At 41.5% G+C, this 53,512-nt stretch overlaps 1 protein-coding gene across 1 annotated transcript; it reads left to right on the top strand.

The window, feature by feature from the left end:
* The first annotated feature begins 728 nt into the window (after nucleotides 1-728).
* Nucleotides 729-52,683, top strand: tead1a (TEA domain family member 1a). The gene is made up of 12 exons (XM_004569374.3): nucleotides 729-989; nucleotides 22,855-23,320; nucleotides 29,653-29,717; nucleotides 32,704-32,766; nucleotides 35,592-35,723; nucleotides 35,932-35,981; nucleotides 37,378-37,439; nucleotides 39,641-39,768; nucleotides 41,492-41,665; nucleotides 45,585-45,725; nucleotides 46,114-46,266; nucleotides 47,884-52,683. The coding sequence occupies exons 2-12, from the start codon at nucleotides 23,116-23,118 to the stop codon at nucleotides 47,995-47,997; spliced, it is 1,287 nt and encodes a 428-aa protein (XP_004569431.1). The 5' UTR covers nucleotides 729-989; nucleotides 22,855-23,115; the 3' UTR covers nucleotides 47,998-52,683.
* Nucleotides 52,684-53,512: the final 829 nt, after the last annotated feature.

Here is a 53,512-nt window from a genome sequence, read left to right as displayed (position 1 = left end):
AAAAGGTTGTTAATCATCTTACAAATATATGTGTCAGTCTCTGCTCTGTGGTGCAAGAGCTGTGCGTCTTGATTTATAGTGCTTTTATTAGAATTTTACTTAGCATTGATTAGCAATTATGGGTATTTGTGCATTATAGCTGTACGTGGATTTTAAGGATGGCCCTAAGTTATAACTTTTCAAAATTCTTTGGTTCAAACATGTCCAAAAACACTACTTGCGTGATGGCTACATCCATCTTTTATTTACTGTGGACGCAGACTTTTGTAGTTGTGTGAGTACTCAGTCTGTTAGGTGAAATATTGCGTTTAAACTTAACTGCAGACCATTAAACACGAATACTCAAACCTAGGCTTGCATAACAGCAGACGAAAGTTACACACGTCACGTTTTTATTGATTATAAATCAGATTTAAAAAATATTTCTAGGTTGTGGTTGACTAACTTTTTGAGTCTCTGAATTCCTGCCACAAAGCTCCCATCCAAAGTGTTTTTCTCTTTCTTTTAGCGTCACCTTATCTGATTAGTTGTCAGCCCCGCACAGCAGACTGTGTTTTATCTCGACCCTCCTCCTCCTCTTCCTGAATAGAGTTTGGGCGCTCCACTCTTTTGTTGTTGAACGCAGCCTGTACAGTCCGGCCCCTTCCCCTTCCCCCTCGCTCTCTTTCTCTTTCTTTTTTTTCTCTCTCTCCACCCATCCTCCCATCTCTCACTCACTCTATTTCATCCATCCAGGGTGACGCCAGTCCCTCTCACCCCGCCCCGTTCAACTCAGTCCGCTGCGTTCATTTCATTCCTGCTCCCATTCCGCGCATATTTCGCATCCTTGGAGAGACGCTGCGTATTTTACGCACTCAGCGCGCCCGATCCTTCCTCAAACCAAAACCGAGAGGAGACTCTGGAGTTGGCGGAGGGCTTCCCGCTGCTGTAGCGACTCCGATCCGGTGAAAAGTGTGGGAATTAATCCATAAAGAGGCGTATGAATCGAGGTAAGTTCCCTAGGAGGAGTCCCCCCCTCCCTCCCTTCGCTCTCTTCAGCCTGTAGCCTGAAAGCCCCCGGACGTTTCGCTTGTTTCTAAAATCCTGAAGTGGTCACTGAAGCTCAAATTAAAACAGTTTCGGCGACACTGGAATACAAATCGCCACAAATACACCTATTCTACACGCTGAACAAGTCTAACAAGCTTATTAATACTGCGCCGTGTTGAGCTTCAAAGCGAGGGATGTCGCTTTCACTACAGTTTTATTCCCCTTCCTTCCGACACCAGAAAACAAACCTTGTTTCCTAACACTTCTTTCTGTCGTAAGCTAAAAATCACGTGTTTTCTGTTTTTAAAAACGGGAATGTGTCCACGGGAGATTGAGAGATTGTGGATGAAAAGCTTTTCGCAGCAGCGCTGGGAGGCAGCTTAACAAAGCTGGGAGTGAATGGGGGACTTGTTGCATCGGCGGGGTTTTCTCTTTTCCTACACAGGCAGGCAGGCAGGCAGGCAGGCAGGCCCCAGTCACAGAAACAGGCCATAGGCTGATAACATGCACACAGCCAGTGTTTACCCAGTGGACAGAACACATTACACGCTCACTCTCAGCACCATCACACAGCCCGTTTGGGAGATCTGTTAACGCATTTACTTCTTATTCCACCTTTATAGAAAATGACTTTTATGAAGAGCTTTAAAGCTCTTCTTTTTATATATATATATATAAGTCTAAATGGAGATCTGTGATGCTGACACTCCTTCCACTCCACGCGTCTGTCAGTTTGGAGTAAAAGCTGCCTGCAAAAATTAAACACATCACAAATCACAAGTGTCCTTGTTCTCCAGCAGCTCCTCACATGAGCCTATGTAGTTGTGTTCTGTACTTCCTTTTTAATATTGATCAAAGGACTGCTCCTGTCCTCTATGGCTGGAGATGTGTGGCAAAGCAGGGCCAAACCACAATGTAATTATTGGAGAAAATTACAGCCTGTAGGATGAAACATAGTAGATGCATTAATTCTGTTACAGTAATCCTTCTGTTAGATGTCGGGAGGGCGATGTTGGATAAAAGGATTATATTTCAGAGAATATTAGTTTGGGCTTCTTTTTGAATAGAGTTGATGCGGCTAAATGAAATTGGGGATATTGGAGATGAATGTTTTGTTAATGTGAAGTTGTGCAACAAGTCCAGTAATTACAATGGAATCAGTGAGGAATGTAACTTGTAGCTGTTTCCATTATCAGTGTAATTTTCTAATTCTTGTCTCTTGTTTTTGTTTTTTTTAAAGATGTCTGGTGCTCTATTTCCCCACGTCACTGAATGTATCGTTTTGTTCATGAAATATATAAAAAACAAGGAGGGAAAGACTATTCTGCATATTCTGCCTTTTAAAATGGTCCAAATGATGAAGTAACACCTGACATTGTCGATCAAGCGGTGAATTTCATCACTGCCCCAGTTTCAGAACAGCCAGTGCCAAAAAAAGTGTGGGATGCATTTAAGTGTTTTTTAAAATGATCCGGAAAACAAAAGAGTTTTTCTGCAGAGGTATTCCAAATATTTCATTCCACCTTTTTAAAAGTGTGTGAACCATTACTTTGTTCAGGCTCTGTTTTGGCAGATGTGCAAATTATAACATTGGAATCATTAATGAAATGTGGATTTCTCCAAGTGGAGCAGGTTACTTTTAAAACCTGTCTTTAAGAGGGCGAATCTGAATGTGGATGCAAATTGCGTTTTCTATTCACGCTCATCCCCCCTTTAAAGTTTCCAACAGTGACAAATCAGGCCGGCCTGAATGTGTAACAGAGTAAGGTGTGTGTGTGTGTGTGTGTCATTGTCTTTGCCGTGTCTAGGCCCGCAAGTGTACAAAGCTTTGTCAGTCGCTCTGGGCAAACAGCCTCCACTTTCCTCCCCTCTCCCCCTCACTCACCCGTGCCTCTCCTTCTCCAGTCCGTTGACATCTGTTTTGAGTGCTCCGTGCACCTGTAGAGACCAGGGGTGTGTGTGTGTGAGTGAGGGGGAGAGGGAGGGGAGGAGGAGAATAAAGGGAGGTGCAGAATGCAAATCCAGGCGTTTGTTCGGGGCCTAAGCAACGCAGACTGACTGACTAACGACCATTTGGTGTGTGCGTGTGTGTGTGTGTGTGTGTGTGTACACACACATTTGTGGATGTGTGTGTTTGCCTCTTGCTGTCCAGGCCAGGCAGCCCCATTGTTGAAGCAGCAACAGGCGTTGGTGGATGAGGACGCACCATATGGCCTCTGTGTGCTTTAGTCACAACCGCTGTGTATGTGTGCATGTTTGTGTGTGTGTGTGTGTGTGTGTGTGTGTGTGTGTGTTTTCATCTACTTCACCAATGCTGCTGCAATATGGTGGAGTTTGGAGTGGCGCTGCTCGCTGCCGTCCTCCTTGTTGTTTCATCTGTCGACTCATTTCTAAACAGGAGGACAAAATCCGGCACACAGATTTTTGTGGAACTGGGATTAGGAGGAGTAATCTTCGTGGCAAATGAAATGATGTCTTGTGACGTCCCACTTGTTTCGTTTATAATTTCAAATGTAGTTGTAGTTCTTTTTTTTTTTGCCAGTGCAAGTTGTCATTTTGGCTGAATCAACAGGTGATACAGTAAATCCTGCAAATGAACGGATGCTGCTGGCTTGCAAGATGTTTGCTCTGCTCTTTTTTCTTTTTTTTTTTAAATTTCTCTTTTAAAAAAAAAAAAAAGACACAATCTTCCTTTTAATTCTCACGATAAATTAATTCCTCCAGTGTCACTGCAGTCCAGTTTTTCAGCTTCCTGGTTTTTCATCGAGCAGTTTCTGTTGTTGTTGTAGTGCATTCTGTTCTGATGTCCCAATATTTAGCATGCAGCACGATACGCAAAGATAAACTCTGCCAAGAGGGGAAAAACTGTAAAAGAAAGAAGGGAAGGGGGGGGGGGTGGCTGGGTGGGTGGGGGTCCGGGCTTGTATGTAATGAAATTTAGGGAGCTGAGCCGGTTTATTAGAGCAGCAAAGCTGTGTGTGTGTGTGAGTGTGTGTGCTGAGGGAGGGCAAAGGGGTTAGATGGGGAAAGAGAGGGTGGTTTTGGGGGTGAGGTTGTGAGGGTGCAGGCTTTGTTTAGGAGATGGGGGAACAATAGGCATCCTCCTGGGTGGGGTGGGGGAGTAGGGTGGAATAGGGGATGCTGGTGTGCAAGGGAGCCGGATGGGGGGTGGTGGTGGTGGCTGGATTGTGGCTGCAGGAGGCTGGCGGAGCCTGTGCTGGCTTGCCTGACTGCCCGAGCTCCTCGTCTTTCAGTGTGTCTCTCACATCCACACAGATGTGACTGTATCTGAAAATGTGTCTCTTTCGTTGTTTGTATCTGTGCCAATAATCACTTAAGTCACACAACAACACTGTTGTTGCACTTTGAAGATGATAAGAATGCTGTTACCGAACGTGTGATTCTGCAACATGTTGTAAGATACGGCAACATGTCTCTATTAGAAGCAAACAAGCAAAAATAAAACAAAATAGCCCATAAAAGCACATTCATACCCACAAGACGTGAAACCAGCTTTACATGGCTTTACTTTTTGCAGTATAATAAGCTAGTGATGCACTCATTGTGACATTCTGATGCTAATAACAGTTTTTTTCTTTTTACTTAAATTTAGTTTTTATTATTTGTAATTATCAATTTTTTCTATCTAAACTAATATAGCCCCATTTAAATGAAACAAAAAAACTATTTCACTGTTTTGATTCCTAAACATTTCACATCCCAAACCTGATGTGCCACAACAGCTAAATATTTCCCAGCAATATCAGTAAATGGTATGTCATTAGCTGATATTAGTCAACGATATCGTGTGATACATCGGGACACAGATACGTGATTTTGGGTCCTGTGCATTCTGGTGTATGCTTGAGTGGATCCTGAAAACATGGAGGTCAATTAACACCTTTGGGCTCTGTGCTGTTTTCCTTGAGTTTGTAGCTGAGCAGTTTTTTAAGCGATATGAGGCACACTGTCCTTCCAGAGGAGGGAAGAGTCACCGGGGAGTGTTGTTGCTATGGGGTCCTGTGTTTTCTCTCTAACATTGTTTAGGTGGTCATCAGCAAAACATCAAGATTTGCTGGCATTGCAATTTTCTGCAGTGCAATCACTTCACCTGTCATGGGCATAATTGCTGTGGCTGATCAGAGTACACTGATCATAATCCATGTACATTTTTTTTTACTGAACATACAAAGGCAGGCATGGATTAACCCTAATCCCTAACTTAAAAAACTCAATGAAGATCTCCACTGAAAAAAGTGACTTGGCTTAATCCTTGTCGCGGGAGCTGAGCCATTGTGTGAATAAACTGCAGAATGGAGCTCGTGTATAAAGACGCTGATGTCTTTGATATTCCCTTTGAGTCACGTGATCTTATTTTATTTGTAAAGCTTTTATGTTTTTGTTTTTCTTCTGCAAAAACGGAAATAAATAACTAGATAAAAATAGAATTTTTGCACATTACTTGTAAAGCTACATTTAACCTATACTGAAAATACCACCGAGAACAGTAAGTTCACATATTTTATTTCGAAAGTAAGAACAGAAATAAATACTGTAAGCAGGATCTCAGCCTTTCGGGGGTTTTGAGCACCAAGCAGAGGAATGGATGAGTCCAACCATCCCACTGTGGGAAGTCTGAATCAACCCTCACATTTCCTGACCTCAGCAGGAAGTGAAAAGGAAGTCTAGATTTCAACTACTACTTATGTATTTTCCCGGCTGGAAGAATTGACACGATAAACACTCCACAGAGTGGGCCAACTGCTCGCTCTGCTCTCTGAAAACTCCCACAGTGGAAAAATGTTTCCCTGCTGTTGTGCTCACGACCTCGGTTTTTGTGTTCAGCAGGCCTGATGGTGATTACTCACTGTTGTTTGTTCTGATAATTTCTTTTCACTCTGTGCAGAGTGTGATAAATTATTAAAAAATGATATATAATTACCTAATTGGAAACAAGTAAGTTTTCACAGAGTACGAAGTCTATTTCTCTTTTTCTTTGAACTTATATCCTTTTTATGGTAATTCAGCTAACACTGGTTTGTGTTTTAGATTTGCTATTAGCATTAGTGAACAGCAGCAGAAAATAGCACAAAAAAGAATCCTGTGGCCTTTTCATTTTTAAAAGATGAAATTATATTTTCTCCTCTTGCACATTTAAAGCTAAGCAATTTATAATTAAAACCTGGCTTTTAATTTTACTGTCTCAATATTTTTTTTATTTTTAGCCTTGACATGTAGCACCTAGCCAATTAGCCTAGCTAATGCTCGCAACCTCAAGCTAGATAATGCTAACGTTCAAATCATAAATTGAATTTGGAATGATCATCGACTTGAATCCCTTACTTGGAAAGTTGGAGAATCTCCAAGTTAAGAGTCCAAGATGGCGGCATTGAATTAGACTTCAGTAAAGCTATAAAACTTTTAGTTTGTACAGCCACTGTCATGTATTGTGACTCGCTAAATACTCCGTGACGCAGGCTTTATCTGACGTGCTGTAGCTGTGTTTTTCTGTGCAAAACAACAAGTTTCACGGTGTATTGTTAGCGAGACCTGAGTGGTGCGAACTCCATTTTTTACTTTTATGACATTTCTGCTGGAACGCGCTAACTCGGGAATAAAGTAATTTCCCAGTTCTGACTTCCAAGGGACACTTAGAAGTCATAGTATGACTACATGTAAATTTAATCTTTTTGTGCAGTTTATGTTATTATGTAAGTTTCAGTATAGCATTACATAGAAGTGGAAGGAGAGATAGGGAATGACATACAACAAACATCCATAAATAAAGCTACCAGCGCAAGGCTAGCTTACCTACCATGGGCTCTGAGCTTGTTACAGTAGCTCAGAAATGTCACAAATGAAGACTTTCAAACCAGTGCTTTGTTCTGCCTTACTTAATGTTGATCGCACAATGTCAGCTCTCCAGGCTGTATTTTGAAGCCTCAACATTAGAGATTTAGCTGCTGCTATGTTCCCATATTTGTATATAGTGAAATTAAGTGTAGCAGCAAGTCATAATAACAGTTGCCTCAAGGCGCATTATACTGTATAGTAAAGACACTTGGAGTATTAGAGGGGAAACGACAATCAGATGATTTCCTGTAAGCAGAACTTGGCAAGAGAAAAGAAACTTCTGGCACACCCAACCTCAGTGAAGGGCAAACACCTGCCATGACTGGTGTGGGGTGGAAAAAGGAAAGCGTAGGGAGACGACACAAAACCAAAACTAGTTTAAAACTCAGTTCGAGCAACAGAGACTATTGAAATGCTAGAATCTCAAATTTTACAAATTATTTTTTAGATCGTTCAAGTTGTCCTTAACTAGTTTTTTTGTTTACAAAGTTAAACTCTGGGAGGGACAGACGACCCTCTGAGAGCACAATAAAATGACAAAAATCATTCAAATAAAAGTTACCCTAAAAAATGATTGATGATTATACTTACTTTCAGAGATATGAGTTAATGGCACATTATAGTAGATTTTCAGTGAGTAAACAATTGAGCTGATTCAACATAAAGCAGCATTTTTTTAAAATTTAATTATTCCGCTGTTGATTTGTCCCCCGGATCACCTTAAAGACCATTTGTTCTGATCCTTTGTGGTCTGTGATAAAGTCCAGCTGGAGTTTCAGCTTAGGAGAGAGGAATCCAAAACAAACAAACAAATGAAACAGTGCTGACAAAGCACTATATTTAAATAAGGGGTGCGCAGCCGCCACAATCTCTGCCTCTTTACCTGCTACTGTCTAAATAAAGCAGTACCCAAGTTTTAATGGACCACAGATGGAAAACACAGTTCAGGGGCTAATTCGTTTTGTACGTGTGTTTTGAGGAGAGCGGAGCTCGTGTTGGCTTTAGAGGATGTAATCGTGGCAACGAGATGGGTAGATGGAGGTCACTGTACTCTTTTTCGCATCCATGCAGCCGTACGCTGTTCCTTTACTAGGTGTGGGTTAAGACTCACAGATGCACGCACATGCAGCACACGTGGTGTCTGCCTCGGCACAACGCTCCTGTGTTCACACTTATTAAACGGTGTTGTATTGCTGTAACCTCCCCAGGCCTCCCTTTCCTCTGGTGGAGGATATTGTCTCCTGCGTGTGTGTCTGTGTGACGTGTGACCCCACCCCCCTCATCCTCCAATTTCCCTCCACCCTCCCAAGGAAGAGACTGGATAATGACTCTGTCTGACTCAGCAAAAAAACCAACCTAAAGCTGGTGGATGAGGAATAACGGTAAGGACGGCGAGCAGAGAGGAGAGCTGCTAGCTGAACCTTTTACCGTCATATTTCAGGAGGAAATAAGCACTTCACTGTATCAGTGTGCAATCTGTGACCAATTACTGCGTGTGTGCATAAATGGTAATGCCTCCGTGAGAAGAGATGGTGAAATAATGAGGAGCGCATGCTGTGAATCACAGCCTCTTCACCACTCATAAAGCAACTTTCTCTGTCTTACTCAAGTGCGTATTAGTGCCGAGAAAGAATAAAAGATGCTTTGCAGGTTTCTTTTCACTGATGCAGCTTTATTATTCAGCCTGATGAATATGTCTTTGTTTTGTTTTTTTTACAAAATGAAATCGGGTCAGAACTAATCAGAAGAACTGGAGACGTGGATAAAGGTTGTTTTTTTTCAGTCTGTCTTCAGCAGAATGAACTTATCAGTAATGGATTAATTGAAATCGTGACCAAATTATATCAAAAAGTCTGAACTCGGACACGTGCATCAATGCCAAGTCAAAAATCACATGTGACGGAGTAGAAAACTGATTAAAGTCTACATTAGAAATGGAACCAAGAATAATCGGCTTGGTCTGAATGGAAGGCATTTGTAGGGTCTCATATGGATTATCCATAAAAGTAGGTAGCCACTAGTGAAACCAAACAAAACACCTTTCAGCTTCAGATCACGTGAGAAACGCTGCTGAATATTGTTAGTATAATGAATTTAATTAGTACGATACTGATTTCTGTTGATTGCTGTTCAATGCAGGGTATCTAATGCTGCCGTTCTTACAAATATCTTAGATGAAATTTTATATCCTGTCTTCTGCGCCGTGGTCATTTCAGCCGTTTGATATTAGGGTTTCGTTCACTACAACTTTCTTATTTGTGTCTTATGGGAGTGGACGAGCACAAAGGACAAGATCCCTATCAAAGCAGTCATACTGTGATATTGTCATACCAACGCATTCTCACCCTTGGGTGCTACAAAATACAGTTCTGGCAAGTAATGTCATTACACCTCTCTTTTGGTGTCGGTTCCTTGATGCACCAGCTACAGCTGTGTGTGTATGTATTTCTATAGATGTATAAAGGTGCTGCTTTTGTGACCTACAGAGGCTGTACTAAGAGGCTGTGCAGATGGGAGTTCATCAACCATGAGTTTGCGGTTTGTGTCCTTATCTGACTCTTGTGTTTTTGCACTTTTTTTCCCCCACTCGCTGATTATTTTTTCAGTTTATTTTTTTTTATCACTTTTTACTTTGACTAACACTCCGTGGTTGGGGTTAGTCAAAGTAATGGAATGATCCTAGTTTGGGTAGGATAACCCCCTCCTAAAAGGATGCCTTTGTAGACAAAGGCACACCAGCAGTGTTAATTGTAACCTCTGGAATGAGAGTGGGCTGGTCATACTTTCTAAACTGCAAGAGAGTTGGTCTAAAAAGGGAAAAAAGCAGAGTTTTGTATTCATGTGGTCAGTATGTGTATTCAGTTCAAATCCACTCAGTTTAATTATCAAGTTCTTGGATTGGAGTTCCAGTGACGTCCATCAGTGCTGGAAAAAATCCTTTCTCCCTGTAAGTTTTTCAGTTGAATTCAGTTTTATTCATATAGCTCCAAATTACAACTACAGTTGCCCAGTTGCTTAAGGGCTTTGTATTGTAAGGTAAAGACGCCGCAATAATACAGAGAAAACAGAGAATTGTTGGCTGACACAACAATCAGATCACTCCCTATTAGGGCTGCTCGATTATGGCAAAAATGATAATCACGATTATTTTCACTGAAATTGAGATCACGATTATTTGACGATATTTATTTAACCCTTTAAGACCTACTATAGAACCAAGTCCACCAGAGCTTATATTATTTTTTTTACATGCTGTAGTGCCATTTGTGGGAGCATTTCAAGTTGCTATACATCAATACAACTGTTATAGACCATATTTTAATAATATGTATGCATTAAGTGCATAGTAATTACATAAATTGCAAAAAAGTGCAATAAACTACAAAAAAAAATTGAAAATCGCTTTTGTTTTGTTTACATATATTTCTACTTGGAGAAATTTAAGAGGTTTATCCCTCAAAACTTTAAATACCACAAAGTTGCAAAAAATAGTTTCCCACCACAGGAAATTTATTTTGAGTGTCTTCATAGTTTTATTTTGGAGATACAGCAATTTTTATATACTGCAGGAAAAACAAAAAACAATCCTATGATGCAAATTTGCAAAGAAAACAGCATGTGCATCATTTCACTGTGGGAAGTGTTACGAACAGCTGATAGGAACGGCAAAGCGTGTTTCTGGAATATTATGTTTTTGTTCCTGCAAGCGCTTTTTATGCAATTTTTGCAAAGCTATATGTGGAACGAAACCGTGACCGAGGACAAGCTGATGGCATCAGATGTAAGTACAACTCCTCCGGTTTCATATGCAAAACAAATTATTGCGCTAGCTTACACGGTTCAGGTTCTACAGGGATTTAACAATAGTTACGCAAAACGGAGCATGCTGCTCTGACCGGCTTTAAAGGGTTAACAATGACTTTAAAAAAATTATATAAAATAGTGTGCAACACCACTGAAGTTTGTTTTTTTTTAAACTCTCTTTTCAACCAACGGCAGTCACTCTCCAAATAACTTCTGCTTAGCTTTCCGAGCTTCCCTCGGGTCCTCTTAATCAGCGGTCTCCAACCTTTTTTGCGCCACGGACTGGTTTATGCCCGACAATATTTTCACGGACCGGCCTTTAAGGTGTCGCGGATAAATGAGGGAGGGGCTAATAATTGGCTCAGTCATTTTTAATGATCGTTGAAAGCCCAGATCGTAATCGTGATTAAAATTCGATTAATTGAGCAGCCCTACTCCCTATGAGCAAGCGCTTTGGTGACAGTGGGAAGGAAAAACTCCCATTCAACAGGAAGAAACCTCCAGCAGAACCAGGCTCAAGTGGGGATGGCCATCTCATGCAACTAGTTGGGAATGAGTGGTGGAAGATGAGACGAAGACATGCTGTTTAGTTAGTTGACTGCTGATCACGTTATTTCACTCGATTTGTTAGTGTTTGGCACTAGTGTACAATATATCGCAGTAACATTTAATATTATTTTATGCCATCAGTACATTAAGGTAGGAATGTACCTGCTTAAGCAGGTGCTGCTCAAGCCAGAAGTAGACAAAGGCTTGCATCCTTGAAAGGTTTTATGTGTAGTTTATCCTTTTTGACCCTTAAAGACATCCAGTCTCTAAACCTTCGATGCCCTGGATAATAGATGTATGAGTTAAGACTTTCTGTTCTGTGTATTTGTGTTTGAATGTCGATTCTTTTTTAACATTTTAAAGGTTTCAACCCTTGGTTTCAGTTCTTTAACTCTTAACATGGGCTGTTTATCTGCGTGGAAACAATGCCTCCTATTCATTGCCTGCTTTCGTTCCTTGGATGTCCATATGTCTGCATGTTCGCAGCAGATATCTGCTTGTAGAGATTAGGATGACCTTCACTCTAATGTGTGAAAAGCAAAGTAAATCTGGTTGATTAGAAGTATAAAATGCACAATGTTCTGTGCTCATTGCATGAATGGCATGTGCTCAGTGTTAAGGAAAGAAGGGGGAACCAAAAAACTCATAGTGAACTATTCCCAGTACATTTGAGATGCCATATATTAACGGTTGTAACACAGTCACAGTCTGTTATTCTGGAAGGTTCTGGACCAAACCTTTGAATATGTGACTGTCTTCCCTCTCTTCTATAGTTATGGTTTTATGCTTGTCTCTCTGTGTTTTGTCCTTTAAAAAAAATCTTTGTTTTTTTCTGTTCTCTTGCCTCTTGCCCCCACCCACCCCCACCCCAGCCAGTTGTGGCAGATGGCCGACCCTCCCTGATCCTGGTTCTACCCGAACTTCCTGTTAAAATATAGTTTTTCCTTCCCACTCTGTCACCCAGTGCTTGCTCCTAGGGGACTGAGTCTGTAAATTAAAGTTCAAGCTTTGAAAGTAGTGCAGCACACACAATGTAGATGTTTTTTTTTTCACAGTAAACACTTAAATTTTGAGATTATTTTTAATTGTAGTATTCTTTTTTAATAATTAGAAAAAGAAGACTTATAGCGCTGTGGTGCAATGTTCCTATCTGTTAACTTTTATTTATAAGAAATCTCCAAATGACTTACATTTTTCAAATACTTGATTCTGAGACAAACAAAAACAAACAATCAAGCAGACCCCCCCCCCCCCCCCCCCAAACATTCTTTGGACTCATTTACATATTTAACTATTTGTAGCAGTGCTTTACATAGTATTTATGTTTATTTTTACAGAGCATGGGGTATGTTTTAAATGGACCTAAGCACATACATGACCACAAACAGTTACAAAACTTTGTGTAAATCCTCTTTGACGCACAAACAGTTTTAGAAGAATCATTTCCAAATATTTTCCTCACGTGTAACAGTAGTAGCCACTGCGACCTGACCTGACGTCACTGAACTGGAGTTATTTGTTTTTGTTGACCAGAAGTGCTTGGCATGTGGGACAACCCCTCCATTAGCCTGTTGTTTGGGATATGTGCGTTCACCAAAATGCTAATGCACCCTCAACTATGGTCACTTCTGATCACATGGTAGCAGCCAATATATAACTGTTAGCGTCCACTAATAAAAGGGTGTATCAATGGTAACATCCATCCTTTATATACAGTCTATGAAGCCTACTTTAGCAGGCAATGCTCTGGATTTTTACACAAGGACAATAATTCCCCATCACACAGATTAGAGGACAGGCAGGTAAAGGAATGCCTAAAGTCTGAACAGATTGTGAAATATTCATTGGCATTTGCACATCTGTTGGATGAGTGCTAGGAAAGTTCAGTACTGCAGCCCCCGGTCTTTGTAACATCCATGTTGTAGCAAATCCCACCTCAGATGTTGCAAAGTCCTTATATTCAAAGGTTTAATTTACTAGAGTAGTAGATATGTGCATGCATTAGTAAGAGAAAATAGAACTACATTTTTCTCTTTTTCAGAATTGTTCCTATAGTGATGACCAGGGTGGAAGTCAGGGACGGACGGCACATCAGCTCGGCCCAGAATCACACATTTAAATACATTCTGACTGCTTGAATAACATGAGGTGTACTTGAATGATTTTTACCTTGGGACCTCTGTAGTGGAGGCTATTAACATAGGAAGATGAATGAAGCACCCCCGAGTCTGCTTAGATATTGAATGCTTTAGTCACACTTGCATACTTGTAAAGAATGAATATTGTGCCATATGGTCCTTGAAGTAAAATAGCAATATTAAAATAAGCAGAGTACAAGAAATGTCATCCCTGATGGTGAATAATTCTCTTTGGGCCATATGGGCTACAACATTAAAACATGGCTAAACATTATAAAGTGGAACAATGTTTGCTTTGAGGATTATGGGAAAATCCTCTTTTTATAAAAACCGGTGTGTGTGTGTGTGTGTGTGTGTGTGTGTGCAAATGTTGAAAGCAGTTGAAACAGATGCCGTTGAGTGGTCCAACAGAAGAATGAGTGAAAGGAACTGCCTAGGCTGGGATAAAACATTCAACTTGTATAGCAACACGACCTCCTGCTGATGCACACATACAAGCACAATTACACACACAAACAGGTTTCTTCTGATAATGCAGACAATCGCACGCCAGTAAAAGCTTCCATCTTCATTATAACCTCCATAAACGTTGCATATTTGCAAACACACGCATGTAGCAGGCCTGTGGAAGAGCTGTGAGAATCAAGTGAAAATGGAAGAAAGGCGACACACGGGGAAAACATGAGAGTCCGAGGCAGCTGCAGGATTGTGGCTGTATGCCCCGTGTGTGTTCTCCTGAGGGCTGGCACTGACACTATGAAGCCTGCTGTCCTGGCTCGAGTGGCCCGGGCCTGCCTGGTGACAGAGAGACACGCAGGGAGGGGGGGGTGCCCGGGGTGCAGAAGAGTCGCCCAGTAGTCAGAGTTGATTGTTGTGTGACTAATGTCTCTCTCCAGCGTCCATCTGCTACTGGGCCCCTTTCATGGCTCACATGAGCCTAACTGTAGTTCTTATTCTTTAACCTCTCCTCTTCATCAAAACCTTCGTCCACACAAACATCAATGTTAATATCAAACTACTGGATTCCCTGAGATACAGTGGCTGTATTTAGGAAGATTAAGAATCTCAAATGGGTTATTTATTGTGACAAATATAACAAAGTTTTTACAGTGAAAAAGATTTTTTTCCCTTTCTGCAATTTCTGAGCAAGTTTATATTTTAGTCCGAGATAATGGATGCACAGTGATGAAACCAGAAGTTCTTCACGGAGCTTTACACCAAGTTCGAGGTCAGTTTGCAGCCGAGAACCAAACCCAGAGAACCTTTCATGTAGAGATTAAATTATCCTCTAAATACAAATACTTAGAATTTTACTTTTAAAAGACTTAAAGTTGGGGTGTGCCATTGTTACTTACACACTGTGCCGTCTTACATGGAACTTACAAATCTCACAGGCCTTATTCACCACTGCACGGTCTATGTTTGGCTTTTAATGGCTGGCTTTGTCCTTCTGTAGACTCACATTTCTTATATTCTTATTTAGAGGCTATTCTTGGTCTACTTACTGACCTACAGCACATTCTTCTCCTTCTTACCCGTAAAGCCCACACCGAACTTTGAAAATAGACTTTCTGATTTGCAGATCTCTCTGGTGCAAAATCATGTAAATCTCACATCTCGGTAAATAAATATAAAGTTATTTTTACTGACTTTGACACAGTTGCTTCATTCTGCAAATGATATGAACAGTGCTGCATCTGTTGGGCATGTTGGCAGTATAATGTTAGCTTTGTTGTTCTACCTGGCGGCTATTACGTATTCGTGTTTAATACCACGTAATCCCTACACACCGGGATATACTTTGCATAATTTTCTCATGTATTCCACCACAGTAGATGATGCAATCTCATGATGTGGTTGAAGTGCACACTAGTGTTTTTTTTCCCCCCCAACATCAACCAAAGTAAAACATGCATCCATCCAGGACATCATATCATCACCCAGGTTTACCAAAAAGAGGAAACTTCACAAACTGAGGATTCATCACAAAGTGCAAACGCGTCTCCTGAACTGGAAGGCCAGATTAGATTCAGTGAAACCAAGATGGCAGGAGGACACAAGTCTAGAAAAGGCTTGGAGTGGCTCATGATCTGAAGCATTTGTTTATGATTGTGGTTTGTTAAACTACAGTTGAGCCCCGTGTACAAAAACGGCTTGCGAGGACTCGCGAAGATGGAAAAATTTGGAGAATCTCATATCGTTTCAGCCTTTATGCCATTTTAACCAGTTAACAGCTGGTGGATGAAGCTCCAGTTTATGCAAACGTGATCTTGTCAGTTTGGTTTTTTTTGCCTTATGCAAAAATTCCTCTCATTAGAACATTTGCATGGTTTCTTTATGCTGATGAGTGTACCGTAATGGAGTAATTCGTGTGAGATCGGAACCACAGTCTGTCTTCCTGTAATGCTGACGAGTACAAGCTTTTAGCAATAATTTAAGTACATTTTTACTTGAATGGGTATTTACACTATGAACCCCAAGAATGAGGTTCACAGACCTCATGTGCAGAGAAGTGAAATATAGCAAGTATTTATTCAGGCTGAGCTTGGTATTTAAAGCCTGTTGCACAGTGATAAAAGTGGTAGTGTTGAGTGTTTAGATGCAATAGAGGTTATAAATGTAGCTGTGAGAATTAAAACGCCTTTGAATTTAAGCGTAGGTGGTCTATTGTCATCACTTCAGCATAGGGTCTTTAAAGAGGTCAAATGTTTTCTGAAGAGCTCTCCAGAAAAATGCAGAAATATTTTCAGATGAAGAAGAAATTCCACATTTCTGTAACACGTCTTAAACCTACTGGTTTGAGAGCTTCATCTCCAGTCTTTTTTTTCCTGGGTGAATCTTTGAATGCAGGAATGCTTTTATGCTGAAATATTATTTAAACTTTCCTTTTTAACAAAGGTTATGGGGAACAAAGAGCTCAGTGACTACACGGAGGTAGCAGACGCTGATACATTTTATTAGGGTGTCAGAATGGGGCGAAACAGTTTGAATACGCTGCTTAGAGATTGTAATGATATTTGATTACTGACAGCTCTGAAGCACCTTTATTTTATTTTTTTTTTGATCTCCTGTCCTAAGCAATGGGTCGGTCTTCTGATTATTTATTTTTGTAAAGAAGATATTTCAGTTTGACCATTGGAAGCAGGCCCGGCCCTAACCAATCTGGCGCCCTAGGCAAGATTTTAGGTGGCGCCCCCCTACATCGGCAGTGTAGTGTATGTACTCACAAGAAACCGAATAGCTTTGTCTTTGACCTTTTTTTTTTTTACTTAAAGAAAGCAAATTCACAATCAGAATAATTAACAAGATAAAAAAAGATATGAATAAATAAATGAATACAAAAAATAAAAAATGAATATATGAAATACAATAAATTTTACATACATAAACACAATAAAACGTGTCAACAAGTTGGATAAAATAAATTAAAAATACAATATAAATAAGGCAACAGGAAGACCGCTTGATGCTGCTGCATCATGGCTGGGTTGTGCTGCTGATGCTGCATCACTGGTGGGTTGTGCTGCTGAAGTGGAGGCAGCAGCGGTAGATGTGGTAGATGGCCCAGGGGTGGGATTTAGAAACTTCAACAGTGCATCTGAAGAGAGGAGTATGTGACACCACTGAGTATTAAAGTCTAATAATAAAAACATATGATTCCAGGAATAAAATGAAATGATATAATATAAATGAAAAACCAAAGAGATATATGTATGATGTTAACTCTTATGCAAATTAGATTAGATTCAATTTATTGTCATCATTACAGTGAAATGCTGAATAGCAGAATGCAAAGTAAAAGTATAAAATCATATGAGAATGTTATGTTATGATTATCTTTGACCGAATCACAGCAGTGCTCATATTAAAAAACAGCATTCCCTCTCATGTGATATTGCTTAATTAACATTAATGATGTGCACTTTAACAACTAGGCTTACAACTATAATATATACAGGGGTGGAAATGTGACTATTACCTGCAGGGTAAACGTTAGCTAACCGGAAGGCAATAACAATGTAAACAAAAAACACCTGCTTAAAAGATGAATACAAATGAGGAATGGTGGGAAAGGTGGGAATACTGTAATTAATTACCTAACGTTACATTATTATTTTCCATAACAATTTAGCCCCCTCCACAATATTAACTGACGTTAAAACAGTTAACTAGCTATTTATTGATTAGCAATTAGCGAATCATGTAACATTAGCTTAATCCTAAAAATTTAGGTTACTATCACATTCAGACAAATAATTTCATGTAGGCTAACGTTACCTACCTCTGTCTTTTTCTCGTTTCTCCTCCTCTTCTTCTCTCTTTTTTCTTCCCTGGGCACCTGACAGTTTTGGCCTTTTTGACATCTTGTGTTGATTTTTTGATGTGGTGACGTCCAAAAGGAACCATGATACGGGAAGGGAGGGGGCGCACCGTGCGGGGAGGGGGGGGCATAATGTTGTAACAAATAATGTTTCTATTAAATAAGCTTTACTTTGCATTTTAATTAACGTGGGATTATTTTTTGTATTTAGAAATAATAGTACCAACTTTTTTTTTTTTTTCAACATTTATGGCACTGGCGTGGCGCCCCCTGATGGGCGGCGCCCTTAGCATTTGCCTATACGGCCTATGCCACGGGCCGGCCCTGATTGGAAGTTAATCCTCTGCTAACAGTTCACCTGTGGAGTCCTTCAGGTCTCTGTTCATGCCGCAAATCTCAGAAAGTTCAGTTTTCTATGTGTGTGACTAAAGGCAGACACGTGAACACCCCATAGCTCACGGTCGGTTCACTAGTGGACATACACTCAACAAAAATATAAACGCAACACCTTTGTTACTGCTCCCATTCCCCATGGGATGGACGTAGAGACCTAAAATTCATTCCAGATACACAATATAACCATCCCTCCCAAACAGTGGTCACAAAGCAGTCCAAATGTGTGGTAGTGGGCACATCTGCTATATTGAGATAATCCATCCCACCTCACAGGTGTGCCACATCAGGATGCTGATCTGACATCATGAGTAGTGCACAGGTGTACCTCAGACTGCCCACAACAAAAGGCCACCCTGGAATGTGCAGTTTTGTCTCACAGCAAAATGCCACAGATGCCACAAGCAATGAGGGAGCGTGCAATTGGCATGCTGACAGCAGGAATGTCAACCAGATCTGTCGCCCGTGCATTGAATGTTCATTTCTCAACCATAAGCCGTCTCCACAGGCGTTTCAGAGAATATGGCAGCACATCCAACCGGCCTCACAACCGCAGACCTCGTGTAACCAGCCCAGGACCTCCACATCCAGCAGGTTCACCTCCAAGATCGTCTGAGACCAGCCACCCAGACAGCTGCTGGAACAATTGGTTTGCACAACCAAACAATTTCTGCACAAACTGTCAGAAACCGTCTCAGGGACGCTCAACTGCATGCCCGTCGTCGTCATCGGGGTCTTGACCTGACTCCAGCTCGTCGCCGTAACAGACTTGTGTGGGCAAATGCTCACATTCGATGGCGTCTGGCACGTTGGAGAGGTGTGCGCTTCACGGATGAATCATGGTTCACATTGTTCAGGGCAGATGGCAGCTGAGAATGTCCCAGTTCTTGCATGGCCAGCATACTCACCAGACATGTCACCCATTGAGCATGTTCGGGATGTGCTTGACCGGCGTATACGACAGCGTGTACCAGTTCCCACGAATATCCAACAACCTTGCACAGCCATTGAAGTGGAGTGGACCAACATTCCACAGGCCACAATTGACAATCTGATAGACTCCATGCGACGATGTGTTGCACTGCATGAGGCAAATGGTGGTCACACCAGATACTGACCGGTTCTGGGTCCCCAGACCCCCAATAGCGCAAAAAACTGCACATTCCAGGGTGGCCTGTTGTTGTGGGCAGTCTGAGGTACACCTGTGCACTACTCATGATGTCAGATCAGCATCCTGATGTGGCACACCTGTGAGGTGGGATGGATTATCTCAATATAGCAGATGTGCCCACTACCACACATTTGGACTGCTTTGTGACCACTGTTTGGGAGGGATGGTTATATTGTGTATCTGGAATGAATTTTAGGTCTCTACGTCCATCCCATGGGGAATGGGAGCAGTAACAAAGGTGTTGCGTTTATTATTATTATTATTATTATATTTTTGTTGAGTGTATGAGTGCCTAGGCGACCCACTAAGGCGCCGTGTCATACATCAGCTGTTGTCTTCACCTCCTGTTGGTGTTTGTAAATTTCACCTGATACTCATTTTGCATCGCTAATGGTTATTTCGACTGTGCTAAACTTCACTGAGATTCCACAATCTCTGGTCACCACGTTGCTGCTTGTCTCTTCCTTTTTCTAAGCCCCTTTACGGTCCTTTCTTGTAAGAACTATAAAAGAACACAAATAAGAGAATCCAGGTTTCATCTTAAATAAGAAAGTTAATTTTGTCTTTTGTCTTTAATTTTGTGTTTCCTTTTTCTTTGCAATGGCACAAATAACGCTTTTTAAACTTATAAAATCTACTAAATGAATCCATATAAGAGACTCAGCCAAATGTGCTTCATTACTTAAATCCTGCACAGAACAGAAAATCCTCTCGTCTTGTCCTGAATTGGGTAAGATGAGCAAGATGGATGGAAAATGCTAACAGCTCCTCAAAGGTCAGTTGATTTATACATGTTTTTATTAGTTCTTTAGTTTTAAAGATAAAGTAATTTTAGCTGAAAATGTAGCATTAAAATTTAAAATGCACGTCCACTGGTTACTCTTCTAAGAAGTATTTTTCGGACTGTATATTTCCGCTGTGTTCATTTTGACAGTACATTTTGATTTGCGTTTTTGTAGTCTTTTGACTAAAATGCTCTTTAGTTTCAGTCAAATTTAAGTTGTCTAAACTTATGAAGTTTAAAAATTTGAAGTCTTTCAATTGATTAAAATACAAAATGTTTTTAATGGTGAGAGTTGCTCCACACAGTTTATAAAATGTCTTACTTCCCTTGACTTTAAATGCAGAATGTGTCCACATGTTTACTCTCTTCTCTTCCTTCAAATCGTTGACATTTTGTAGCGTAATCAGTTCTGATTGGATCTCGTCTCTCCAGAATATTTCCATCTCGTTTTTATTTATCGACAAAAAGTCATCATAGTTTTTTAACTTGGCTATTATGTTGTTTTTGTGAGGAAACAAAGAGTCACTGATGAAAATTATGACGAAAAGTAAGAAAAGTCAACAAAGTTCATGCTGGTTTTGTGCTGTGCTGTGGGTTCATTGTCTCTAAACAGCTGTGAGATGCAGCTGGAATTGACCTTAATCAGTAGTAGAAATCAAAACTAGTCATTTTATCTTCTATTTATTATAAAATATTGCTCAGTGATGCTTTAGACCTTGATTTTAATAGGCTGCCAATGTCAGTGACTGACTCTGATGGGCTTTAAAAAGCACTTTACAAACAAAAATGAGTCTAGTGTAATATTGTGCTATCACCTTCTGTTAGCTACCATATAGAAGCAACATATTTAAGCGTAAAGGTTGAAGGTTGACAACAAATTAACAAGAACTGACTTATTTAAAGAATGTTGCCATTGACGTATCAGTGAAATGACTGTAACGTGAAACTAGACGATCACAGCGTCTGTATTCTGACTTCAGCACGAAAAGTCTCACAGAGACACCGAAACTTGTAAGAAATCCAGCTGCTGCTGCTCATTGGTGCGGGCTGCTGGATGAATGAATCTTTGTTTGAATGGGGAAAACTGCTGGAGAGGGATGGGCGGGAAGAGGCGGGGAAGAAAGCCACGATGGGAAGTTGGAGAGGAAACGGAAACGAGGGTGAACAGAATGAGCATGAAGAGAGAACCTGGGGACAAACTCTAGTAAAACCAGCAGATCCCTTTCATTACACATGTCTGTAATTCTCTGCCAGCGGATGTTTTCTTGTGGATTCGCAGCGTTTTCCTCCAGGTGTTAAAAAGCCTCAAGCTGAACGCTGGTGTGCAGACGGGGTTAAAATGTGTCCAAAATGTTGCCTGCTGCTTTACATGCTTCAGTTGCATGTGTGCTTATTGTCAAATATAATTGTGTTAAGTATAGACACACACACACACACATATCTACTTCACACTGCAGGCTTGTTCGGGCTGTGGCAAGGGGACAGTGCATGGGAAGTGTGAACAGTAGAAGACCAGGCAAAATGACATGTGTTCGCCCAAGGGGCTGGCACAGTAATTGTGTGTGTGTGCGTGTGTGTGCGTGTGTGTGTGTGTGTGTGCATATGGTGGTGGTGTTTGAGTGTGGTGTGTACTGCGCCAACCCTGCTGTTTACCATGGGGGATTTTAGAAGAATTGTAGGCAGCTGGCAAGCCCCTTCAGTTTGTCTTTTTTCCCCTCCCTGAGTCTGTCGCTGTGTGTAGTAGTAGCCTGCCCCTCACACGCTTGCACTCCTTACGTGCATGGATTTGATGTACCACAACGGTTTTAACAAAATAGGCAATTTCCTTCATGAAAGGAAGCAATACTTTACCTCTTGCAGCTGGAATACAGGCTTGCTACATGTTGATCGGAACTTAAAGCTACATTAAAAAATATTTTCCTGGTTTAAAAAAAAAAAATCTGACTTAATATCAGTGTGAATCACAAAGCAGGCTGCAGAGAGAGAAGAATGGCACCCCTCCATTATGTTTGTCCCATTTTCTGAAATGAAATTCTGGGATGTGGTGATCACACCTGCACAATGCAAGCTGAAAAGCAAAATTTAGCAGTGAAATCCGTATTTGTCTCCTGAACATGACCGAGAAGCTCATTGGATGCAAGTCGCTGGGTGATCAGTTGATCCTTTCCTCTGGGCTTGGGGGTGTAATTGTATCAAAACTTTGACTCTAGTTTCTTTTGTCCTTTTCTTGCTCTTTTTTGTGTTAGTTTTTTGATAAAACATAGGCACAGCCACAGTAAGACTGCTCGCTGGAAAAGCGAGGCACCCTTATGAAGCCTCGAGCTGATTTTGTTTTTGCTGTCGCCGTCTTGGTGCTTTGGAATCGGACATGACAAGCGAGAGGCGCATCTGTCTGTGGAACAGAACTCAATGTTTTATTCAAGAGTTTAATCGCAGTGAACACTCTCCTGATCGCTTTCACAGAATAAGGGATCAGAGGGACGTTTTTCCAGAGACTTCTATACAATCGGGAGTCTTTTTGGAACCAGAGGAATCGGCCCCTGCTGGTCAGTGTTGGCTTCAGTTTCCAGACCCTAAAGCTGCATCCGTCGTTTACAGTCAGTGGTTATAAGCAGACCCCTACTGTACCAAACAGTAAAATTATTCGCAGTTTCAATATTAAAAGGTTTTTCAATAGCGTGCCACTTTGTCTTGTCTTATACGTGAGCTTGTGTTGCTGCAGTAAAATTTAATTTGCATATATGGGAAGAATCAAGTTTGAATATTAATGACTAATACGATACTTTTCTTTGTTATTCCTCTTTTCTTGTAGAGCTCTGAGGTTGGATTTTGGAGCGGCTCACTCACTTTTCTACAGTTCACTAGTCCTTAAATTTTTATTACTGGTAGTTACCATTTGGAGCTACCGTCAGTTTCTAGTTGGCCACAGCTGGCCGTTGTTACTGGGAGTTAATTATTACCATTATAGTTCATTTTAGCTTCAGTTTATCACTAGACTTTTAATTACTTTATCAACTTGGCATCAAGGCATTTGCACTGAGTACACATCAGCTAGTTACCGTTAGCTGCCAGTATGGAGCGCAGTAGCTGGAGTGGCAGTGAGAGTCCAGGGGAGGACATGGACAGACTGAGTGATTCTGGAGGGGACAAGACCATGGATGGGGATCCCGAGGGAGTTTGGAGCCCGGACATCGAGCAGAGCTTCCAGGAGGCCCTGGCCATCTATCCGCCCTGTGGAAGGAGGAAGATTATACTGTCGGATGAAGGGAAGATGTACGGTGAGTGATGGGAAATCAGGGCTGGGTATAAATCAGTACAAGTTACTGACACTTGAAAAACTGAAAAAGGTCTTTTTCTCATATCAGTGTAGATAAACAATGAAAAACAGTTTTACTCCTCGCTTAATAAATGTTCCTATTGCTTTGGACTGCGAATTACAGGAGCTGTTGTGAAAGTGCGATGCACCCCGTGTGCTTTGTTTTGGTTTCTTCACGAAGGCGCAAACAAGCAGAGGTCACTTCTTTGTGTTGTTCTACAACCGTGGGCCATATTTAATAAGTGTGAATAAATTTGATAGTTCGTCACTAATTCACACGGTATATGTGGTAGAATGTGATATAAACGCACCGAGCGACTGGCCGAGCTGTTGAAATGTTCGCTGTTGTGTCAGACGGTGCGAATAACGACATAGACGGCTGTGGCGGAGGCTTGTCGCGCAGGGCAAAGTGTCAGAGATGCAGGGGGAGGAAAGAGCCGTAAAAGAGAGGAAATAGAAGCAGGCTATAGGTGCGCAGTGTGTGTGAGCGTGGGACTAAGAGAGAGTACTTATATGTGTGTGTGTGTGTGTGTGAACTAATAGAGTGATGAACAGATGGTTCTCTGGCTGCCACCAGCTGCGTCCCCCCCCCTCCCTTTCACCCTGTTGTTTTTCTTTTTTCCTCTCTTTCGTCGTATCGCTCTCTAGTGAATACTTCTTGAGTTTTGGGAATCGAGAGAAAATCAAAATCAGTATCCTAAATATGAGATAGTTATTTCCTCTATCATCTAGGTTAAAGGTCCCACACAGACTAGAACGCTAAATATGAGCCCCGAAAGAGGGCGGCCATATTTGTTTGTCCCATTAGTGAGGTCAGGTCCTGTTCATGGGTGATCTGGCTTACAGTCTGTGTACCAGTGCGTCTCTAGGGTGTTTGGTTAGGTTAAGGTCAGGACTCTTTAAAGCACCTTAAAGTTATACTTTTAAAAACTTGTGAATTGTCCCAACGTCACAGTTTCCTTCGGAATTTTTGCAATTTTAGCGAATCGTCTTCTTTTTTTAGCTTCATGTTGTTGTTTTGCTTCAGCTGTCCTTTTCTTTGAACCCCAGAGACACAATAAGAAGAGTTTCTAAGCCTGTAAAGCAAACTTATGTAACATTAATGCTATGATAATCTATGAGGAACATAATCTACTATAATTAGATGTCTTAAACCAACAGTACTAATGTTCTGTGTGCTGGTATAACTCAGTGGTTGAGCAGGTGACTTATTTGCTAAAAGGCTTCTGGGTTCGAGTCCGCCCTGGGCCATTTCCTGTGTGTTGTTCCCCTTGCTCTCTCTCTGCTGTTCTACTGTGCTGTCCAAAATAAAGGTGAAAATAAAATTAATACATTTTCTGATGCCACGTGTGTTGTTATGGAGGGCTATGGAACAAAAATAATCTCGCTGCATTATTTGGCTGAGTTGTGATGCAAAAAAAGCCAGCCAGCTTTCAACAGAAATGAGCTAAATGTTCTTTCACATCCCCTGGTTATTCATGGATGCACTGCTGCTGTTCTCTGAATAGAGCAGAAACAGAGAGAGGTGTACCCAAAAAACCCTAAACGCTACGGACATGCACAGATTGGAAGCAGCAGCGCTCTCCTGTCGCGTTGATGCTAAACCTCGCGATCGACCTCCTTTGTGTTCCCGATCAGTTGCCGATCAATCAGACTCATTCTGTTCTCTGCCTTGGTGGCATGTTCGGTTGTTTACCTTGTTGACTCTGTGTGCAGGTTGTTGACACGTTTATCATGGTGACCTAATCGAGTTAGATGGTGTCTGTTTTCAGAGGCAGAGCAGGAAAGGCGAAATGGCAAGAAGGGATGAGCAGCATTTGGCCACAGAGACCAGGGGTTTTAATCATTGCCTACAACATCTGTGCAAAGCGGAATTATAAAACAGTATCTCGTTTATTGTAATTTTTAGCTAATGGAGCTTGCAGGATTGAATAGGCTCTTATTTTATTTCATGCCTGGTGTGTAATCGGGCTCTTGAGGCTTTGTTGAGTTTGTTTTGTTTTTTAATGATTTTTCTGCTTTTTTTCCTGCTTGCACAGAAGCAAAATACAAGCTTAGTTATTAAAGGCAAACTTAAACATCTTTAAGGGTAGATTCGCTTTCTTTGACATTACATTAAGGCACACTGAGTGGCTGGTAAGTTGTCTTACAGTACAGAGGAGAAACGAGTAATACCTGATAGGCAGGGGACTACTGCGGTTCTAGAAACACCCCCCACAGGGTGGAGGAAAATGGAGTGAAACGTAAAAGAAGAAGAAACGGGTACAAAAAGTGCCGGGATAAACTTAGTGGATGAGAAGCTTAGAAACATCATAATGTGGGTGCATATAACAGGGAATGAAAAGGCGAATAATGGCTCTATTATCCTTGGGAAAGATGCATCAAAAGTACAATGTAATGACCAGTGTCTTTGTCTCCTACATATCCTATAGATCTACTGACTAATACACAGAACGGCATCTGTCTCTTCAGCAGCGAGCATGCTCAAACCAGCTATGTCACAGGGGGCTTTACTTATCGAGAATAACAGTGGAAGAAGTATAGACTGTGACACATGTTGGCAAAAGTTTTCCAGTCACATGGTGTCATACACACCTACATTTTCTTCATTGTAAAAATGTAATCGTCTTAAACTGGAGGTTGCATCCTTCATTGGGGCTGAATGGTTTTGGTTCTTTCCAGTCGACATACCAACAACGTTGCAAAATCAACTTCAGCGAAACCAGTTACTCGACTTATATGACTCATTTTGAAGATACTCTTCATCTTCCCCTAAGACAAAGGGCTAGCTACCCTTCTGCCTTTGTCTGTTCATTTCAAAATCCTTTAGCTGGCGAGGAATTGAATCCTCACGTGCCCGATGCGTGACTGTATTTTTTAAATGTTTCTTCCTGTGTGTGCGTTACTGTACCCCGCCGATGTATCTATATTGTTTTTTACCTTCTTAGGGGCTGTAACCTACCCAAGTTTGTTTTCCAGTAATAATAAAATACAAATCATAAGACTCACTAAATTTCAGGCTCACTGCCGCCTACTTTATGTGACGTTATTAAGAGAAAAGTTCCTCAAATCGCCGCTTTTTTCAGCTACATTTGTCTTTATTTCTAATAAATCACATAAAAGTAAAGAAATTTCTTTTTAAAGGATAATTCAGTAGAAAACAAATTTACTCTTAAGCCAGTGTCTGGTCAGATTAGTGTGGTTTTCACTATGTGATCAGCAGTGCTGACAAGCTTTAAGCACAACACCCAGATCTTATCACCTTATGGTGAACATGTGCGTGAGCACGCGTCTGCATTAGCATTTATTTAAGCCCTGTTTGGCAAATGGAAATCTGGTAGCCTTCGCTCTCCTTTTAGCTGTCTCCACAAACACTTTTAAAAGGAAATATCTGTTTTTTTAAGCTGCTAAATGCTCTCCAGCTAGTCCGTGACTTCAGCCGTCAAAGCTGACGTGTGCTGCTGCGAGTAACAGGATTTATGAGACCGAAGGAAAAGAAAGAGACGCAAAAACAAAGCAAAGAGGAACCGCCGAGTCCTGCGATCATTCCCCCACAAATAACGAGTCATCTTAGACCACTGTAATACGGAAAAAACATTTTTAGTCCACGTTTAATTTCAGTGTGCACTGTAACTAAATTGGAATAAACTGGTATTAATACTGAAATTTTGGAGTGGTTTCAGAATGAAAGGAGAAAATGAATATTAAAGGCTTTATTTGTTGTCAGAGTTGAGGGTTTAAGTCTTTTACTGGTTCTATCCTCACAGCTTCTTCTTGTTGCATGTTTTAATCATCACATTATTCCGTTCCCTGACACCGGCAACAAATATCATACTATTATCAGCACTTTGAAAAACAATATTTACACGGTGCTGGGAACACTCAGTCAACACTTCTTGGTTCCTTTGAAACAAGTCGGATACCGTGATGCGCTACATATTACGGTCGTCCAACATTAGAGTAAGTCGATGTTACCAAATCTCTGCAGGTGGCATCACCTGGCAGTAAAAGATTAACAGGATTTGGTTACTCTTTAAAAGAACTGGCAGCTTGTTTGTAATAAATGAAAGATTAACTTCAGTCTGCACCAACCAGGATTTCAGGGATTGTGCCTTGGAGGACAAAGGGAAGAGCCTCAAATGAGTGCAAATGCAAATCCTAAAGGTTTAGCACTTTAAAAACTGCTTTTTGGATGTAACGAACAGAAACTCCCACAAAGCTGCTGCGAATCCAGGCTCTAGGCCAGTGTTTGGCCCCTGTGGTCTCTGAGGTCTGTCCAGGGTACACAACAATACACACCACTCAACTCCAGCCTTGTTAGCGAGCGCGGTCAGCGAGGCCTTGACCTTATTCTGAAAGGGGTTTTGAGCTATTCTATGAAGCAGCTGAAGCTCTTAATCACCCCACTAAGAGAGCGACGGCGTAACAGTAATGTACTGCGGCTAGCGGACAGGAAAGAAAAGGCGCATTTCTAACCACACAAACTGCAGGAAGCGTCTGATTTAGCTTCTCCTTCTCACTCGTTCTGCCTCGTACCACCTCGTATTCACTTTTGTATTGTAACCCTGTGTCGTCGTAGCATTACGTCACCAACCCGGCTCTTGTTTCCTGTGTTTTCTGGAACTTTTTTCGTGTTCTCAAATCAGCTCTAAATGGTTCAGAATCACATAACAAACATGTAATTTCATTACTTTTCTTTCTTCCCAGTTTGTCGTCTCCATTAATATCGGCTTGCACGCGGTGGCCTCAGCCTAGAGATAGGGAGCTGGGGGGAGCACGGGGGTTGCTTCTGTTCGTCACGGTTAACGACCATCTGACTTTGGCCTTGAAGTCTTTCACTGGGCGAGTAGAGAGAGATGGAGACAGAGAGTGGAAGAGGGAGGGAGGGAGCAGACGGGAAGCCCATTCACTACAAGAGGGACAGAGGAGGGGGGAAAAGGAACAGCCAGAACACAGGATGGATGGATGGCCGAATGAAGGGAGGGAAGAAAGTGTGTTTGTGTGTGCGTGCGTGTGTGTGTGCTGGAGAGTTTTTGAAAGAGAGGGAGGGTGAGAGTGAGGGATGTGTGCCGCAGGGTTAGTGAAGGATGATAATTCACCGTTAAGCCTCCTAGAAAGACCAGCTGGCCCCTCTGGAGTCAGATGTCAGCCTCCACAGCCAGGACTACTCAGTGTGTGTGTGTTTCTGTGCACGCGTTCACAGCACGCACTCATGTTTGCGTATACATCTATGTGTACTGTGTGTGTGTGTGCGTCTGCGTGCTGTCGTCAGTCACAGCTTTTGACTGCTCGAAGGAAAACACCTGCATGGTGAGCTGTAGATTTTATCAGTCTAAGCTCCATATCTCAGTGAGAGTGGGACTGCTCAGAAGGTACACACACACACAGACACACGCACGCATGCACACACACCATCTGCTAGTTAGTTAGGGCTATTGTTGCAAGCCATTTGGGTAGTGTGTAGAGGTTTGGCTTTGTGCTGATCTTGACCATCAGTTGGCCAGCTGGCCCGACTTTGGTTTTCCACTTGGTTGCAACAGAGAACAGATCGGGAGCGAAACCAAACCAAACCAAACTGAACCGCATTTGCTTGTTAGCAAATAAAATTACAGTCAAATTACATAATTTCCTGAAATCTGTAAAATGGTCTGTCGTCCTTAATTCCTAAGGACTGTAAAGCTGTAATATAGCCAGGCGGAGCAGGCCTAAGTTAATATGTGCAAACGACCCCTCCCCTCCCCTTCGCAGTTTCTCTGGATGTAAAAGTTGTGTTTTTCTGCTTTGTTTCTCACTGCCTCCCTCTCCCTGGCTAATCTATACTAGCCAGGTCATGCTGAGTCTGCTGTGCTCCCCATTGAATGGGTTGAATTATTCAGCATCGTAAGCGTGCGTGCGTGTGTGTGTGTCTTTATGTGTGCGTGTGTGTGTGCACGCGTAAACACGGGTACAGCTGGCCTGCTGGCTCCTTTAATCAGGGGACGGCCGGTCCGCATGAATGCCTGTATTGTTGGGTCATGTGTATTCAGGGCCGTGGCGTGTGTGATTTTATGTGCATGTGTGTATGTGTGGACGGCTCAACAGGGGTATCGGTGATTACAGCGTTTCTATGTGAAACTGCACGTCAACCAGGCCGCTGGGTCAACAGCTCTAAATCAGCCACTAAGTTGTTTGTCAGGGTCATATGATTTCTGCGTGCGATTGTCCGCGTAAACGAAAGACCGGTCAAATGGGGTTTAACATGCATGTGGGCATGCATAATGTTTCATTACTATGTTCTGTGTCTTGTGCCTCCAGGTCGAAACGAGCTGATAGCCAGATACATCAAACTCCGAACGGGGAAGACGCGAACAAGGAAACAGGTAATAATGGGAGTGCGCTTTAAATCTAGTCATGCCGCCTACAGTATGGATCGCCACGTATCCCATTATACAAAGAGTAGCTTGGGAAAAAAAAAAGATCTCCAACTGTCGGAAAAAAGCACAGAGATTTAAAGAATATTGTTTCCCCGATTAGCTGTTGATTCAGCAGTGCAAAAAAAGCCCATTCAGGTGCAGCTACAGTCAGCTATACTCAGTGTTGGGGAGGAATAGTTTTCTATACGAGATCGCTGCAAAAAGTGCAGCCTTACCTAATGTCCACCTACTGTTACTCATTTATATTAAGATTTAAACATCTAGTTGGTGTTGGTATGGCGAATAACCTTCAGTAATAGTAATAAATCACATTCATGTAGTTGTAAGAAGCATGATAATATATTAAGTAATCCAAAGTATTCAGAATACGTTAATCTCATTGGGTAACGTAACGGAATACGTTATAAAATACATTTTGGGGCATGTACTCTGTAATCTGTAGTGGAATACATTTTAAAAGTAACCTTCCCAACACTGGCCACGCTGGTTACTGATCCTGATTTTACTTGTATCATTGTTACCTCGAGGTAAAGATGCGTGTGCTTAGTAAAGCTCCGGTAAGTGTGATAGTGCAGCTGGAGCTGTAAGCCAACATGCGCAAGCTAACCTCTGATGTAACTACAGTGGGGCAAAAAAGTATTTAGTCAGCCACCGATTGTGCAAGTTCCCCCACTTAAGATGATGACAGGGGTCAGTAATTTGCACCAGAGGTACACTTCAACTGTGAGAGACAGAATGTGAAAAAAAAATCCATGAATTCACATGGTAGGATTTGTAAAGAATTTATCTGTAAATCAGGGTGGCAAATAAGTATTTGGTCACCTCAAACAAGGAAAATCTCTGGCTCTCACAGACCTGTAACGTCTTCTGTAAGAAGCTTTTCTGTCCCCCACTCGTTACCTGTATGAATGGCACCTGTTTGAACTCATCATCTGTATAAAAGACACCTGTCCACAGCCTCAAACAGTCAGACTCCAAACTCTGCCATGGCCAAGACCAAAGTGCTCTCGAAGGACACCAGGAAAAGTATTGTAGACCTGCACCAGACTGGGAAGAGTGAATCTACAATAGGCAAGCAGCTTGGTGTGAAAAAATCAACTGTGGGAGCAATCATCAGAAAATGGAAGACATACAAGACCACTGATAATCTCCCTCGATCTGGGGCTCCACGCAAGATCTCATCCCGTGGGGTCAAAATGATCATGAGAACGGTGAGCAAAGATCCCAGAATCACACGGGGGGACCTGGTGAATGACCTGCAGAGAGCTGGGACCAAAGTAACAAAGGTCACCATCAGTAACACACTACAACGGCAGGGAATCAAATCCCGCAGTGCCAGACGTGTTCCGCTGCTGAAGCCAGTGCATGTCCAGGCCCGTCTGAAGTTTGCCAGAGAGCACATGGATGATACAGCAGAGGATTGGGAGAATGTCATGTGGTCAGATGAAACCAAAGTAGAACTTTTTGGTATAAACTCAACTCGTCGTGTTTGGAGGAAGAAGAATACTGAGTTGCATCCCAAGAACACCATACCTACTGTGAAGCATGGGGGTGGAAACATCATGCTATGGGGCTGTTTTTCTGCCAAGGGGACAGGACGACTGATCCGTGTTAAGGACAGAATGAATGGGGCCATGTATCGTGAGATTTTGAGCCAAAACCTCCTTCCATCAGTGAGAACTTTGAAGATGAAACGAGGCTGGGTCTTCCAACATGACAATGATCCAAAACACACCGCCCGGGCAACAAAGGAGTGGCTCCGTAAGAAGCATTTGAAAGTCCTGGAGTGGCCTAGCCAGTCTCCAGACCTCAACCCCATAGAAAATCTGTGGCGGGAGTTGAAAGTCCGTGTTGCTCGGCGACAGCCCCAAAACATCACTGCTCTCGAGAAGATCTGCATGGAGGAATGGGCCAAAATACCAGCTACTGTGTGTGCAAACCTGGTAAAGACCTATAGTAAACGTTTGACCTCTGTTATTGCCAACAAAGGTTGTGTTACAAAGTGTTGAGTTGTATTTTTGTTATTGACCAAATACTTATTTTCCACCCTGATTTACGAATAAATTCTTTACAAATCCTACCATGTGGATTCATGGATTTTTTTTCACATTCTGTCTCTCACAGTTGAAGTGTACCTCTGGTGCAAATTACTGACCTCTGTCATCATTTTAAGTGGGGGAACTTGCACAATCGGTGGCTGACTAAATACTTTTTTGCTCCACTGTATAACTGTAGTTTTACTGACGACCAACCATCCTTTTATATTATATACACGTGCATTTTGGACCTCATATTGTTGACTATGGTTATGTTCCATTGATGGATTTTAATTGGAGTATATGTGTATTATGTCATATTGTGTGCCATATATAATGTGTTTATTCTGCAGTTTCATTTCATTTTAACATAACGGTCGTCCAGTCAAATAAACTGTGTTGGAAAGTGTTGTGTTTGTTGTCACAACAACCAAATGTGACATCTTCTCTGTGCTACTAGAAAGGAAACCAGGAACGTATTGTCCGACTAACTGCCTAGCAGCTGCGCTACTGTTACAAGTTGAGCAATGATATAAATACAGGAGAATGATAGATTATACCACCCGTCTGTTGAGAAACACTAACTGGGTGTCTGGATTTTTATTTATTTTTTAATTATTGCATGTCAGTGAAGTGTAATCTTAGTATCTGAGCTCTTGGCCCGTGTTCCCAGGTGTCATTTTGCTTGCTCAAAAGATGTGCATAGATGGGTCTATTCACTGTTGTCAGGGGAGGTAGGTGTGTGTCTGTGTGTGCGTGTGTGTGTGTGCACCCTTCCAGTGTAGCAACAGTCCTTTCATAACCATGGCAACTCACTGTTTGGTTCTTCCTCCTCTCCTTCCTACCCTTCAACCCCTCCTTCACTTCGTCCTCTCCTCTCGTCTCCTCTCCCCCAGGTATCCAGTCACATCCAAGTATTGGCCCGAAGAAAATCCAGGGAATTTCAGTCCAAGCTAAAGGTAAGAGACCGCACAGAAACGTTTCCAGAAAAATCCTCTGCTGCTCAGGAAGTGTTGCTGTTTTTTCTTTTCCAGTTTGTTTGCTATAAACACAGATGATTAGTGAGGATTTGCTGTGATGACTACAGTGGATGAACAGAGTGAAAACAGCATCATCCACACAACTGCAAACAGATTTTTCTACGTTAACATTAAGAAATGGAATGAAAGAAAAATCACTTTTTAAAATTTGGAGTCTCTGAAGCTGTCCTGAAGAAGCAGTGGGAATCTGTAGCTGGCTGCTTTGCTCTTTGCTTGTTAATGTGACGCTATAGCTGGGAGGACGCCTGTCACGTTGACACCAGTTTCCTAGGTGTATAATTAGGTCTGTTTAGGTTTTTCACTCTCTCATGTTTCCTCCTCTTCCTGTCATTCTCTTGTATCCATACATCATTTTGTCCTTGTCCTCTTACTCTCTCTCTCTCTCTCTCTCTCTCTCTCTCTCTCTCTCTCTCTCTCTCTCTCTCTCTCTCTCTCTCTCTCTCTCTCTCTCTCTCTCTCTCTCTCTTGAGTCTGCTAATCTCGTGTCCTTAGTATCTTGTCCTTCTTCACCCCTCTTTCCTTTTCTTCCTCACAGTTGGTTGTAATTAACTTTATGTAAAGCAACAAGGGAGCGCTTGTTTTCCGAGAAGAGCAGTCGGAATGAGAACAATTGTTTGCTTTCATAAAAGAAACAACAGATGGTTAATTGAAGTTTATAATAAAGGTTATTCAAATTCATATAGATCCTTTTGTTGATGATACACTATATGTTTAGGAAAAATTGTGCATGTCTCTAGTGTTGCTTTCTGATTTATTTATTTATTTTTTACCCCCCTTAACAATTTTCTAATTGGTTACACATCTAATGACAAAAAGCTTCTAGTGGGGTATAAGTGACGATTGAGAGCAAGTACTTCTTTATGTGTCTATACATTCATTTCAGTTCTTGAATATTATACCTTTTAACCCACAAATAAGTTGGTAATTGTCAACAAAGGAGGTGGAAAGACCTCTTTAACCGTAGACAATCTTACATGAGATCACGCCACTGATGATGCTCGCGAGTTCTTGGGCCGTACACGTTTTATAACAGACAAACGTGTATGTGTGAGTGCTAATTTCGTCACCACGTGGCTTTCTTGAAGAGCTGCACTCATCTCTTACGTGACTGTAACGTGTGACGTGATTAACTGTGTATATGGATGGCTCTTATGGCCAAAAGGTTGTATGACAGTCTTTGGAGTAAAATGAAGGCTTGATCAGATGATTAGGTCACAGAGCCCGTCACTAATCCATTAAAATGAATTGACCTGTAGCCCCTGAAGGTTTTAACAGCACCTAGAAGCCACCTGTGAGATTGATTAGGACAGAAATGGCAGGAAATGGGTTGCAAAGTAGTTTGTAGGGCAGGCAGCAACTGTATGCAGGTATCATTACACATGCAAGATTTCCCAATTGGTTGTGAAGATGGTTATCAGCTTAGGCGTCAGCGTACGTGGGCAGGGATTGAGATCAACTGAGCTACCGGTACTGCTGGCTGAGCTTGATCTTTTGTTCTGCCAAAACCAATGCTCCGGTGAGTTTCGGTGGAGTTTGTCCTCTTTGCCACCCTCTGTGCGTAACACTTGACCATTTAGAAAACCGAAATATTGTAGAAAAGTGGGAAGAATGGGGAAAGTGTGAGCTCAGTGTAGATCACATCCCAGACCATGAGACCATTCAAGATACAAGATCATCAGATAGTGTGTCTGCTGTCCGAGTAACATTTGCTGCTTCGCAGATTTAATACATTTTCTGATCATCTATTAAAAATCAAACTACGTATGCGACTCTTTGTGTGGATTTCACAATACTTCCTCATTCAACAGGAACAGGATCATTGGTGATTTTGAAGGAATGAGTTGAGGTCAAGGTGGTTATCATACCCATATGGCTCCTGGTATTTAATATGAAAATCCAGCATGATTCCCATTTCAGTGCCTCCTATAATGTTATTACCTCCCCTAGGAGGAGAGATTTCTCTCAGTGCCAATTAACTTGAGTGAAGCAGCCAATTAGTGATTCTCCAGCTATGGCAGTGGCTCTAATTCCATTTCTTTCAGCTGTTTCATGAGTTTCATGCTGCCTTTTTGTTCACGTTATAAATAAGCCCACACCATCAAGCTTATAAATCTGCTATATGTTATCGTTTGCCCCGAGGCAGCAGCTCTGATCAGCAATGTTCACCGCGCCGTCTGAAGCACATTCAGCTCTGCTGTACACTTTGTCCTCGCCGCTCACCACTCATGTCGCCATGATTTTCCCTCGAGGCCACAAGCAACATCACCACACCCAAATGACACGCACAAAAAGACAAAGCCCTGTCCCCTGAATCGCTCTGAAACGTCACAGGGACAGTTTTTTACAAAGCAAGAGATTTAGATACGAAAGAATGTAGCCTGACCCTGATAAGGGTGTAAAAGAAGCTCCTGTAATTGTTCGCTTGGAGCTACACGGTGTTTTGTTGGCAAATGAGCTGCTCCATGTTGGGCAGTTTACTTAAATTGCTGTACGTTAATTTGTGCAATCAAAAAGTAGCAGGAAAGTGGCAGCCTGATCACATCCAGTCACACAGGGACAGTGTTTTCCCCTCAAGCTTTAATATTTAAGATTCCATTATTCAAGACAATTCAGATTCTTCTTCTCAATTTCATGAATTTTCCGGCTTTTTATGACTCACTGCTGATCTGCACAAGCTGCACGGTAATGACAATGTTCAGAGGAATGACGATGTTAATGAGTGTGTGGTGTTTGTTTACATGCAGGACCAGAATGCCAAGGAGAAAGCTCTGCAGAGCATCTCCTCCATGTCCTCTGCTCAGATCGTCTCAGCCACGGCCATACACAGCAAGCTGCTGCCTGGGATAGTCCGTGCCAGCTTCCCTGCTAATGCACAGGTAATACTTGCGCACACACGTGCATACATACATGCATACATACACAGATGTGCTGTATTTATTCTCTGTGAATAAATACAGGGAGTAGGGGATGAATAGAAATAAAGCAATCTGAAGTGGCAGTGCACAAAAAACATGCAGAGATTGCATTGCATGCATGGTTTGCATTCTCAGTCCAGTGTATTAATGTGCATGTGTGTCTTTCCAGCTGTGGCAGGGGATGATTCCTGGAGGACAGTCCAGCTCCACCGCAGAAGAGTGAGTCGCAGTCACCTTACACGTTCTCATCCAACTTTACATGTTTTCTCTTTTGTCCATGCTTGCACAACTGCAAACTATCATGCATATTATGCCCTTTTGTAGTAAAATGAAATAACAGCGACTGGTCTGCAGGTGTGGGATAGGATTTGAGAAATAACTTGAGATCAATTCACGACTTTATGGAAAGATTGCGATGATTTGAAAGTAAAATCTGTCGATAAAGTTAAGAATTCACAAGCAAACACTTGGGAGATTTTCGTTTTTAAGTCAAGGAACTTGATAAGCTGTCAGTTCTCCCAAATCAGCGTATTGTTTTCTTCTAAATAGGCCCAATTTACAGCACCGTGAAGCCGGGATGCTTCTGATAGTATGCTCAATGTGGTTACAGGTCATTCTAAAATCACGGGTAATTTCTTATGGCTTAATCCGATTGCCAAGAAAGCTAAAATTTGATTAGTTCATCCACTGGAGGCATAACACATGTCAAGCACCGGCAGCAGCACTGGTGTGAAGAGGTTGTTACACCTTTGCAAAGTAACACAATATAGTTCGTTGACCAAGAGAAAAAAATACCTATTTTTCCCCCCCAAAATCTATGAGATGTCTTCTAAATTTGTAAGTTTTTAAATCTTAAACTGCTCTGTAATTTCCATTTTCACCGACAGTGGCCATACTAACCACTAACTGTACTAAACACAGTGAAACATGCACTTTGTTTCATTTAAGTGAACTTGTAAACCCTCACATCAGGAGTTTTTCACTCCTCTGGCTGTAGACATTATTACTGAGTACTCGCTATGTTTTTGAAATGTCAGAGAGGGTTCATCCCATTTACTACTAAGTGCTTTTTGAAATATGACAAGCCAGAACTCAAACACACAAAGATTTCTCAGTGTTGTCAGTCTGGATTTGGCTTAAAGTTATTGATGCATTTTTTGCAGCACACAGAATCATAACAAGAGTCTCGCAGACACATCCAGATGCATGCAATCAGAATAAATGAATGGATGTTTAAACAAGGTGGCAATTCAGAAGTCATAAATCTGATTAGTTTGCAGGAGTGACACGTGGAATCTTCCAATTCCTTAGAAAATAACGGTACATTTGATTTCCAACATGGTTAAGCTGGTTTCTTGGCCTAGTTTCTGTTCACATGGCTAGCTGCACCAAGTTCAAACCCCCTTTTCATTTCATCACCTGCTGCTCTTACGTGCCCGTGAGATGATGATAATGGTTGGAAATAGGGCTGGTATAGCTTTTACTGAACTCGGAGCTGCTCTTGATCTCTGTGCTTCTACTACTGTTCATACAAGATGCACAGCAGACTTCCTCGCTGTATAATGTAAGTACAGTGACAATGCTTCCTTTCTGCTTCTGTCTCTGTTTCTCTCAGCATCAAGCCTTTCTCTCAGCAAGCCTACTCTGTGCAGACAGCAGGGACCACCACGATCTCAGGTGAGACGGACCACAGCGCAATTATCTTCTTTTTTTTAAAGCGGACTCGCAGTCCTGTCTCCTGCCATTTAGACCGCTGCCTCACTACAGGATGGTTTTTGAATCTGTCTGAACACCTGGGTCTCCAGCACTCCCGCTTTTGTATCGTGAAGAGGTCGTGAGAGGGAAAAGGTGTCGATCTGACTTTTCTTACGTCATCTGTACTAAAAGTTTGTGTTGCTTTTTCTAGAAGCAGCTTTGAAAATATCAGGTGGAAAGTGCAATTCCTGGGAAAATTGCACTTTGATTGCTTGGCATAGCTTTTGCAGCTTGCGTGCAGCTGCTGAGCCTGTCTGTTTACTGCCTGAAAATGCTAGTAATTTTAATCTTGGAGCCATATACCCTTTAATACAAGGAGTAGCAGGATAGCAAGCAGCGCTCATTTGGTCCTGTCAACTTAAAAACTCTGTGTAACCTCAGAAAACCATTATCAATAATGACCTCCATTGCCGCTGAGTGAACTCCAGTGTTGAGGACATTAGTGTGCAGCTCGTGCTCACACATTGACTATTACTGCAAAAAGTCAACTTATACATCTGCCATTAAACAGCTGGCAAGCTATCCAGATAGAAATATCCCTCGGACATGATTTTGCTGCCGATAATGTTAGCAAGAAAGACAACTATACCCAGTGACGTGTCCATAATGTAGTGCTGCTCACACCGAAGTTGGTTCCTCTTGTTACAACCTTTATCCAGAGGAGCTGCTTTGAGTCTACAGTCTGGAATCTACATCAGACGACATTATTAGTTCGACTGGCTGCATCAAAGAATAGATCCAATTTTGTGATGATACGAGCCAGGCCTGTATGCTACTTTGAGACCAAGCCTGGGATACCTAGTGACCTAAAAGAAATGGTAAATGGACTGTACTTGTTTTCTATTCAATTTAAGCTCTTGGTGTTTTTCTACTCCAAGCCTCATTCACACACACATTCACAAAAGTGCTTTTTCTTTGCCTAACTGAAAAAAATGATGCATCAGGAGAACTCGGGGTTCAGTATCTCGCCCGAGGATACTTGACATACAGGTGTCAGAGGAGCCAGGGATCGAACCACTTTTCCAATTAGTAGACAAACCACTCTACCTCCTGAGCCGCAGCCATCCACAAAAACTGCTTAGTATAAAGAAGAAACACTTTAAGGTGACAGGGAAGAAGTGAACTCCCAGAGGAGAGTGAGAGTCCACGTAAGGGTGAAGCTGGAGGCCACACGCGACCACAAGAGATATGTGGCGAGGAACGTCACTGAGGTTAAGATGACAGACAAGCAGCGCACAGCCAGTTTCTTCAGCAAGTTTAGGTTTAGCGTGGCCTCTGTTCACCATCGCTACATGATGGTACCAACTGAGAAAGTTGGAGGTGGTCTCATTTTTAATATTTTTATTAAATATATTACCTAATTTTTATATTACGATCCTGTCAAACAATGAAAAACTAATGAAATGACAAAAGTTAGTTTTATTGGCTGACCTGTTGATTGCACACACCTTGTTAGCTTTGCTGTTTCAGAGTGGAAAACAACCTCAGCTGCGTGGCCTGTCCTCTCAAATGTGGAACAGGGCACCCAAACTAACGAGTTCCTTAGTGCGTGCTTGACTTGAAAAAGTTAAAATTTGACAGTTTGTCAGAAAATTAGGTAACCACGGCCACTGGAAATGCCCCAAAACATCTCTAATCTTATATCCACTCATGACAAATCAGAAAAAGACTGAGCCAGAACTGAGCCAGCCACATGACTGACCACAGATGAGGTCAACAAAAGTTACGTTTCATGAATTTAAGAAGGCGCCGCGTCACTTGGCTCACCCGGCACTGTTGAGCTTCCTCTCTTCAGATTGGATGATGGGGTGTGCTAGTTACAATAGCATGAAACTAAGTGACGAGAGTGGCGAGGTTTTTGAAAATGGAGTGAGTGAGTTTTGAGGCAGCAACCGGGGGTCTCGCTGTGGCCCCTGCATTGTTACCCCTTTACATATACTGTTGTTAACCGCTTTTTAGTGCCTCGCCTTTACCTCAGCCGGCTTTTGTCCTCGGGCCTCCAGTAATGGCTTAAAGTTTTACACGTTTACATTACTGCTAAGCCCGTTAAAAAGCACGATTGAACATGTTGCAGTGGTGAAGTGGGATTAAATGGTGTGTGTGTGTGTGTGTGTGTGTTCAAGGCTATGAACCTCCCAGTGCAGCCCAAACGCACCGAGAGCCGGCATGGCAGGGTCGCTCCATCGGCACCACCAAACTACGACTGGTGGAGTTTTCATCTTTCCTGGAGACACAGAGGGACCAGGAGGCAGTGAGTTACTCTGCACACATGCACACATATCCAGCACCAGACTACAATAAGCACTCCCTATTGTCCCATAAACAGAGATGACAGATAACCCCACAGCAGAGAACAGCGTTAAAGCCCTTTGTGTGTCGCCTAGTATGAATAACCTTTGTAAAGCTCTATCTCTCTGTCTGCTCAGTCTATCTGTCATCCTGCCACGCTGCGTACTCACTGCCATTTTTCTACCTTGGGCTCATAGACAGCTGGCATTCATCTTGTTGCTTTTTGTTTGCTTAGTGGGAAAAAAACTGTTGTACAGTGACTTTGTTGTACAGTGAAATAGATTCTGTTGTCAAACGGCATCATTTACATTAGTGGGAATAAATGGAGTCCTTAAATGTAGAGCCATCCCACTGAAGTCACATTTAACATGCAGATTTATCAGTAGGCAAAGACAAAGTTGGGTAAAAATGCAGAAAATTATGTATTTTTTTTAACCAACCAGACTAGCAGATCTTTCTATTAAGTTTTTTGCCCTCTGTGATCTGTATAGCTGGCCAATATTGCATTAAACTGTATGATTTATTGTGCTGCAAAGCCAAACAAACTCACACCCTGTCTAAGAAAAGCAGGTCAGAGAACAGCCCAGTAAAGTTGCCGTGGTCCTGTTCTGAAACTGGTCAGTGGGAGTAAGTCAGTAAAGCCTCTATTTGAGCTCAGAAATAGAAATTTGAAGTTTGCTTTCAACATAAGCGTATTAATCAGCAGCTTACATGGATACTGAGATTACAGTTGAATTATTAGCAGTTTATCCCTCAGTTTAATTTTGTAGTTTTAGCCATAACTTCTAGCAGCTATGCTTGCATTCAGTTTGTTATAATTGATAAAACCTGACTTAAATTTAACGATTAAATGATAACCACACATTTAGGTTCCTAATCTTTTGGACAAAGACAGTTTTTGCAGCTTTGCCTGTGCAGCGACTGCAGCGTTTGACTTTAAATCAAACAACGAAGCTCTGACTGAAGTGCTTTCAGCTTTAATTCAGGGGAATTAACACTAAATTTGCATTAACTGTTGAGGAATTACAGCCATTTATACACAATCCTGTTTTCAGAGGCTCAAAGGTATTATGAGGATTTTTTCACTGCTTGGATGAAAGCCATTTGCAGTCTGCCTGAAGTGGAGAACCCATGGACACCATCGAGTGTTTCCTCCCTTGAGATGCTCTGCTAGACCTTTACTGCAGCTTCCTTCAGTGGCGGCTTGTTTGGGTGTTTTCTCTGCCATTAGTTCAGTAATGAACAACATGATCTGCTGGGTTGAGATCACAGCTAGTGATAGAAACATTTCTGAGGGTTTTTTGGGTCCTCGGGGGGAGAGAGTAGCTTGTCTCTTGGTTGCAGAACTTGACAACCTCGATGAACGGTAGCGTCTCAATTCATGAGTGTTCTTGACTGTGTTTCATGTCGATAAGTTGTTTTTCTAAACCATGGAGATAACTCGTTGCACTTTCAATGACTTCTGTGGTCTTGTTGGCTTTTGGTTGTGCTGTGATGACGTGCAGTCTTTCTTTTAACAATCCACCAGATTGCTGATCTAACTTTATATTTTTCTGTTTCTCTGTTAGGTTCAAAATTACAGTGAAAAGTTATAGCAGGATCCTTGAAGTAACTTTAGGTGTACCCAGTGTGTTTATCTCCACATTTCTGGCGTCCGTCTGATTCAAATGTTTCTCTCTTCTCAGTACAACAAGCACCTTTTTGTGCACATCAGCCAGAGCAGCCTGAGCTACAGCGATCCGCTGCTGGAGTGTGTGGACATCCGGCAAATCTACGACAAGTTCCCCGAGAAGAAGGGAGGTCTGAAGGAGCTGTTTGATAAGGGCCCACAAAACGCCTTCTACCTGATCAAATTCTGGGTAAGCAGACAAACTTTTAATCAGTTTCCTGTTTACTTGAGTTTTTTTTTCCAGTACCTGTCAAATATCTTAAAAATATTTCTGGACTAAGGTTAATGTTTTTTCCTCCTGAAAATGCTTTGGACGTCACCAAGTAGGGTCAGCAAGAACCGCATTCCATGCACCTCTGCCCCCACCCAGGGAAAGTTCCCTTATTTTTCTACGCAGCACTGTGTGTGTGTGTGTGTGCTTGTGTGAGTTCCATCTGTGTGTGTGTGCTTGTGTGAGTTCCATCTGTCCACCTGGAATATGGAGGTGGTGGGTTGATGAAAGCGCAGATGCTTTGTTTGAACACCTGCTCACCTCCAGACTCACAGGTAGCTGTTTTCACCTGTGTGTGTGTGTGTGTGTGTGCTGACTTTACTGTCCTTTCTCAGAACTCCTCTGTACCATAGGACTTCCAAAAATCCGACTCTCAAACTAATAATTTATAGCCTCTACGAAAAAAAGTCAGTAACAAAAAACCCAGTAAGATGACAATAATTGGATCTAAGTGGGCGCCTGTGGCGTTATTTTTGTGCCACTATTCTGAGTGCACGTAAAAAAAAGTTTGCAGGTTCAAGTGTTGTATTTTGAGGAGAAATTTATTTTGAGTGAAGAAAAGCTGAATTTGAGTGAACAAAATTCATTGCTGCGTGCAAAAAATGTATTTCAGTGTTTGCTATTATCCATACAAACGCACAATAGCAGCCCCTCAGTTCGGTCAGTTTTTGCATTTGCACTCGCTCGCAATGTGTTGCTCGCACTCTAAACATTTCTGCCCGTGCGCGCTCAACTCTTTCTCTACACCGTTATATTTGTGCCACAAACCAGCCAATCACAGACTTGGATGCAAAAAAATCTGATTGGCTGTTTTGGTCTCCAATCAGCTCGAAATGACAAAATGCAATATCCCAGAATCCATTTCGTCCAAAACTCAATCGAGGCAGTGGCGGAGGAACACAGAGTGGCGGAGTTTGAAATATTACTCTTTCTGGGTCTGAAAATAAACTTTTAAGATATTTTCATGCGAGAATGGTGCTGTGTAAACTTCTAATATCTCCTCGATTCATCAAGACATCACACATTTCCATAAGTGCTCTAACGTTTTCGGAGATGCCTGTTACCCACCAGCTGACCGCATAGCTGGACTGGAACCGGCCCCGGTGAGCCGATGATGATTTTTCATTTTTATGTTTGTTTGTTTTTGTAACTGTATAAACAATGAAAGGTGGTGGATTAGCCAATTCGTCATGATCAACTCTGGGCTGGACCAATTACAATACATCCGTATTGAGGGGAAAAGGAACGCGATTAGTCCCGGACTTCAGCTACAATGAAAAAGACACAAAGCTGGAGTTATTCTGTCTTTACGCTGTGAGCTGCCTCTTCTTCTCTCATCTTCTCCCCTCTCTCTCCTGTTGCTACTTCAATCATGAAACTGATCAATGATCAGCTGATCGTCTCTCTTGTTTGTTTATCTCCCACTTTGCGCCAGAAACAGGAAACCAGCAGATGTTGCGCTAAACAACAACAGCAGCACATTCAAGCTTGATCAGCTGTTGTTAGAATTGATTTAAAATTAATTTCTAGTATCAGCTGATGTTTGCTGGAGCCACAGCTGTAAAAGCTGCTGCTCATCATATCGGTTTGGAAACATGAAGGTGAAATAAATCATACATATATACCAACAAGACAGTGTACGTCACTGTCACAACAGCGTTTGTTTTAGTTCAAAGGCTTTATTGTTTTTCCTATAATACCTGGTGGTGTAGTCGGTGATTTTTTGTCAGTTCAGCCTCATATATTATGTTTAACCTGAGTGACCACCCGGTCAGCTGGTGGGTAACAGGCGTTGCAGGAATGAATTTTGTTCACTCAAATTCAGCTTTTCTTCGCTCAAAATAAATTTCTCCTCAAAATGCAACACTTACACCTGCAAACTTTTTTTACGTGCGCTCAGAATAGTGGCACAAAAATAACGCCATAGGCGGACGCTTTCAGCTATTGTGTTGCTGTTTTTTGGAACAAGCTACTCTCTTCTCAGTTACATGTGTGCATACATTCAACAACAGACCCCAAACCTTTTTATTTACACAGATCTTCGCTTAATAGGCGTTGGCGTTGTTTTGTTGTGCAGCTTTGACTGCCTTAAGGCATTGCAAACATACACAGGTTTTTATGTCTCTATCTTCTGCGTCAGGTGGATTGAGTTTACATGTAATGAAATGTGATCTATAGATAAAAACGTCATTGTCATTTGCAATATGAATTAAATGTGTGTAAAGGTGTAGTAAGTAGTTTTTCTTAGAATCATCTCAGATGAATGGGTCAATTAAAGTAATTGGATTTGGTGATTGACAAACTGAGCTGTTGGATGCTTTCAGTGCTCACGGTGGAAAAACATACTGGCTTTTATCTTCATGTTTTCAGACAGTACTTCAGTCTGATGATGCTATGTCATAGTTATTATGCTGTAGCATTGTGGTGGCCTTTGAGTTGATGTTCTGTGACCGTGTGGCTACATTGTATTGTTAGTCGCTAATCAGAGTAGCTAAAATCCTTGCCTGGAGAAGTAAAATAAAGTGGATATTGTGTAATTCTTTTTAACCACAAGCATTTCGAGTTGGATATCAGATGTTGTCACAGCCCTAATTCGTAAGCAAGTTAGCTTAGTAGGAGTCACACTGATTTGCTAGCTAGATGAGCTCATGTTACAGCAGACGATCTATTCTCGACACCTTTTCCTCTTTCCGTCATTGTCATAAATGTAATTCTAAAACGACACCATCCTCTTTGCATGTGTTACACTTGCACTGCTTCAACATGAGCAGAAATCCAAGGCTTCCTGTTAGTTGCGGCTGCTAAGCTCCATGACTGGAGAACTCCTGTTCTGGGGTGGGGCTGGTCAACCGACAAAATCACTGTGAGGTGAGGAGGTTGTTGGACAGTAGAAATAATCCAGGAGAGGACAGGAGCCTGCAGGCTTGTGAAGTGGTGAGGTGTGCTTGCAGCATGCGAACAAATAAAGAGAGAGTGTGTGTGTCATGTAGAGAGCCTTCCCTTGAATTTAATTAAAAAGCTCTCAGATCTACCACAATGGAGTGTGTTTCTGATAATCTGCAGCTTTAATAGAGCACGGTTTGATGTTTGTGTGCACGTGAATGGATGTAAATGTAAGTGAGTAAGCATATGGTGTTTGTGTTTGTGTGTTCTCTGAGCCCCGAGACGCACGGTGCTCCTCAGAGGACTCATTACAAACAGTACAAACCCTTCCTCGCTCCTCCCTGCCTGCAGTCCAGGTGCAGCGTGTTCTCTCTGCTCTGATTAAACATTTTTCTGCTTCAACTTCAGTCGCACAAAGTTGTATAAGAAAATGTTTCTTTCTTCTGTTTCCCCCCTGTACCTGCCTCTTTCCTGTCTCATAAAACACCTGCATAAAGGTTTGGTTCAAATAAAAAAAACAAACAAACAAATGTGGATGTTATAAAGGTCAATCCCCACATTTTACAACAATACATTTTTTCTTCTTCTAAAGATTACACAACAAATTGCATTTTAACTGTTTTATGAGGTGATTAAGGAGATAAACATGCATATGCAAGGTTTCAGAACATTTTAGTGCCCAATTAAAACAGCACTCTGCACTGATGGATGGAGGAAGAGTCTCGGAGATGATTCTTTTACTTCATGTACTGAAAAATAAGGTTGCACATTGCATTTTCATGTCAGTTTCAGCATCATAATCATGGATCTGCTCGTCCTCTGGAGACCTTTTATGGTGCAGTACCAGCAGAGGGCACTGTCGGAAAACTTTAGCTTCAGAAAAGCAACAGGACTAAACGTGCTTGTTTTCTGTGACCTGATGTTTGCGTTGTCGTCTTTGCTCTGTGGTTTCCAGGCGGACCTGAATTATAACGTGCAGGACGACCCCGCAGCCTTCTACGGTGTGACCAGCCAGTACGAGAGCTCGGAGAACATGACAATCACCTGCTCCACCAAGGTCTGCTCCTTTGGCAAGCAGGTGGTTGAGAAGGTTGAGGTGAGGACTGAGGATAACTGCTAAATAGAAACATGTGGGGTTTATTCACACAGCAGGTGATTTCTGCATTCAGACTGAAAAAATATTGATACTTGCAAAATGTCCTGTAACTCCCTATGTGGGCTTTAAAACCACCACATCCTTCATTTTCTTCACCTTAAGCCCTCGATGGCATCAAATAATCCCTTATGACACTAGCAAAAATGATTATGTCAGGCCTGACAGTTTTCCACAGCTGCACATAATGTTACACAACCATTTTCAAAGGCTGAGCTTTTCGCTAGAAAGCTGCTTTTGATGTGTAAAACTGATGGAGGTGCCTTTCATTGGTGCGTTGTGTAATATTATTTGGCTAAAGCATCTTCCTTTGCTTCCCCCTCTCTCACAGACGGAGTACGCGAGGTTTGAAAACGGGCGTTTTGTCTACAGAATCAGTCGTTCGCCGATGTGCGAATACATGATCAACTTCATCCACAAGCTCAAACACCTGCCGGAGAAATACATGATGAACAGCGTGCTGGAGAACTTCACTATTTTGCTGGTGCGTCTCTCTGTGTGCTGTACTGTTTATGTTATGCAAATATATATTTACCACCTTCCTTCTCTCGATGGGTGAAAATGTTACACTAATGCAGTTAATCCAAGTCTGGGACGTCTCTTCCGCTTTTCCTCATTCTCTGTTATATCGTTACTGTTATCATGGCGATTGCTTATATTAAACATGAAGCTTCAAATAATGAGGTCAACATATGTACAGGTAATCCCCATGAGATAAAAGCTCCGGTTTCATCCTGTCTAAAAACTGAGTTTTTAAACTCTTAGACCTCTGTGATGTCAGAGTCATAGAAGCTAATTATTAATATCCTTAATATGATCATCTCACACTGACAGCCAATCAGTAGAAAGCTGGATTACAGAGAGGGAGATTTTAAAGGGAGAAGAGCTAAAACCGCTTGCTTTAGAGAGTGGATAAGGTAAAGACTGTATATCAAAGATGTACAGTATGGCATTAATGACGGACCCGACCACAGGCTTGTGCTTTTCAGCATCTCTTTATTAACTCGGTTGCTGTTAAACACACACGAATGGCCTCAGCTCTCCCGCTGCCAGCCGCACGCATCACCAACAACAATAACCCAGGACCCAGTGCAGATCTTCCAGCCGACGACGCGTGACTGCCGATGTCGTGCACGTGCATCCATCTCCCCTGCAACGGCACCACAGACCACGCCCCGCCACACACAGATTCTAGGTCTGGAAAAGGAATGGAACATCAAAGTGGTTGATTCATCAAGCTGGTTGCAAAGAGGAGTATATTAAGATCCTACTTCCCATCAAACACACGGGAAGATAAGGCAGGGAAGGTGATGGAGCAGTTCTTACAACATGAGCTTCAGTGTGTCTCAGTTTCCCAGGCAGACCAACCCCTCCCTCATCATGTCTGGCTTTAAAATGGGAAGATGACAGCAGTGAAAAAGCTTAGCTCAAGACTTCACAACAGGATTTCACTAGTCAGCATCTGTGTTGACCTACTTTTATATACAGTCTATGGAATGAACTTGGGGGCAGCACCAAGATCCAGTACAAAATAAACAAGAGTGATTTTAAACTAATGCAAAGCCACCTTAGTGGAGTCCAAGAATAAAAACATGAAACTGGAAATGAGCAGCGTAGGTCCCCTTTAACACCAGCCGGTGCCAGGTCTCTGTGACACTACATTCACTGGGAATAGATAATGAGAATCTTCTTCAGCGTCTGTGCAGAGCTCTCGCTGCTACTTTATCCACTTTTTTTGCAAAAATCACACAACCCCAAAACAAATGGGATTAACCAAACTCTGGTTTTCTCCATAAACCAGCACCTTCAGTGTGCTACTAAAACTGTGCATGTGAATTTCTCAGTGGCACCTTTCTGCATTGGTAGACCTTTTAAAGTGCTTTTGTTCAGGTGCTGTAATTGTTTCATGTGCTTTGTATAAGCATATTGTCTTCTATATCCTACAGCTGTGAATACATGTTGAAATATTAGTTGTTGCCTTAAGGAGGATAAGAGTTTAGAAGTATACTTGTGCAGTTCTTGATCTCGAATGATATATGTATACGAGTGTGCTTAACCTTGACCTCTTGTGTGTTCTTCATTCCCGTGTGTGTGTTTCCAGGTGGTGAGCAACAGAGACACTCAGGAAACGTTGCTGTGTATGGCGTGTGTGTTCGAGGTGTCCAACAACGAGCACGGAGCACAGCACCACATCTATCGACTCATCAAGGAATAACACACACACATATACACACTCACGTTGAAACACATGTATGGCCTTTGCTTGGTGTTTTTTTTTTTTCCTTTTTTGTGACATCAGAGCTAAAAATGTCTCTAAAAATTAGTTTCAGCCAAACAAATTCGTGAAAAAAAGAAAAAGGCTGCATTTTCACTGAAAATAACGGGGGTAAAAATATTTTTTTTAATTAACACCAGATGTGACACCGCAGAAACCTCCTCAACAGGAGCATATCCACACTAACTCCAAACCTGGTGATCGGTAGCTCATTAGCTATAATGATAATAAAAAAAGCACAGTGGCAGTGCAGCCATAAAAACACATCAGAATCGACCTGGTGCATTTCCCCAAGAACATCCTGACTCTGATATCACCAGGGGATGTCACGTCTCCACTAATTGGTTCCTTCTTCTCTTTCTCCCAGTTTTTTCTCTTTTCTGTCTTTTTTTTCTCTTTCCTATCTTGATGATGGAAATGAAAGTGGTGTTTCTGTCATGAGTTTTGGTGAAAGTCGACCCAGGGAGAAGAAAGAAAGAGAGGGGGAGAAAAACAAAACAAAAAACAACAAAAAACAGAGAGAGTGAGATCTCATAATTTCCCCCCCCGTGTGTTATCTGTCAGGAAACTGACAGGCGCTGAAGGTCAGACCCTGTGTATCATCAATAAGCAGAGAAAGCTGGAGGAAATAACACTACTGCATTATCATATAGTAGAATATAGAGGTGGATTTGTACAGATGGACACTGCAAATTGTGTGAGCTGAATTCTTATACAAGAGGTTTGTCCCAAAGAAAAAGAAATCAAATTTTTACCTTTTTGTATGTTTTCTTTACAAAAAAAAGAAAAGAAAAAAATCTTCTAAACTTTGGGGAGTTGTTTATTGATAATAGCATAGAGATTCTATTTTAATTCCACAATCACTATCTAAACCTTATGTTAATAATAAGAAACTATAAGTGAAATTGAACAATTCAGGTAGCTTTTTTTGTGCAACAGGTGACTCTTTATTTTGCTTAAAAGACTAACAAAATTATAATCCTCAAGATTTCAGAATCCTGTTTTGTGGGCTTTTATTGTGAAGCAGCAGCTGTAGGAAATGCCAGCTCTGTGGGAGAACGGCAAACGGTGAAACTGACGTCACTGAGACGTCATTAGAAATGCTAAAACTGGATTCCATAAATGGATTCAACGTGGAATTGCAGGCTTCATCCCAAACCGTGACAGCTGTCAACCAGAGGGGTGATTAACAGATAGAAATGTGATTACAAACTATGATCAACTATTAATATGAGTTTGCAGATCTTAAGGATTATAATCTGAAGCATACTCTGGTCTACTGAAAAGCACTGTGAATTTTAAACATTATACATTGCCATTCATGGTGTACACGTAGGGAAAAAAGTTTTACTGCTGTTTTTATTGTGTAAATTACTTTTGCAACTTAAAGGGGACCTATTGTGTTCATTTCCAAATTTTCATTCTTTTAGTCTCCTAGAGTAGCTTTGCATGCGTCACAGTTCAAAATAATCCTCCTTTATCTTATTTTGGTCCTTGATGTAGCCCTTCAGTTCATTCAATGTCTGAGTCAGCCTCCCATTATTAAACCCAACTTCTTCTAATTGGCCACTTCCTGCAAACAGAAGGCTCAGCAGGTGGGCGGGGCTTTTGTACACAGAGGTTTTTTTTTGTTTTGTTTTGTTTTTTTGCTATCTGAAGCAGAAACCTGAGCTTTTGGTTCACAGGGATTACTTATACATACCCGGACATATTATTTAAAATGTTGGCCTAGTTTATTCCAAGTGTCCACCATTTTAACTTTATATATGATGGAAAACAAGGAAAAGTATAATATGTCCCCTTTAATGTTATCTTAGGTAAGTGTGATGACCATGCCCATACAAGCAAGCCTGAATATTACATCCATATTTAGATGGGACAGCCCTGACCAGAAGCATTCTCACCTCAGTGTCAGGGTTATTTTAACTCTAGATGACACAGTTCCCCTCAACCACTACAACACAGGTTTTTCTGGTTATATAATATTTAAAAAGTAATTTATGAATTTTAAAAAACCAAAAACTCTCGATGGAGTGTACTGTAGCAGGTGTCGTCTGGTGGTTTGTCTGTGTCATGCCCAGCAGCATGAAGTGCCTTTGGCTGGAAACAGCATTAGACATTTCTATTGTGTTTCCCAAAAGTCCTGATAATTTGATGTTGTAGGTGGTGCATGGGACAAAAAAACAAAAACATTTTATTGTACAGGAACATTTTGGTCCCACATGCCCCTGTTTTCTGTGTCCTGGGATCAGTTTATCCAAATTCCATGTAAAAGTGGTTCTTTAATTTAATTTGTGGACAGTCCTGATTAATTTTTCAATTTTTTCTGATGTCTTTGGGATAAATTCTTGTTCATGTGGTATCTATTGGCAGTATTTATTCCATGTATTTGCATTTGTTTATTACATGTATGACGGATTCATGTAGACAGAGCTTGTGCACTAGATATTACCTGGCGCATCGTTCATAAAATGCAATTGTTTGGACTTGTCACTGTTTGGACGACCTGCTCTTACAAACCTGCTGTAGAATCATTTTGATTATCTGTTTTATATAGACGCTGTTAAAAGTAGTGGATGCCATCAATTAACTTTTTACAACTTTAATATCTCTGTCTGATACAGCTACAGCTAGCAGGTTAGCTTAGCTTAGCATAGCAATGAAAGCAAGTGGAAACAGTGCTCATAATCCCTTCTAAAGCTAGCAAATTCACATATTATATTGTGTTTGTTTGGTATGTTTTTTAAAAAAAAAAGCATATAGTCAAGTTAGGCAGTTTAAAAAATAAGAAGAAATGCTAAAAGTCAACCAGCTCTCAAATCATCTTGTCTTGTTATATATTCGCATACCTATAGCTGGTTAGCTTAGCTTAGCGTACTCATAATTAGCTTTTGCAGATTTTCTGCAAGTTTGGCCTGTATTCCCAACCACCGGTGTTTGGAAGGCTAGTTTTAAAAAGTAATAGATTAATGAATTAAAACTGAGTCAGACTGCCTGCTCTCAGACTTGTTCCAGCAGTCCAAGCATACTTTTGAGAAGTAGGCAGTTTCACTTTTAGCTTTGCTGTTTCCACATGTTTTCATGGTGTGATAAACTCATGGCATTAGCAGCTTTCACACAACAAACCGAACAAGAAATGTATTTGTTAGAGTGCCAAACTGATTCTTTCAAGTTAGACTGAAAAGGCAGCTATAATAAGCTACACTGACTAGGTTTACCGATTTATCTGGATAAGCTTCTTTCTCTTGGAATTAAAATCCATGATTTGTAACTCATTCTTAAAGATTTCTTTTTTTTTTTTTGTTTACATGTGGGAATCTGTTTAAACACTAGAAGGTCGGAAAAATGAAGCAATGTGAATAAATGAGGCCCAGAGATTTTTATGTTTTAATAAGAAAACCTTGATACAATGATGTTGGCCGAAAATGCTTTGCGGTGTTCAGAAGATCCAGTAACTTGTAGGAACTTCAAACCTCAAATGACACATCTTTGCTCAGAAATGGCCAGCTGTTCAAAATTTAGCCTCAACAAGTTATGACTCACACGTGATTCACGTCTCCTGCCTTTGTGCTGAAATGGATTAGTGTTTATCCAAAACCACTAGGTTTTGACTCTGTTAAACTAAAGACCCCTGTGGGTGTCTGTCGGGATTACAAACCACGCTTTCCCCCCTCACACTCGTGAATCATCCCGCTAAGAATTTCCCCTGCTCTTGACTTTCCCAGACTTGTGGCTCACACTCCAGTATTTGTTGTTTGTAGACCGAACACTAGGCCTTCTGCAGGAGGATGGACACGTAACGTGCAAGTGATAGCCCAACAAAAGCTGCAGCTATGACCCTCTGTCCAAACAGTATCTAGCACCTGCTTACCAAAGACAGTCATGTGACACAAAGTAAAGAGGAAAGTGATTTATTAAAGCTCGCTTAATGAACATAAAAAAACTAAATCAAAAATGGACGCCCCTTACCATCTTGGCTGTCAGGAAAAGGCTTCTTTAAACTGTGACTCATTAAAATGCTCTAACTGTCCGTTAAACATTACAAGGACTCAGCTGCACAGCTTAACTGTTAACTGTCCATTTGCTGTAATCAGCTGGAGAATATGTGGTGACAATAAAATAACACTAAAGCAGTGAAGTCTAAAAGGTCGTTCAAAAGGTCACAAAGTCCAGTGAAGCACTGAGTTTTTCAGTCATTGTCGTCTGTGTTGTTAATGTCGTCTTGTATGTGCAAGTTGGATATTATCTTCTATTACGGATCACGTGAGGCGCAGAAATCCTGTCTGTAATCAATTCCAAAATGGCCTTGAATCTTTTTCGCTCCGGTGCAGCACGCGTGTGTCGTGCACCGAGGGGTTTTTGATAAGGTGCTTTGTATAAAAGTGACAATAACGTTTATTACAGATGTTGATATTCTAATGTTTATCCTATTTTGTGAAGAGAGTACATTTAGGAGAAATCCAAAAGCTAGTGATGTGTGTCTATTGGTACTGCACAGGGTCTGATCTTTGCTTTGTAACTTTCTCCCCCCTCATGGCTAAAGGTATGTTAGATATTTTCTAGCTTTGTAGAGACTTTGTACGCATATGCTATTCAATTTAAATAAATGGTCAGTTCTAAACTGTGCTCGTGGGTTTTGTCTTTTCTCATTAGTCTCATCTCTGAACTTGCTGTTATTGTTGTCATTAATTAATTTAGCTTGAATGCATTCACATGATACATGCAGAATTCTTCTTTGCATACAGAATAGCAACGGGAGGTTTCAGCAGAGCTGTTATAGATTCGTATTTTCCAATTAGTTTTATTGTCATTACATTTCAAGTATTTATGGTAATGGTAAATGGACTGATTCTTATATAGCGCTTTTCTACTCTCACGGAGTACTCAAAGCGCTCTATACAACATGCCTCATTCACCCAATCACACCCATTCTCACAAGCACTTAATCTACACTTAGTGCTTTCTAACGACATTCATACACATTCATACTCCGATGGAGAACAAGTTGGGGTTAGTATCTTGCCCAAGGATACTTGAAATGCAGACTGGAGGAGCCAGGGATCGAACCACCGACCTTCCGATCAGTAGGTGCCCTGCGCTACCTCCTGAGCTACAGCTCAGTGGTGACAGCAATATTTAAAGCTTAACCCCTTTTTGTAACCTTTTGATAAAATTCAGGATTGAGGTTAATCAAGTCGTTGTTATAAGTTGACTCTGTCATGAGACCTCCCACAGCATTAAGAGACACACACTGTTTTTTTAGGAATTTGCTTTCAAAGAAGCTTTGATATATTAAAAGAAACCAACTACACCCTCCCATACAAGACTTCCATATAAAAATGTGAAACTCTACTGTAAAATATGCTGTATGTTTACAGCCCGGTGCAGAAAACTGTTCTCAATAACAAACTTTAGCAGTTCGAGCCAATGAACTAGACATCTTGACCATGTAGAG

The sequence above is a fragment of the Maylandia zebra genome, linkage group LG7 (genome assembly GCF_041146795.1).
Source record: "Maylandia zebra isolate NMK-2024a linkage group LG7, Mzebra_GT3a, whole genome shotgun sequence".
In the NCBI taxonomy this organism is placed as follows: domain Eukaryota; kingdom Metazoa; phylum Chordata; class Actinopteri; order Cichliformes; family Cichlidae; genus Maylandia; species Maylandia zebra.
The sequence above is the reverse complement of the archived record's forward strand: the minus strand, read 5'-3'. Positions and strand labels throughout refer to the sequence as shown.

Coding starts and splice junctions, on each gene's coding strand:
- tead1a (XM_004569374.3), top strand. CDS start 23,116: ATGGAGCGCAGTAGCTGGAGTGGCAGTGAGAGTCCAGGGGAGGACATG. Junction 32,767..35,591: donor AATTTCAGTCCAAGCTAAAG/GTAAGAGACCGC, acceptor GTTTACATGCAG/GACCAGAATGCCAAGGAGAA. Junction 39,769..41,491: donor CACAGAGGGACCAGGAGGCA/GTGAGTTACTCT, acceptor CTCTCTTCTCAG/TACAACAAGCACCTTTTTGT.